This window comes from Anomaloglossus baeobatrachus, chromosome 3, assembly GCF_048569485.1.
Source record: "Anomaloglossus baeobatrachus isolate aAnoBae1 chromosome 3, aAnoBae1.hap1, whole genome shotgun sequence".
In the NCBI taxonomy this organism is placed as follows: domain Eukaryota; kingdom Metazoa; phylum Chordata; class Amphibia; order Anura; family Aromobatidae; genus Anomaloglossus; species Anomaloglossus baeobatrachus.
The window spans coordinates 557,087,316-557,159,404 of NC_134355.1; the positions used below are offsets into that span (position 1 = coordinate 557,087,316).

Below are 72,089 nucleotides of genomic sequence, written 5' to 3' on the forward strand. Positions count from 1 at the left end.
GTTTACATGGACACAAAAGAGCCTGGAAAAGGCAAATAGCACAATGAGACCCAGTTGCACAAATGGTCTTTATACCAAAATACATGCATTTATTCATTAAGAAATAAATGTACATAAAAGGTGAAGAACCCCTTTAAATGATTATATTTGTGTTTGAGTATATACCTTTATTAAGTACAGTGAGTGCTCATGTAAAACAAAAAAAAAAAAAAAAAGAAGACAGTACAAAACATATTACGCCATAGGAAAATATAAGTGTAGTTTTAGGGAAACCATCAGTAGTTTATTCAGATATGTTCTTTTGCTTTCAGAAAAGAGCGATTTTCCTTTTCCACATTGCTATAGAAAGATGCAGCAATGGCCCAGGATCGAGCGGGCAGAGATCATCCTACACGGAACAGACTTTACATTTCTGCTGGACCCTGGGCAGCCACTAACCTGCATGCCCATCATTAGCTGCCCATCATTAGCTGCCCATCTGCCTGGAATGAAGCATTTTATACATATGGTACTCATTAGAGGCCATGTTCGATGCCTCTCCTGTGCAGCCACTATGCAACGCTGACTTTAGATGCCATATAGTTGCCTACACAACAAAACCACCCAATCATCTCCCAATATGAGCTGTGAAACTCTGGCGGGACACAAGAACGCCAGACAGATTACACCCTGTAATTCACAATTTGTACCAGAACCACCTTACAGAGCTGAACCAAGAGCTCCTCCAAGCCGCTGGTAATGAATGGGCTGCCGGCCAACTTTGTTCCTCAAAGGATCCAGCAATATTTGGGTATGGAGAAGGGCAGTCATATGCAAGTTACACAAGGCCACAAGTGCAGATAATGAACCCACTGTACCTGCTTTAGGTCTCACGTTTCCTTAAAGAGGACCAACCACCAGGATTTTCCTATATAAACTAAAGCCAGTGCTATACTGGCGCTATCATGCTGATTCTATACATACCTTTACTTGTGAGATCAGATGTATACTTTCTGAAATACAGGCAAGTAAAGTTTGTGAAATGCACTGTTATTTGATGATGGGTGCAACGGAATAGCTAATAGGTGGGTCGGGATTTGCTAGATATTCCCGCCCCTGTCTGTTGCCTGTCCTTCCCCCTGTCTCTGTTATTATAAGAGGAGGAAGGAGGGAGGAAGGACAGTCAGACCGGGGCGGGAATAACAAGCAAAACCCAACCCACCTATTAGCTATTCCATTACACCCATCATTAAATAACAGTGCATTTCACAAACTTTACTTGCCTGTATTTCAGAAACTATACATCCGATCTCACAACTAAAGGTATGTATAGAATCCGCATGATAGCGCCAGTATAGCACTGGCTTTAGGTTATCTAGGAAAATCCTGGTGGTTGGTCCTCTTTAACAGACTATGGGAGAAAACTGAACATCACTAATCAAAATGACATGAAGGGAAAAATGAGATACAAATATATCCAAAAAATAGACTATACAGGGAGTGCACAAGGGGGCTAAGAAAATATGGCCAGTAGCCATTCTAAGAATATTAGCACTCCCAAGTAATTCTCATTACGGTTTTTTCCCCTTGTAGAAGACGAGTTAAAAGCACAAAATACACACAAATAAGCTTAAGTTACTAGTATAAACTTAGGCCTTAGTAAAGTGGGGGGGAGGTTTGCTTGCGAGAAAAAAAAATTATATTTTTTTTTTTAAACAGTGCAATGGATCAGATTTTTATTTACTTTTGGTCTTTGTGTCTTTTTTACTATCAATGTGGCATCCATGTTTTTAAAAAAGAGGACAGATTGCATCCAAGTGCCACCGTTGATCCGCAATTTGGATTAAGACTGGTCATGTCTCGGTTTTTATTCTTTTCTTGCGGACAATCGGTCCACAAGAAGAAGACAGAACAAAAAAATCCCAAAAAATAAATTAAAGCACAGACACATGTACAGCTCCATAAACAGTAATGGGTGCATGTGAAAAACCGAGATTAAACAAGTGGAAGAAAATCAGATGAAGCCTTAGATGGAGGCTGCTACTGTGGCTTATTGGGTATAATGGATTTACAGTACAATACTGTAGGTAGAAATATACATCCACAAGATCTGTAGAATATGGAAGGATCTGCAGACAGGCCGTGCTGTAGACACTGAAAAGGTGATAAATGTATATTCAACATCACGCTCCTGAATTCAATTATCTCCAATGAATCCATTCAGTAATCAATAGCCCCAGAGACCGCAGCACAGCCATATGGAAATAGTTATTGCTTGCTGAGCAGCAATCTAATCAGAGTCACATCACTTCTATTGCAGAAAAGGGAAAATAAAAGTGTGAAATACCAAGTATATGATATAGAATTCTGTAATATCAAAAAGGTCAGGGTTTATTTCTTTTTAAATAAAGTGCATCAGTTTTTTGCCTGTACCCAAAACCACATGATGATGTAGTCTGAAATGTAAATGTAGACCGAAATGCAGTAGAAGACTTCTGACTGGAAGAGACAAACATTAAAGAGAATCTGTCACCAGGTTTTTGCACCTTAATCTGAGAGCAGCACAATGTAGGCGCAGAGACCCCGATTCCATTGATGTATCAATTACTGGGCTGCTTTGTGTAGTTTTGACAAAAATCACTATTTAATCAGCCGGAAAATATCATTAGAGGACTCCTGAGCCTACTGCCAGGTAGTCCAGCATATTCATGAGCTCTGTATAACCCCGCCCACACCACTGATTGGTTCTGTGTACAGTGAACACAGGCAGAAAGCTGCCAATCAGTGCTTTGGGCGGGGTTATAGAGCTCCATATTCAAATAACTCTAGATCTGCATCAGAGAAAACAGTGATTTTAACAATATGACAGCAAGAAGCCCAATAGGTGACCCATCACTGGAATCAGGGTCTCTGTCTCTACATTGTACTGCTTTCAGATGGAGTAGCAAAAACCTAATGACAGATTCCTGTTAAAGGAGGTCCAATAACAAAAACAATTGCGACGGCATTAGCCTAGAGGACTCCATGGAATATAGCAGGATGCAGTACGCTCTATGCAAGACGATCCCCAGTCCTTGTTCTAAAATCAATATAGTGAAAAAGTAGCATCAGGCGTCACAAAGAGGGGTCAAAACATTGCGGTCGCCCTGTCCTGGTGATGATGTAATAAAGAGGAAGATTTTTTTTTTTTTTAATTTCGGTATAGTGTTACTACTTTTTCACTATGTGCACATTAAAAGAAGATCTGTCGGATACATTGTAATATGTGGGAAATAAAGATTATGAGTCTTGCTGCCTTTTTGCCAAGACGCAGCAGGTCAATTCTTTCAGCGTTTTTTGCTGCGTTGTTCACCCAATAAAACGAGTGAAAAGTGAACACAAAATCACTGCAAAAATGCAACACGTGATATATCCTTATGCAATGGGATCTACAATCGCCAACCTGGAACCCATCCTAAGTCATCATATTTATATGTAACCACAAAAAGAGGATGAAACCTGAAATAAAATAGAGCTACTGAATAATGCCCGTCTCTTCCAGTCAGTATTTGATTTTATATTGTTTTGCCAGATTTTTCAAAACCTGTCTAGCACTAAGGGGATGAAAGACTTAGGAGGTAGAGGTAAGAAATGAGAAATTTCCTTGTATTTTCTGCAAACATAACATCACAATAGTAAAAGGGCAAGAATATGAAAAGAAAAGATCTCTATATGTCCATAGAAGTCAATATATTGGCTAGGTGATGACTAAAGGACAAGATGTGCCTCGCTTAATCTCGGCAGCCAAAAAGTACTATAGGCCAACACATTGCAATATCAAAAAACTTTTGTTTCACCTGTACCAGCATTGAATCAGAGATACATACAACACATTTTTGTGTAGGTCGAATAGAAGGTGAATATTTAGGGAAAATTGACTGCAGATTTCGGAGATTTAGCAGATTTTAGGCATTTGTAAAACTAACATTACTAAAAACGACAGCCGAACGATCCTATCTTGTCATGGCCTAAACAGTAGAAGTGTACGTTCTCGGTTTGATCCACTTTACATTGCTCATATAGGGACAACAATGCACTAACCAAAACATCAAAAACCCAACTTAAAAAGAAATTAATCAGTCGCATTACATAATAACTTCACAGTTAAGTAAAATGGAGCAGGTCACTAATATTCTCAATCTACATTTGTTACCAAAGGAAAACGGCCGACACAATATGGACTACATTGAGCTACACTCGACATCACAAGCACCGGTATAGAACCACTGAAGACATCGGTACGTACACCCATGGCGTCCAAATATACAGGCCTGTATGTACACTTTAACATTTTTAAAATGAGGTCTTTTGTATGATTTGTGGGACTGGACTTGTTAAACAATAAAATGCAGGGGGTCTCAGGGTGGCCTTTGAGGTAATCCATTTAGTTGAACAATGCTATGTAGGCTGGTGAATCCATCTTACACACCCGGAGCTCCTCCAGCCGCTAGTGATCAGATCGTAGACCGCTTGTGAGTTCCAGTAGTGTGAGCTGAAGCATAGGAAACGGTAATGGTGGCGCAGGTATGTGGAGACTAAGGCACCTCCTCCTTGTCTGGGAGAGCTGTTGCATTGCTTTGCTTCCATACGTACAACGGGAGAGGAGAAGTAACGGGCGATGCCCAGGACGAGCTGACGCACACGGACATAGTTGTAGATAAGGTGCTTTCTTCTGGACAGAACCAAGTCAACTGCATCAACGGGGAGAAAAGCCAGTTGCCATACTGCAACCCACGGTCGGTGTCATGTCCCAGATCTATGTGATATAAAAGCAAATATTACATTTCTATATTTATTTTTAGACAGAGGAATACACAATGTGGTTAATGATCCGTCCAATTTATATCATATGTATAGATTATGAAATGCTTATTTTACGTCACAGAAGTTGTACACGAGTCTTAGGCCTTGTTCAGAGGCCGTATTCTCGTATCGTGCGCTAAGCGAGCAGCACATAGATTAATGTAAGTGACTGTACTAGTCTTCTGCTTCTGGAACGAGACTCATGCAAGAGGTGTATATCTGGATGGCAGTGATGACATAGGGAGCTGTATTAAATTGAGAATAAAAAACAAAACAAAAACAAAAAAATAAAAAGTCTCCCACCCAATTTTATTGACAGTTCTCTCCCTAAAGTGGGTACAAATCTAAAAAATTATTATGGAGAGTAGACAGGTAATTTCCAGCACAATCCGTACTGTCTGTGATAAGATCAAACGTTTATTCCAAAAGATTAAAATTTAAGCAGGATCCATTTTAATGCTGACATGTTTTGGACAAGATATGCCCTTACTCATAGCATAAGCATAACATGGAAATAACTCATTTATATGCAGGATCGGAAAAGACAAAAAAAAACAAAACAAAAAACACACAGACCGATTGTCACGAACCACCGGGGGGGTCACTCAGAAATTCCCCGCGCTGGCTACCAGTACGTCACAATCGGGGGGTAACAAGTGGGGGTCACCCCTCCTTTATACCTCCCGACCGACCGACAGAGCACGTGACGCGCTCTCTAGCGCCCCTCTTATAGTCAGGCCAATTATGGAATTGCCCGACAATAAGCAAGGAGGCCGCTATACTACTTATGCCGATTATTGAAGGGTCCCCGGTGAGAGTAGGGTATATATTCCCCCGACCTCCGCGGGCGGAATATATAAAATCTCCCCGAATCTCACTGGCCTCCCCACAATAATCCTTGGCACAACTCGCTGCCACCAACCGCTTCACGGTAACTATTAGCCGAACACACAGACGTGGGATTCAAGATCGAGATAACAGAACAGCCCAAGATTAATTATATAATTTAATCGGCCTAAACTAGAAACTACAATATATACAATAGGGGATCTACAGAATATACATAGGTCAGAGTACAGTTACAATCAAAGCATGGTTTACAAACAGGCATACACAGTTCGAGCAGTTACCTTGTGCGTCTGGCCACAGGGGGGCGCCGTGGACCAGGTTTCCAGGATCTCCCTCACAGGTCTTCCCTGACCAGACCCCCGAGCAAAAGAACACTGGAAAATGGTCGAATTGGGGTTATCAACCTGGGCAAATCCAGGTCCCCTCCTACCTTAGTGACCTCAGAGGGAGCACTGCTCCACCCCTGGCTGGAGTTATGGACAATATCCACAACAGGGAATATGGGCCATAACTTTGCCTGGGAGCGTCGTAGGCGGACGCCAACGCTCTCATTGTGACAGTTATGAATTTAGCTACAGAACGAGAGGACTCATGACTTGTCTACTAGTTCCCCATTGGCTGATATCAGGCCTGGGGTACTTCCCAAGCTCCCACTCCCATAAAAAAGGTGTGCCAGCATCATCCGCATGCAGAAACACCATTTTTATGGTTGCCATTTTTATCGGAAATATGGCTTGCGAGATATGAACCATATTTTACTGGAGTCGTTCTGTCTGGATACTTCCATAGCCTTATAATGAGACACAAACTCTTGTTACAGGGTCACGGCAGGGAGGCATCCTGTCTCCACTGTTCCCAGGTCATCTAATCTCCATATCACAGGAGATGGCCATGGGATGTGTTGCTAGGATGTGACACCTTCCCAGATGTTGGACATTGAGAACAAGAAGGGAGGGGCACTGCCATGGAGTGATGAGAGCGATTATGACTGGAAATCATAATTCCTCTTCATATCCCAGGATTTTCCTCACACCGATCATTTCATAGCATGAATTAACCAACTGCAGACATTCTTGGGGTGGGGTGCTGGAAACTAATTATGTCAAACTCATATTAATTCCATGATGACCCCGGGTTACTGAGCTACAGAGAGCCTCACACACCATGCTGTATGCACTGTGTGTGAGGCGAAGTGCTGCACTATAATCCCCTATAGTGATAAAGCAATGCAGGGGATTATAGGAAAAAAAACAAAAAAAAACAACGCAGAAACAGTTGACATGCTGCTTCTTTTTTCAGCAACAAAACATGAAACTAAAAAAAAAAAAAAAGAAGCAGCGTGTGCACAGCAAGTCACAAATCTCAGATTTTGCTGGGATGCTTGTTCCTTGCAAAAAAAAAAAAAAAAAAGCCACGTTGGCACATAGCCTTAAAATGGATCCTGCTTAAATTTTAATCTTTTGGAATCAACCTTTGATTTTATTACCATACAGATTGTGCTGGAAATTTCGTGTCTACTCTTCAGTGGAACCGCTGTGTTCTCCAGCTATATATCAAGCCAAACAAATATGGAGCAGATGCCAAATGCACACTTTCTCATGTGCAGAATCGTTGTTTAAGGCTATGTGCGCACTAGAGCAAAATACCCGCGGATTTACCCGCGGATTTGCCGCGGAAATTTCTTGAGAAATGTCTGCAATCTTTGTGCAGACATTTCCCATGAAATTCTATGAGAAAAAAAAAAAGCTGTGCGCACTGGTGCGGATTTTTCTCAAGAAAGTTTCTTGAGAAAAGTTTCTCGAGAAAGTTTCTTGAGAAAATGAACATGTCCATTAAATCCGCAGGTATCCCGCGGATTTCTGCAGTACAGACTGCAAAAATCCGCAGGGAACCACCCGCGGGAAAATCGCGGGAAAATCGCGGCAAATCCGCGGTAAATCCGCGGCTAATCCGCGGCAAATCCGCATGCGGTTTTGCCGCGGATTTTTTCCGGAGGTCAGCAAATCTTTCACTCCCAGAAGTTTCTCGAGAAGATTTTCTCGAGAAACTTCACATCTCTAGTGCGCACATAGCCTAAAACAATGTTTCCTCAACAAAGCATTTCAGAGTAGCTCCCACAATGAAGGACCCAGTTGAGATTTAATGCTGCTCGTAGTTTGGACACTATGAAACTGATGAAATGTTCACTTTAAAGAGATTTACTGGAATTGTAAAATATCTGCATATGGACACAAACGGTTAAAAAAAAAAATGCAGCATGCTTAATTCAACTGCAGTCCCTCCCTGGCCAAAAATGCTGTGCACCCTTCTCCACTCCTTGTCATTCCACTGTGCAGGCATAATAGGCACAGAGGGGATGAGGATGGACAACACTGACCTAGCGGAGATTTCAATAACCCTAATAACTGCATGCGTCCTTTTTCTAATCACTGGCTCCTTCACTCTCCAAATGGCTTTCTCAAGTTACTACATCCAGAATTTGTCAGTCAACGTATAACCATCTTACAGAGCATCACCTGAACGAATTAAAAGTAATACAAAAATAATAAACCCCCCCCCCAAAAAACACAACATACCTTGACCAGTCGATCTGTACCACACGTAACCATAAGGCCTCGGGAGGTATCCATTGTCATAAAGCAGATGTTGTGTTTACCCTCGTGGAACGTGGCCAATGGTGTTCGACTGAACAAAAGTGATTGAAAAAAAATATTAGTACAACTCCACATTTGGAAACTGGAATAGCATCTATTGACATAAGCAATAATTTGGCTGCAAACATTATCCACTGCCCTCATGGGTGCCACTTATTCCACATGGCAATTCTACTGACAGATGAGGTCAGTTCTATTCTCCTGAAAAGTAGATTATGGGTACTAACTGTAAAATCTCTTTCTTGGAGCCTTCATTGAGGAACACAGGAAACCATGGGTGTATGCTGCTGCCACTAGGAGGCTGATACTATGCATAAAAAGTAAATTCCTCCCATACACCCACCAACTCGCACAGAGATAATCAGTTAGTGAGAAAGCAGTTGGAGAAGCAACAGTAAGGCAAGAACAGATTGAAGCAATGTAGTAAAACAGCACAACTTATAACAACTTAGCACAAGGGCGGGTGCTGCTGCGTTCCCCCCCAATGAAGGCTCCAAGAAAGAGAGTACCCAAAGTGTTCTTTACTCTATCGCTTCATTTGGCACACAGGAAACAATGAAACCTCCTAAAGCAATCCCAAGGGTGGGCACAGTATAGTACCCTCAAGTCTGAGCTCAAACTACTGCAGATTGCAGGACCCTTCTACCGAGGCTCACATCTGAAGAGGCGTAGGTGTGAACCCTGTGGAATTTTGTGAAGGTATCAATGGAAGACCAGGTAGGAGCTTTGCATAACTATGAAACAGAAGCCTGGTGACGAACAGTACAGAGTGGCATGAGCCCTGACTAAATGGACGCGCACTGTCCCTAATCCGATAAGCTTGTAAAATGGCAGGCCAGATCCTGTGGCCAATGGTGGTTCTGGAAGCAGGAAGTCCTCTGTGATGACAGTCTGAAGTCACAAATATAGAGTCCGTTCGCGTGAAAGATGCCGTCCTGGCAATGTAAAGGTCAAGTGATCTTACAATGTCCAGCTTATGGAGCGACCAATTGCGAGGGTGAGAAGGAGACTGGCATAACAAAGGGAGCACAATTTCCTCGCTGATAAGCAATAAGGAAACTATCTTAGGCAAAACAGAGGAGACGGACTAAAAACCACCTTGTCCTGATGGAACCCCAGATAGGAGGAGTGGCAGGAAAGAGCCACGAGTTCAGACACTTGTCTAATTGAGGTGATGCCTACCAAGATGGCAACCTTCCAGGAAAGGAAGGATAGAGAATCTTCTTGTAGCGGTTCAAAAAGGAGACCTTTGGAGGACATCTAGAAAGAGGTTAAAAAGGTCCCAAGGCTCTACCAAAGGTCCGAAGGGTGGCACAGAATGTGTAAACCCCTGAAGGAAGATTCTGCAACCCCTGGCAAAAATTATGGAATCACCTGGCTTTGAGGATGTTCATTCAGCTGTTTACTTTTGTTAAAAAAAAAAAAAAAAGCGCAGATCACACACATGGCACAAAACTAAAGTCATCTCAAATGGCAACTTTCTGGCTTTAAGAAACACTAAAAAGAAAATCATGAAAACATAATGTGCTAGCCAGTAACGGTTACTTTTCAAGACCAAACGGGGAAAAAAAATTATGGAATCACCCAATTATGAGGAAAAAATTATGGAACCATCCTGTAAATTTTCATTCCCAAAACTAACATTTGCATCAAATAAGATCTGCTCGATAGTCTGCATCTAAAAAGGAGTGATCACACCTTGGAGAGCTGTTGCACTTAGTGTACTGATATGAATCATAGCTCCAACACGAGAGATGTCAATTGAAACAAATGAGAGGATTATCAAACGCTTAAAAGAGGGTAAATCATCACGCAGTGTTGCAAAAGATGTTGGTTGTTCAGTCAGCTGTGTCTAAAATCTGGACCAAATACAAACAACATGGGAAGGTCGTTAAAGGCAAACATACTGTTAGACCAAGGAAGACGTCAAAGTGTCAAGACAGGAAACTTAAAGCAATATGTCTCCAAAACAGGAAATGCACAACACAACAAATGAGGAACGAATGGGAGGAAACTGGAGTCAATGTCTGTGACCGAACTCTAAGAAACCGCCTAAAGGAAACAGGATTTACATACAGAAAAGCTAAACAAAAGCCATCATTAACACCTAAACAGAAAAAAAAAACAAGGTTACAATGGGCTAAGGAAAAGCAATCATGGACTGTGGATGACTGGATGAAAGTCATATTCAGTGATGAATCGCGAATCTGCATTGGGCAAGGTGATGATGCTGGAACCTTTGTTTGGTGTCGTTCCAATGAGATTTATAAAGATGACTGCCTGAAGAGAACATGTAAATTTCCACAGTCATTGATGTTATGGGGATGCATGTCAGGTAAAGGCACTGGGGAGATGGCGGTCTTTACATCTTCAATAAATGCCCACGTTTACATAGAAATTTTGGACACTTTTCTTATCCCATCAATTGAAAGGATGTTTGGTTATGATGGAATAATTTATCAAGATGATAATGTATCCTGCCATAGAGCAAAAGCTGTGAAAATATTCCTTGAAAGAAAACACACAAGGTCAATGTCATGGCCTGCAAATAGTCCAGATCTCAATTCAATTGAAAATCTTTGGTGGAAGTTGAAGAAAATGGTCCATGACAAGGCTCCAACCTGCAAAGCTGATCTGGCAACAGCAATCAGAGAAAGTTGGAGCCAGATTGAAAAGAGTACTGTTTGTCACTCATTAAGTCCATGCCTCAGAGACTGCAAGCTGTTATAAAAGCCAGTGGTGGTGCAACATAATACTAGTGATGTATTGGAGTGTTCTTTTATTTGTTTGTTTTTCATTATTCCATAAATTTTTCCTCATAATTGAGTGATTCCATAATTTTCCCCATTCTTTGGTCTTGAAAAGTAACTGTTACTGGCTAGCACATTATGTTTTCATAAGTTTTTAGTGGTTCTTAAAGCCAGAAAGTTGACATTTGAAATGACATTAGTTTTGTGCCATGTCTGTGATCTGCTTTTTTTTAAAACAAAAGTAAACAACTGAATGTACATACTCAGAGCCAGGTGAGTCCATAATTTTTGCCAGGAGTTGTAAAAGGGGACGAGATGCATGACTTGTCTGGAAGAGAATGGAGAGCGTTGCGATCTAACCCTTGAGAGAGCGAAGGCGCATGCCAGAGTCAAGACCGGACTGCAGGAAGGACATCAGGGAAGGTTAGGGAAGACCATGGGAATGGTCTGATTGGTTTTACACCAGCAAAAAAGGCCTTCCATGTGCGATGCTATATGCAAGGAGGAAGAAGGCATCTTAGCCTTGATCATAGTCTGAATGACCTGATTAGAGAGACCAGAGCATCCCAAAATTGTGATTTCAACAGTCATGCCATTAAATTGAGAGACTGAGAATTCTGGTGGAAGAGGGGACTCTCTGAAAAGAGATATGGAAGATCTGGGCGTCTCCACGGGAGGTTCGCGAGGAGGTGGACCAGCTCTGTGTACCAGGATCTTCTGGGTTAATCAGGGGCCACGAGTAAGACAGGAACAACTTTCGCCATGATCTTCTTGACCAGCCTGGGGATTAGGAGTAAAAGGGGAAACAAATGGAAGAGAAAACTGGGACCAGAAATCACTGGAGCTTCGGAGTCGATCGCTAGAGGATGCCAAGATATGGGCATGAAATGGGGGATCTTGTGGTTCATTCTGGAAGCCATCAGGTCGACATTGGGAGTCCCCCAGCTCAAGCAAAACAGGTGGAAGACTGTCAGGTTTAGAGACCATTTGCCTGTGCCGAGGTCTTTTCATCTGAGAAAGTCAGAGGCTCAGTTGTCCACTCTGGCAATCTGTACTGCTTAGATTGCAGGTACATTCTGTTCAACCTACAAAAGGATCCAGGAGACTTCTGACATCACTTATCGGCTTTGAGTTCCGCCTTGGTGGTTGACTGTAGCCGGATCGAATGGTCGAAGAGAAGATCCTGCCAGTGGAGGCGAGCCAAGAGGCTTGCTCCAAGTTCCAGAATGTTGATGGGAAGAGATGACTAGTGGACATTCCATCGACCCTGTCCTGTAAGGTTCTGAAAGACTACTCCCCATCTGATGAGACTAGCGTCCGTCATTTCGATTTTCCACTTAATTGGTAAAAATGATCTTCAGTGAAGAACTAGAGAATGTCTCTACCACTCCAGAGACTTCTTGATACGGAATGGAAGAGTTATTGGCTTGCCCAGGGAGTGATTGGACTTGTCCCATCTTGATAGGCGAAAGACCTGAAGGGGGATAGTGTGGAACCGAGAGAATAGAACTGCTTCCACTGTGGCTACCATCTTGCTCAGAAAGCTCATGCAGAATTGGAGAGAGCATGGAGAGAGACATCAAAGAATTAAATCTCTCTTAGGAGGACAGAGAGTTTGTTTTTGGGCAGGAAGACTCTTGTGCATGCGGTGAAAACAATGCGTTGGGCCGGGATCAGAGACAACTTTGCTCTATTGATGACCCTAGCCACTCATCCTGGAACAGGAGGAAAAGACCACCCACCTTGAGATGCTTCCCAGGTGGGGACGTTCCATCATGCCGAGGAGAATCTGTTGGATCTGGAAGTCTTGCTCTGCTGCCCGTGAAGACGTTAGGAGGGAACTGGCTTTAAAGAGGATCTTTCTCAGCGTATAGGAGATTTGTCCTGGTGATTGTGGTTTCCAGTAGAAAATTAGGGGAAGGAACAAAAAGGAAACTAGCATCTCACGGGGGGTGGGCCTTCTGGCTTATTGTTGTGGAAGAAAGGTACTTTTACCCCCGGTGGTGTCAGAGACTATTTTCTACAGATTTACTCCGAAAAGTCGGGTGTCCTGGAAATGGTGACTGGTGAGTAACTTTTTGGATTCTGAGTCCACATTCCATGTTCTGAGTCATAAGACTCTAGGGATCGTAACAATGTTGCTGGTTGCAAGGGTGGAGCAAGCAGCTTCATCCAGGGACGCTGCATGGGCAATCTGGTCCACTAGGTCTGCCAGTTCAGAGGAGGGAGCACCAGACACGATGCCCTGGTGGAGGAGATTAGCCCAACCTGACACTGCCTTGGAAACTCATGTGGAGGCGAAGGACTGATACAGGTCTGAACCCGTGGCCTTTACCAAGGTCTCAGTGTGCTTATCAGAGGAATCCTTGAAAGAGGCCCCATCTGCGAGGTCCAGAATGGTATTAGTGGAAAGAAACCGCCGGGGTGTCTGAGGAGGGAGAGTAGGAGAGAGATGCCATCCTGGAGGACCCCGAAGGAAATGGAGACCTGTAAGAGAAAATAGTGTGTGCTCGTTTCTTGGATCTTTTACGAGTTCTGCCATATCGGAGATGAGGAACGAGAGAGTCCGACTCACCCTGGAAAGCGAACAGGACCCCCGTGGCGGTAGCTGGGTTAGGTAGTCGTTCTATGACTGAAACCAAGGTTTGTGATACCTTCGTCAGGTTGGTGACTGACTAGGATAGAGCTGCGGCACATACAGGGGGCATGTTCTCGCTGCGGGCAGAGGGGAGCTCCTGGGAAGTAGCATAGTGAATGGGCTACAATCTGAGCAGTGAGATGAGGTCTTACCAGAGGGGAACTTCTTGCGACAAGAAGCACAGGAAAAGTGTAGGAGGAAAGAATGGTAGAGAGACTTCCTGAGGATAGGCATAAAAAAAGAAGAGTGGCAGAGGGAGCAAAGCTGGGAAGAGGCCTGCCCCAAGGTGGCAGAGCTTACCCAGATTCAGAAATGCAGAGTTATGCAAAAATTCTGCAACATTCCAAGATCTTTTAAACTAGAATTCTGGCATAAACACCCTGATTAATTGGGCCCATAGACTTTAGAAAAAGAACTAGTATTAGGCAGCAATTATCATAGTAGGCTTCAAACTCGATTTTTCATCTGAAGATGCTTATATTGACTCTTACACAGTCAGGCATTTTGTAAGGCTGCATTTCTTGCATGGCATGCAGAGATTCAGCCAGATCTCCTTAAAAATAGATGAACCCCTAATTGGACCCATAAGTTCCAATAACACAAACTGTTGTTTGTGTTTTGTTTTTCTCTCGTGAAAGTGTCCATCTTGTAGACGACAGCAGAAACAGGCTATTATGTCTGAAGACACAAACACCTTCAGAAAAAAGAACAAATTAATTTAATTTGAACTCAATTTGTGTCACTCCAGAATATAGCCCCCTCTGGGATTTCATCCAAATCCCATTTTTAGGGGGATTTAGGCAGAACCACTAAACACACTGCAGAAAAACAGTGTGTACAGGGCTTCAATAGAATAACTCCATAAAGGAAAGAATGACATCATAGCTTCCAACCCCCCCCAACTGATATTTAAGAGGTTTGCCTCTTACTGTTTATTCAGGCGGGTGCCGCTCCTCAGCTATCTACCTGACTGCTAGGGGGCTCCTCTGGCCAAAATGTGCGCTCTCCAATGCTGCAATATAAAGGCAACTTTGCCTCTGCAGCATCAGAAAAGCGCAGTGCACTGAAGCTGGGCTGATCAGGCGCTAACTGTGCACTGCAGCCATCCTAGACCGCTTCAGAGCAGCATTTACAAGCTGAACAGGCAGTTCCTTGTTAGCACTGTGTTTGTGCGGCCACCATAGCCTTCCGCAGTAACTTAAACAACAAGCTATAAACAAAAAATAAAATTAGCAATATCAAGGGGATATGGAAATATTTTAATATATAGTAAAAATGGTTTTAGTCCTTCCTTTTTTTGTGTTTCCCTTTAAAATGTTATTCCATGCCTCTCATTTATGCATCAGGAGCTGAGGAATGTTGCAGCATACCTATGGGATCAGATGCCAAGGCAAGCGCCAACATTGTTTCGTGCACGTATCCTATTCTAATTAGTAATATACTTGCACGTAATACAGTACAACATCCGATCACGGTGGTGCTACGAAGCCAGACCTAGGTTATCTATAATTACCTATTTTCACTATGTCGAATCCATAACATCAAGGCTGATACAACCCCCTAAAATGCACCCATTAGGTGAGGGGCATGTTGCACTTTCTGGACACACCTGGAGCATGCTGCGTAAGGCTTTTGTTGAGCTTAGAAAAAGTTTTCCAGTCAAACATTTTATACCAGGGAACCAGTTTAAGCTTCAGGGTTGACCACAATTTTATGAGGAACATCTAAAATAACTATGAAAACACAACAGCGCAGTCTTTCAGAATACTCACTCCTCGTCTTTTATACTCTCGTAGCAGAAGTCACAGACCCGCACCTGGAACTCAAAACCCATAATGGGGTAGCTGGATCTTTTGGAGCTGCATTTCCCACAGACGGCCTGTCCACATTTCCTGCAGTGATGCTACAGAGGCAAAGGAAGCAACACAAAGGCCTTCAATAATCTAAGAAGTAGGACACAGACGCTTTGGATGAAGAGGTTCTCTCAGCCCCCTAATACCTGGCGTAACCCCATAGACCTTGTGTCCCACATCTGCTTTATGTTCCAGAAGAAGGGCTGAGCACATTTCTGACAGGAATCGCTTTCCAACCATTGAGGAGCCTGGAATACAGAAAACAAATTGGAAGTAACCTATTTGTAAGCAAAAACACCAAGAAGCATGTAAGCCTCAGTTCACATCTGTGTTGTGGTTCCACCATGCAGTGTCAAATGAACCACACAAAAGGATGAAAGAACCTGACTGATTTATTATAAAATGTGACAATCTGTAAAGAAGGCTCCTTATAGTCATCGACACATAGATGGCCATAGCCTTACACTCGGTCACACTTTCATGCAATCCAAGGCTGCATATCCACGATCAGTGTTCACAGCGTATACGACGCAGCATTCTTCAGCTGCGTCCAAAACACTGCGTTGTACAGCACAAGCACAGTGGATGGTATGTGTAGAAATCCCGTGCCCACTCTGCGTGTGCGGCGCGTAGCAAAAGCTGACCTGCGGTGCGGCTTTCCTAAGCCACAGGATGCCAATTATTTGCTGCAGAGTCGCAAGTGTCCTCCGAAGGGAGAACACAAGCGAGAGACCGCAGCCCCCGAACCCTGATCATGGGCAAAAACTGCTGCAGTCTCCTGCGGAGGAGACTCACGGCCCTATTGGTCAGGACCCGCCGCACCCAGGATGTGGCGGGTCCTGATCGTGTGCACGTACCCTAATACCTCTGAATACCCTTTACAGGATGGTGATGTATATTTTGCCACAAGTGTGCAGGATATATGGAGCAGACTCAGGAGCTGAGCCTGCTCTGTACCGTGCAGATGGAGGCTGTGTTACATAGCTGCCATCTGCCTGTAAGACCAGCAACTAAAGCCTGCACTGATCACTGCTGTTTAATTATATGCAGTTATCGGTCTCTTACGGTAGCATTTAAAAGGGAATCTGGGAGCAGGTTTTTTGCCATTTAATTTGAGAGCTGCATAATGTAGGGGCAGAGATCCCGATTCCATGGATGTGTCCCTTACTTGGCTGTGTGCAGTTGTTTCAATATAATGAAATGTTTTTTTCAGAAAGATCATCACTAGAGGGACTAGATCTTATGTGCAAGCCTATCAAACTAATCTGTGTAAAACCACCACTGATTGGAATATTGCCGACAATGTACAGTGTACACAGTCAGGGGTGTGAGTGGGGTTATGCATCCCTGAATTCTATCGAAACCACACAGTCCAATAAAGGACCCATCACTGGACTAAGGCTCTCTGTACCTACATCATCCTGCTCTCAGATTACATAAGAAAACACTGCAGACATATTCCATTTAAATGGCATGGTTGTTGATGCACTTGATATGATCAAAAGGGAGCTGATGTGTTATTATGACTCAGCATCATGGACTCCTATCAAGCTTCTTAAAAGAACATCAATTACAATGTACACCACAATACTGTAGCGCAAAATAAGCAAACGATCGTAGGTTCAGCTCCACTAAAGAGATGTACATGTGTACATTAATGTATATATAAATGAAATTATATATTATATAATATATATATATATATATATATATATATATATATATATATATATATATAATTTCATTTGGTGTTGCTTTTATAAAAAAAAAAAAAGTCTGATCTATTAAAAATATAAAATTAAAAAGGCAACCTGTCATAAAGGTCAGGAATCTGACATCCTAAATTTTTATCTTTTACTATATTATGAATACATTTTCCAGTACATTTTATGGCAAAGTGAATGGAATCACTCAAAATTACAACTCGTCCAGTGTAAAGCAAAAAGCATTATCTGGTTACGTCAAAGGAAAAATAACAAAAAGTTATGGCTAAAGAGAAAAAAAAAAAAATATGAAAAATTGTTAGGTCTAGCAAAAAATTAATGGTGAAGCAATTCTGCCATCATATAACCTCATTTATGCAGCTTATACAGAGGCACAAGGTGTCCGTATAGATCAGCTATATGGTGCCCCTGTATAGTATTATATTCTTTGCCCGAATCATCATGGACTGTGGTTCTCTCCACAGACAATAATGAAAAGGGACAACAGATACATAATGTGCAAAATTGAAGTCAGATAAAAGAGCCCTGATATGTTGTGTTACCTCTTCTCTTTCGATATCCATATTCCAAACACAGATTCCTCCATCGACGGAGCAGGAGACCAGCTGCTGAGAGAGCTGCAGGTAGCACAGGCCTTGTACCTTATCACTAAAATACAGAGGAGAACATGATTTACTATCCGTCTAATGCAGAGTCTCTCCTCCATACCTGATGTGCAAAAATGTCTGATTACAGGAAAAAAAAAAAATCATAGTCCAATAATCCATAATGACAAGCGACATTGCATTGTGAAAAACGTAATAGGGGTGACGGACAATGACGCACGTTTTCTACCTGATCCTGTGCATTGAACTTTAAGTCTAACATTACCGACACCTCAGTACGGAGTCAGCGGACGCCATTCAACATCTTCAAAGTGGTCATCCAACTAAATTAAAGTGAGGACAGGGCCAGAAAGCCTTTGTCCAATATCCCACAGCGATCAATGTTCATACACTTTCCTAGGGCAGTAGTATACCAGTCATGGTCGCTCAGCAAAAGCAATGTGAAATTCTTACTGGTGTCCTTGTAGGATGAATGTTCGTCCTTGTCTCCCTCCAATATCCCACAAGATAATGCTGTGATCAGATGATCCCGAAAACAGAAAGCGATGAACAGGATCCCAGTAAAGGCATGAGATGCTGCCTAAAACGAGGGATAAATAAATGTAACAATAAATCTGGTTCATAGTGAATAGGTGAAGAGTACAGTCAGACAGGAGCAGCCGGAAAACCGTCCTATGGAGGAATTTATCAAAACATTCATGGCAGGGTTTAAAAAATGTGCGTTAAAGGGAACCAATCACCAGGATTTTCATATATTACCTAAGGCCAGTGCTATACTGGCACTATCAGGCTGATTCTCTACATACCTGTAGTGGTCAGCTCAGATGTTTAGGTTTTGAAATCCAAGAAAGTAAAGTTTATGAAATGAGCTGCTTGTTGAGTGACATCTGCACTGGAGCAGATCATATATTCATAGTTATCCCCTCCCTCTGTTAGAATTAGCATACGTATTATACAAACTATTCACTTTGTCTGTTGCAGGACCTGTGTGAGGTTATACCCATGTGACCAGAAGGGGCGGGGCCTCAGCCACCAAAGCCGGATACCAGGTCACATGAGTATGACCCCACCACAGGTCCTTCCACAGAAAGTGAATAGTTTGTATAATACTTATGCTAATAATAACAGGGGGAGGGGATAACTATGAAAATATGATCTGCTCCAGTGCAACTGTCACTCAACAAGCAGCTCATTTTATAAACTTCACTTTTTTGGATTTCAAAACCTAAACATCTGAGCTGACCACTACAGGTATATGTATAGAATCAGCCTGATAGTGCCAGAATAGCACTGTTTTTAGCTTGTATACAAAAATCCTGGTGATAGGTTCCCTTTAAACCCATTTGTTTTTTTACAGCCGCCCTGGCGATTTAGTAAAGCGTAATTGGACCCTAGTAATTGGCATCAATAGCAGACGCCGTGTAATTTTTGTGGCATGTGGGGGTCCCAAAGAGAAGACAAATTTATTAGTAAGTTCCTAAGTAATTTAACGCACCTTACTCCAGGGGAATATTGAGCAATATATACCCAAATTGAGAAGTTTTAACTGGATTTAATCAAAATCTATCATTCATTAATCCTATCAGGATATACAACCAGCAATATTACACCAAAATATCCCAATAATAAATAAAGCCAATATAAAAGTAGTTTTTTTTATTAATGGTAAATATTTATTAAAACCATACATGAAATTTGACATACAATTAAAACCTACATAAAACCCAAAGGCAGGGACCACAGGCTATGCAACCCAGCATGGACATGAGGTGTAATGTTTATATATGTATATATATGGGGAGCAGTTAAAGTAAACCTTAAATGAAACAGTAATGCGGTCATTAATACGGTCACAGGTTGACCTTTCAATATCGCACAACCAGCCTCCCCGCCTCTCACTCCAACGCACGTTTAAAGCCAATATAAAAGGAGGGGTTTTTTTGACCACTCCCTGAGGAAGCAGCAGTTGAAACGTGCGTTGGAGTGAGAGGCGGGGAGGCTGGTTGTGCGATCCACCATGGCTACAGGTTTGCTATTTGTGTTTTAATGGGGCAGTTGGTTTTGCGGTTATAGTATTTTACTATTGAAAGGTCAACCTGTGACCGTATTAATGACCGCATTACTGTTTCATTTAAGGTATACTTTGACTGCTCCCCATATATATACATATATAAACATTACACCTCATGTCCATGCTGGGTTGCATAGCATGTTGTCCCTGCCTTTGTGTTTTATGTAGGTTTTAATTGTATGTCAAATTTCATGTATGGTTTTAATAAATATTTACCATTAATAAAAAACTCCTTTTATATTGGCTTTATTTATTATTGGGATATTTTGGTGTAATATAGAATATTGAGCAATACTGGCACATGAATCGCCAGTCTGTTATACGTGTCCCTAGCACCTCACCCATTGATGGCTTAACAATGCAAAGAAAAAAAATATAGCATGTCTATGACATTTTAGAAATGAAATTCATTATTCTGGGACTGTAAAACGCGGCTTTTTATTTTTTGCACATGAGTAATACATGGGAAAAATACTGCCAATGCTCCATGTGTGAACAAACCATTAGGAATACATATAACACATATGCAATACTTTACATGTCTGCATCTGGTAAAACATGTCAACCATGCAGTCCTGTGGAGCTTGCAATGCTGGGTTTGTAGATGGCCTCATAACCATATGAATAAACCCTCCAAAAGTCTAAGTAAATACATATGGATTCAGCTACAGTCCACTGGACTGTTAAGATGAGACTTTCTTCAAATATTTTCTTCAGAAATGATAAAACAGAACATTTTTCAGACGTAGGAAAACAGAGGCTTTTTGTACTCATCGTAAAATCTTTTTCTCGTAGCCTTAAAGGGACAGTATCGCGTTTTTTTATTTTTGTATTAAAAATAGTGATTTTGAAATCAAGTATTTTTCTAATACAAAATGAAAATTGTAGCTTATTTACTTTTTCTGTTATTCTAATTTTACTGTATGCACTGGGGGCCATGTTGGATTTGCTGTGTGTGTAACGACAGTTACACACTCCTTTATGGCAGCCCCTGTGCATAGAGAATAGTGGTCGCTATCCGACCCTATGTTTAACGTTACAGTGGGTGTGTGCTGTGATCTGGACGCGCCCCCTGGGCTGTGCAGATCACAGCAGAGGGAGGAGTTCAGCCGCCATCATCGTGGAGCTCACAGCGTATGCTGTTTGCTCCACTTCACCCCTGTCAACCGCCGGGATGTGTGAGTACAGGCCGCCTCCCCTCCCCTGCCCCCGTTACCGATGACACCGCCTCCCTCCGCTCTCCCCAGCCCCCGCTACTGCTACCGCTAGTGCCGCCCCTCGCCGTTCCCGTCTTCGCTGACACCCCATCCCTTCGCTCTCCTCAGCCCCCGCTAGTGCCGCCCCTCCCCCCGCCGTTACCGTCTCCGATGACACTTCCTCCCTCCGCTCTCCCCAGCCACCGCTCTGCTCGCCGCTGCTGTGTATGTGTGTGCCCTTGCCCCACTGCATGCGAGTACCGCCGCTGATGCTGTCTGCACGGCTTTGTATTATCCTCTCCTGTTTGATACTATCTGCTGAGCCGTGTATCTAATCCTCTCTTGGGTGATACACAGCTCAGCAGACCGCATCACCCAGGACAGGATTAGATACACAGCTCAGCAGACCGCATCACCCAGGACAGGATTAGATACACAGCTCAGCAGACAATATCACCCAGGACAGGATTAGATACACAGCTCATCAGACAGTATCTAATCCTGTCCTGGGTGATGCTGTCTGATGAGCTGTGTATCTAATCCTGTCCTGGGTTACTGTCTGCTGAGCTGTGTATCTAATCCTGTCCTGGGTGATGCTGTGTGCACAGCCGTGTATCTAATCCTGTCCTGGGTGATGCGGTCTGCACAGCCGTGTATCTAATCCTGTCCTGGGTGATGCGGTCTGCACGGTCGTGTATCTAATCCTAGCTTGTGTGATACTGTCTGCACGGCTGTGTATTATCCTCTCCTGTTTGATACCATCTGCTGAGCCGTGTATCTAATCCTCTCTTGGGTGATACACAGCTCAGCAGACCGCATCACCCAGGACAGGATTAGATACACGGACGTGCACACAGCATCACCCAGGACAGGATTAGATACACAGCTCATCAGACAGTATCTAATCCTGTCATGGGTGATGCTGTCTGATGAGCTGTGTATCTAATCCTGTCCTGGGTGATGCTGTGTGCACGGCCGTGTATCTAATCCTGTCCTGGGTGATGCTGTGTGCACAGCCGTGTATCTAATCCTGTCCTGGGTGATGCGGTCTGCACGGCCGTGTATCTAATCCTAGCCTGTGTGATACTGTCTGCACGGCTGTGTATTATCCTCTCCTGTTTGATACTATCTGCTGAGCCGTGTATCTAATCCTCTCTTGGGTGATACACAGCTCAGCAGACCGCATCACCCAGGACAGGATTAGATACACAGCTCAGCAGACAGTATCACCCAGGACAGGAGTAGATACACAGCTCATCAGACAGTATCACCCAGGACAGGATTAGATACACAGCTCATCAGACAGTATCTAATCCTGTCCTGGGTGATGCTGTGTGCACGGCCGTGTATCTAATCCTGTCCTGGGTGATGCTGTGTGCACGGCCGTGTATCTAATCCTGTGCTGGGTGATGCTGTGTGCACGGCCGTGTATCTAATCCTGTCCTGGGTGATGCGGTCTGCACGGCCGTGTATCTAATCCTAGCCTGTGTGATGCTGTGTGCACGGCCGTGTATCTAATCCGGTCCTGGGTGATGCTGTGTGCACGGCAGTGTATCTAATCCTGTCCTGGGTGATGCTGTGTGCACGGCCGTGTATCTAATCCTGTCCTGGGTGATGCTGTGTGCACGGCCGTGTATCTAATCCTGTCCTGGGTGATGCTGTGTGCACGGCCGTGTATCTAATCCTGTCCTGGGTGATGCGGTCTGCACGGCCGTGTATCTAATCCTGTCCTGGGTGATGCTGTGTGCACGGCAGTGTATCTAATCCTGTCCTGGGTGATGCTGTGTGCACAGCCGTGTATCTAATCCTGTCCTGGGTGATGCGGTCTGCACGGCCGTGTATCTAATCCTAGCCTGTGTGATACTGTCTGCACGGCTGTGTATTATCCTCTCCTGTTTGATACTATCTGCTGAGCCGTGTATCTAATCCTCTCTTGGGTGATACACAGCTCAGCAGACCGCATCACCCAGGACAGGATTAGATACACAGCTCATCAGACAGTATCACCCAGGACAGGATTAGATACACAGCTCATCAGACAGTATCTAATCCTGTCCTGGGTGATGCTGTGTGCACGGCCGTGTATCTAATCCTGTCCTGGGTGATGCTGTGTGCACGGCCGTGTATCTAATCCTGTCCTGGGTGATGCTGTGTGCACGGCCGTGTATCTAATCCTGTCCTGGGTGATGCGGTCTGCACGGCCGTGTATCTAATCCTAGCCTGTGTGATGCTGTGTGCACGGCCGTGTATCTAATCCTGTCCTGGGTGATGCTGTGTGCACGGCAGTGTATCTAATCCTGTCCTGGGTGATGCTGTGTGCACGGCCGTGTATCTAATCCTGTCCTGGGTGATGCTGTGTGCACGGCCGTGTATCTAATCCTGTCCTGGGTGATGCGGTCTGCACGGCCGTGCATCTAATCCTAGCCTGGGTGATACTGTCTGCTGTGTTGTGTGTCTAATCCTATCCTGTGGGATACTGTCTGCAGAGCCGTGTATCTAATCCTATCCCGTGTGATACTCCTGCTGTCCTTGGTGACGCTTTAGGGTATGTGCGCACGTTGCTTTTTACCTGCTTTTTACCTGCTTTTTTGCTGCTTTTTCTTCTGCGCTGTTTAATGCCAAAATGGATGTGTTCTTCTATTCAAGCAAAGTCTATGGGAATTTGGGTTTCTTGTTCACACTATGTTGTTCAAAATGCTGCCTTTTTGTGGCAGAACTTTGGTCAAAAACTCAGCTTTTCAAAGAAGCAACATGTCAATTGTTTTTGCCATTTGGGTTTTGCCCTGCAAAGCTGAGTTTTTGACCAAAGTTCTGCCACAAAAAGGCAGCATTTTGAACAACATAGTGTGAACAAGAAACCCAAATTCCCATAGACTTTGCTTGAATAGAAGAACACATCCATTTTGGCATTAAACAGCGCAGAAGAAAAAGCAGCAAAAAAGCAGGTAAAAAGCAGGTAAAAAGCAACGTGCGCACATACCCTTAGACATTTCTGGTCACCAACAAAATAGCTCTGCACTGTGTCCCTGCATGTCATTCTCTGTTATCCTTTGTAAACACTCAGATTGGGAGGTGGAGGCGTGCCATCACACACAGGAGAGCAGACTCCGCCCACTTTACTGCAAGCTGTAACATGAGCTTTTTCCTACAGTGGGATTTCTGTAGGATTTCAGAAGCTGCTCCCCCTAGTGTTTAACAGTGGAAACAGTGGAAAATATTAAACTTTTTAATTTTTTTTTTACATTCTGCTCAATTAAAAAAAGAAAATAATATTTAAACAAAACATTAAAATAATATTACTTTACATTTTTTCAGGTATTTAATTTTTTTTTTTTTCTGACGATACAGTCCCTTTAATTGGGAGTCAGGAGACCATGGGTGTACACTGCTGCCACCAAGAGGGGGACACTAAGAATTACAACTAAGCAGTCGTCTCCTCACCCAGCAGGCTATACCCGCCTACCGACAACCAACCTAGTCAGTTCATGAGAAAAGCAGTAGGAAAAGCAGAAAAGACAATCCTTTATTAATGCGTGCACACACCCAACGAGGCAATATGAACTAAGGGTGAGTGTATGTCTTTGAGAGAGATTTTTACAGCAAGTTAAAAAAATCCCCTTTTTCTGGTCGCTTCATTGGGGGACCATGGCATGTCACAAAGCAGTCCCTAGGGTGGGAAAGAAGTATAAATGTGTAAAAAGTTAAAAATGTGTAAAAGCATTCTCTCAGGAAGAAACCCATGTGACTGCCGTCTGCAGCACCTTTCTGCCCAGACTCTGATCCACGTAACACCACCTTATCCATGGGAACAGTAAGAAAAGAAGAGCGGCAGGACAAGGCTGCTAGCTCAGATACTCGCCTAATAGAAGTGATAGCAATTAGGAACGCCACCTTCAGAGAGAGTCTGAAGGTGGCGTCTGACTTGGCTTAAGTCCTTCTGAAAAAGAATTGACAGGGCCGAGACCTGGCCCTTGAGAGACCTGAGGGCCAAACCGCACTCGAGACCCGGCTGCAGAAAGGCAAGAAGCGAAAGAAAGGGAAAACCATAGGCAGAAGATCATTGGATTCATTCCAGTGGAAGAAAGCCTTCCAGATATGATGGTAGATGCACAATGAGGATGGCTTCCCAGTCTTGATAATGCTCTGTACAACCTCGACAGAAAAACCTGAAGCTCATAGGACAGCGGCTTCACCAGCCATACCGTTTTAACTGAGCGGACGAGGATTCGGGTGTAAAAGGGGACCTTGAGAGAGAAGGTCTGGGCGGTTTGTCAGCCTCCACGGAACGTCTGTTAGAAGATTTACAACATCTTGATCTTCTGGGCCAGTGTGGAGCCACGAGGATAACTGGAATGCCGGATCTCCAGATGCTTGGATAGCAAGGGCAATGGTGGGAATAAATAAGGGAGAACGGTGACTAAGTAATTGCCAGGGTATTGGATGCGACTGCTGAAGGACCATAAGCCTCTGGACAGGAACCGGGGCACCTTGTGATTGTGTTTGGATTCCATCAGGTCGATGTTTGGAGTGCCCCACCGAAGGCAGATCTGTTTGAAGATGGTTATTTGCAGAGACCCTTCTCACGCAGTTAGCCCCTCGTGACTTAGGAAGTCTGCAGCCCAGTTGTCCACTCCTGGGATGTGGACTGCTGAAAAAGTTAGGATTCCTCGTTATGCGAGACAAGAATCAGAGAGACTTTTAACATTGCTTGACAACTGCAGTTCCTCCTTGGTTGATATAGGCCACGTCTGATCTTGCCAACTCGTTAGGGGAAGACAAATTCTATTGAGTTCCAGGATATTGATGAGAAGGAGGAGTTTGTGGCGTTTCCACTGACCCTGCATCATCAAATTCGGAAGACCTCTTAGTAGACTGGCATCTGTCGTCACGATCTGCCACTAAATAGGGAGGAAGAACCTACTGAGAAAAATAAGGGGCGAGTCCCACCACCATAACAGAGACTGTCTGACCAGGTTGAAAGACAAATCAGACGATCCAGGGAGTGGACAGACTTGTCCCAGCGTGAAAGTAGTGCCAACTGAAGTGGTCTGGTGTGGAACTGGGCAAATGGAATTGCTTCCATTATCTTGTCTAGGACGGTTATGCAGAATCGGAGAGGAAGAGGAGAAGGGCAGCATAGAAACAGAAGACAATTAAAAAAAATAAATAAAATACATTATTGACAGAAACTGGTCTGGAGCGTTAGACCCATGTCCTGCCTCCTAGTAATACTAAGCTTACTGAATAGCTTGTCTATCAAAGCCAGGTAGGACTGGGTTACTTCCTAGCTCTGCAGGGTTTGATTAAATGCACCTGCCTAGATTTCAACTAGAACCAGGAGTGGGCTCACTGGGTGTTGGGTGTGCTGGGGGGGGGGGGGGGAGGGGGGGAGGGGGGGAGGGGGAGAGGGGGAGAGGGGGGAGTAGAAAGTGCCTGAGAGTGAAAGTGAAAAGACCTGGTATGTGCTGCTCGGTCTCTGCCAGAGGCTGGAAGAGCAGGACTGAGAGCTAAAAAGTTGAGCCTGTACCTTCTATAGGACGGTTTATTATGTTATACATGTTTGCTGGAGAGAAGATTGTCTTCAGTTTCTGTTGGAAGTTTATTGACTCAATAAACCGTCCTGTTTGCACAAGAAACTGTGTGCCTGTATGAATGCTGCCACCAGAAAGCGAGGGAATCCCTACACTTGGTTGTCAGCAGGCCGCTGTAACCTGCTGTCGAAATGTCAACTTTTTTCTTAGTTGCAATTCATAGTGTCAGCCTCCTGGCGGCAGCAGAGTACACCCGTGGTTCTGTGTCCCCCAATGAAGTTACCGAGAAATTCTCCTGTTCACTCCATTGTCATGTCTGACAGACTACTTGCTTGTAGTGCCACATGCAAGAAGTATTGTACTGAAGCCTAAGGGTATGTGCACACACAGCGTTTTTACCGCGTTTTTGGGCTCAAAAGTGGTTGACTTTGCTTTCCCAGCAAAGTCTATGACTTTTCATTTTTCCTGTAGGCACATGGCTTCTTTTTAAAGCTGTGTTTTTGAAGTGAAAAAAAAAAAATGGACATGTCAATTCTTTTCTGTGTTTTTCCACCCATGCAATGCATTGGAAAAATGCAGCAAAACGCAACCAAAAACGCAGCATTTTTGCCGCAATTGCATTTTAGCGGCCAGAAACAGTTTTTTATGCCACAAAAAATGGTTAGGTGCGCACATAGCCTAAATGATCATTACTTATATGACTTTACATAGATTCAATCCCAGGCTCCTGGACAGAAGATCCAGTTCACATTTATTGAAGACAAACAGTTACTTTTTCTTAAGGTTTAATCTACTATTAAGGCCACATGCAAGATGGCAATCTGTTCCTGCACTCTACTGCATGTTTGCTTTGAAAATCTGCAAATTTTACATTTTAATTACAAATTATACAAATGGTTGAAATTTGCAGCACCATCCACATTGAAACCGCTCTACCTCCGCACCCAAAAAAGGAAAGCCATGGATATTATATTCTTTTGAAAGAGTAGCCTCAGATTTAAATCATAATCGTAAGTAAAGTGTCTGTCAAATCTGAACATTTTTTTCAGATCCAAGGTCCAGGTCCCAAGACCCTCACCGATCACCCAACAGACCTGTAAGAAGTGCACAGCTTAGGAGAGGGGCGCACAGAGCGGAGTACAGGAGTCAATAGGGAATCAATGCTTTCTACTGAATGTATACCCGGCTCTGTGCACGAGGCATGTGCTCCGGTCTCCTGAGCTGTGTACTTTTTGGAGGTCTATTGAGTGATCAGTAAGTGTCTCAGGACCTGTCCAAAACAATTAAAGTGCCTGATATATATGAGAAAAAGATACTCAAAGTTTAGTTAATCTAACTGTACTATAAAAGAAATAAAATGCGAAACAAACATCTGCCACTATAATAACATGTACAGTGGGGAAAATAAGTATTTGATACACTGCCGATTTTGCATTTTTTTTCCACCTACAAAGAATGGAGAGGTCTGTAATTGTTATCGTAGGTACACTTCAACTGTGACAGAATAAAAAGAAATCCAGAAAATCACATTGTAGGATTTTTAAATAATTAATTTGCGTTTTATTGCATGAAATAAGTATTTGATCACCTACCAACCAGCAAGAATTCTGACTCTCACAGACCTGTTATTTTTTCTTTAAGAAGCTCCTACTCTGCACTCATTACCTGTATAAATTGCTCCTGTTTGATTAAACCCATTAACTGTATAAAAGACACCCAGCCACACACTCAATCACACTCCAACCTCTCCACCATGGCCAAGACCAAGAGACAGTCTAATGACACCAGGGACAAAAGTGTAGACCTGCAGAAGCTGGGATAGGCTACAGTATAATGGGCAAGCAGTTTGGTGAGAAGGCAAGAACTGTTGGCACAATTATTAGAAAATGGAAGAAACACAAGATGACGGTCAATCTTACGCAGTCTGAGGCGCTATACAAGATCTCACCTTTTGGGGTAAGGATGATTCTGAGAAAGGTGATGAATCATCCCAGAACTACACAGGTGGATCTGGTCAATGACCTGAAGAGAACTGGGACCACAGTCTCAAATATTACCATTGGTAACACACTACGCCATCATGGATTTAAATTCTGCATGGCACACAAGATCCCTCTTCTCACACCATGTGGATGATCCAGAGGAGGTATGGGAGAAGGTCATGTGGTAAGATGAGACCAAAATACTGTAGAACTTTGGTATCAACGCAACTCGCCGTGTTTGGAGGAAGAAGAAAAAGGATGAGTACAACCCCAAGAACACCGTCCTAACCATAAAGCACGGTGGTGGAAACCTCATACTTTGGAGGTGCTTTTAAGCTAAGGGGACATGAAAACTGCACGGTATTGAAGAGAGGATGGATGGGGTCATATATCGCAAAATTTTGGCCAATGGGTCATGCCTGGGTCTTCCAGCATGACAATGACTCAACACACACAGCCAGGGCAACTAAGGAGTGGCTCGGTAAGAAGAATTTCAAGGTCCTGGAGTGGCCTAGCCAGTCTCTAGACCTGAACCCAATAGAAAATCTTTGGAGGAAAATGAAACCCAATGTTGCCCAGTGACAGCCCCGAAACCTGAGATACCTGGAGAAGATTTGAATGGAGGAAAGGGCCAAAATCCCTGCTGCAGTGTCTGCAAACGTGTTCAATAACTACAGGAAACATCTGACCTCTGTAAGTGCAAACAAAATGTTTCTGTACCTAATATTAAGTTCTGTTTTTCTATTGTATCACATAATTTGCATTTTATTGCATGAAATATAAGTAATTATTTAAAAATCATACAATGTTATTTTCTGGATTTATTTTTTGGATTCTGTGTCATAGTTGAAATGTACCTGTAATAAAAACTAAAGACCTCTCCATTCTTTATAGGTGTCATGGCACCCCCCTACCTCTCCACCCTTATCTCTGTCTATCACCCTACACATTCTCTATGCTCCTCACACGACTAACATCCACACTAATCTGAACCTCCCGGTTCCAAGACTTCTCCCAAGCTACACCAATCCTTTGAAATGCTCTACCCCAAGAAACTAGGACGATCCACAACTTGCACAGCTTCAGACTCTCCCTAAAAAAAAAACAAAACAAAAACACATCTTTTTAGGGTGCCCTATCACACTCCCTAATAGAAGTTAATTCAAATATATCCCCTTCACTATTTCTCAGAACATATTTCACTGCACCCAAAAGCATTACAAAAACTGGCTTGTGACCGGCTCATGCAGCCGTTATTGATCCCTCATTTCTTGGAGATGGCTGGACCGTCATTGTAAATAACAACTTGAACCTTGTGTCACCCCTACCTCACCCCATTGTAGATTGTAAGCTCTTATGAGCAGGGCTGTCTTTATTGTTGCTTTAATTATTGTATTTTCTATAACTGTTACTTATGATTGTTTCTATATAAATCTCCGATTTGTAAAGCCGTGCGGAATATGTTGGCGCTATAGAAATAAAGGGGATTATTGTTTTTGTAGAGGAGAAATCTTGCAAAATTGGCAGGGTATCAAATACTTATTTTCCCCACTGCACGGGAATGTTCACACAGTTGTTTTGAAAGTTTATTATGGAGTGAATTTTGCTTCAAAACACTCTTTGAATGCACCCATTATTGATTTTCAACAGGAAACTGACCATATAGTGCACGTGGTGCTGTTTTAGCCACATGTCTGAGAATTTCACGCTGGGAAACCCATAAAGGGACCCTTATTCAAAGAGTAATTACGTTTTTTTTAGTTTGGCTTTTGGAGCAGAATCTCTATATATTTTACTACAGTACAGATTTGCATCTGAAATTACCTTCATGACCTTTGAGGGTCGAGATGACAGCGCAGGTGTCCAGCTTCAACAGTGTGACCTGGCCAGAGAAGTCTCCCACAAAGGCATATTTCGTTTCTTCATCATATCTGTACAGGTGTTGTTAGGGATCATCTAGCTTCATACAGAAGGAAGAAGGTCTGCAAACCATGTCATATGAAGAGCGGCTAAAAGAACTAGGAATGTTTAGTTTGAAAAAGAGAAGGCTGAGAGGAGACTTAATAGCGGTCTACAAATATCTGACAGGTAGTCACAGTGCAGAGGGAACTACCCTATTCTCATTAGCACAAGGAAGTACAAGAAGCAATGGAATGAAATTTAGGAGATTCAGATTAGACATTAGGAAAAACTTTCTGACAGTGTGGGTGGTCAAGGAGTAGAAATGTGGAAATCTTCAAGCATAAATTGGATAAATATATAGCTGGGATGATTTAGGAAAGCCTGCACTCGCAGGGGGTTGACCCGATGGCCCTTGAGGTCCCTTCCAACTCTACCATTCTTTGAATCTATATAAAAGAACACCACCTTACTTCTGCGCATGCAATACTGCATTGATGCATGTAGTTATTTCTATGCCGCTCTTTCCCACAAACGTAGACTATCACATACCATCACTTCACTAAAGGTGTAATCCAGGGATAACCCATAGGTGATATTGTATCTGGGCATTAAGTCTTCAAGACTTAATTTTTGCTCTTTTGTTTTTTCCTCCACTTCATAGCTTTTTTATTTGTCTGTCCACATAAAGGTATGGGGACTGGCTTTATTCCGGGACGAGTTGCAGTTTTGAAGGACACCATTCACCATATAATGTACTGAAAAATAAATAAAAATTCAGAGTACAGTAATATATGCAAAACCGCCATTGTTTTTGTTTTTACTGCATTCATTATATGATAAAAAAAAAACGACCTGGTAAAATGATGAAAAACTTTAAGAACTTTTTTTCTCACTTTGTTAGTCCCTTTGGGGGACTTGAATCTGCAATCATCCGATCACTTAGGCTGTGTGCCCATGATCAGTGATTGCAGCGGTTTGAATGTAGCATGCTTCAGCTGTGTCCAAAACGCTGCGTTGTACAGTACAAGCACAGTGTATGGGATTTCCAGAAAGCCCGTGACCACTGTGCTTGTTTTTTCTGCAGCAAACACTGACCTGCGGAGCGTCTTTGCAGACTGCAGCATGTCAATTGTTTGCTGCGGAATCACATGCGTCCTCTGTAGGGAGAACACAAGCAGGAGACCGCAGCGCACTGAACCCTGATCGTGGGTACAAGCAGCTGCGGTCTCCTGCAGAGGAAACTCGCGGACCCCTGGTAAGGACTCGCTGCATCCAAGATGCAGTGTCTTGATCATGGGCACATTCCCTTACACTAAATACTGAAATACCATGTAGCTGAGCTTTGGAGGAAGACCAAGAGGTAAGTAATGGGGGCCTGCAGCAGGCCCTCCACAATCATAGCAACCCAACAGCGTTCACAATCACGCAACAGAGCCAGCGCAGAGACTGTGAGGTCATTTAAGTGCTGTCGCCAGAAACTGTTTCATGTATAAAAGGCCTTATAAAGAAGGGAATTTTGTTTACTTACCGTAAATTCCTTTTCTTCTAGCTCCTATTGGGAGACCCAGACAATTGGGTGTATAGCTTCTGCCTCCGGAGGCCACACAAAGTATTACACTTTAAAAAGTGTAACCCCTCCCCTCTGCCTATACACCCTCCCGTGGATCACGGGCTCCTCAGTTTTGGTGCAAAAGCAGGAAGGAGAAAACTTATAAATTGGTCTAGGGTAAATGCAATCCGAAGGATGTTCGGAGAACTGAACACCATGAACCAAAAGAACAATTCAACATGAACAACATGTGAACACAAAAGAACAACCAGCCTGAAGGGTACAGGGGCGGGTGCTGGGTCTCCCAATAGGAGCTAGAAGAAAAGGAATTTACGGTAAGTAAACAAAATTCCCTTCTTCTTTGTCGCTCCATTGGGAGGCCCAGACAATTGGGACGTCCAAGAGCAGTCCCTGGGTGGGTAAAAGAATACCTCAATAAAAAAGAGCCGAAAAAACGGCCCCCTCTTACAGGTGGGCAACCGCCGCCTGAAGGACTCGCCTACCTAGACTGGCGTCTGCCGAAGCATAGGTATGCACTTGATAGTGTTTCGTGAAAGTGTGCAGACTAGACCACGTAGCTGCCTGACACACCTGCTGAGCCGTAGCCCGGTGCCGCAATGCCCAGGACGCACACACGGCTCTGGTAGAATGGGCTTTCAGCCCTGAAGGAAATGGAAGCCCAGAAGAACGGTAGGCTTCGAGAATCGGTTCCTTGATCCACCGAGCCAAGGTTGACTTGGAAGCCTGTGAACCCTTACGCTGGCCAGCGACAAGGATAAAGAGTGCATCTGAACGACGCAGGGGCGCCGTGCGAGACACGTAGAGCCGGAGTGCTCTCACAAGATCCAAAGAGTGCAAATCCTTTTCACACTGGTGAATTGGATTAGGGCAAAATGAAGGCAAGGAGATATCCTGATTGAGATGAAAAGGGGATACCACCTTAGGGAGAAATTCCGGGACCGGACGCAGAACCACCTTATCCTGGTGAAACACCAGGTAGGGGGCTTTGCATGACAGCGCTGCTAGCTCAGACACTCTCCGAAGTGATGTGACTGCCACTAGGAAGGCCACCTTCTGCGAAAGACGTGAAAGAGAGACATCCCGCAGCGGCTCGAAAGGTGATTTCTGAAGAGCCGTTAGCACCCTGTTAAGATCTCAGGGTTCCAGCGGACGCTTGTAAGGTGGGACTATGTGGCAAACTCCCTGCAGGAACGTGCGGACCTGCGGAAGCCTGGCTAGGCGCTTTTGAAAAAATACGGAGAGCGCCGATACTTGGCCCTTGAGAGAGCCAAGTGACAAACCCTTGTCCATTCCGGATTGAAGGAATGAAAGAAAAGTGGGTAAGGCAAACGGCCATGGAGCAAAACCGTTATTAGCGCACCAGGATAGGAAGATTTGCCAAGACCTATAATAGATCTTGGCGGACGTAGGCTTCCTGGCCTGTCTCATGGTGGCAATGACATCCTGAGATAACCCTGAAGACGCTAGGAGCCAGGACTCAATGGCCACACAGTCAGGTTGAGGGCCACAGAATTCAGATGGAAAAACGGGCCTTGTGACAGCAAGTCTGGGCGGTCTGGAAGCGCCCACGGTTGACCCACCGTGAGATGCCACAGATCCGGGTACCACGACCGCCTCGGCCAGTCTGGAGCGACGAGAATGGCGCGATGGCATTCGGACCTGATCTTGCGTAACACTCTGGGCAGCATCGCCAGAGGAGGAAACACATAAGGCAGTCGAAACTGCGACCAATCCTGAACTAACGCGTCCGCCGCCAGAGCTCTGTGATCCTGTGACCGTGCCATGAATGCCGGGACTTTGTTGTTGTGCCGTGACGCCATGAGATCGACGTCCGGCGTTCCCCAGCGGCAACAGATCTCTCGAAACACGTCTGGGTGCAGAGACCATTCCCCCGCATCCATGCCCTGACGACTGAGAAAATCTGCTTCCCAGTTTTCTACGCCCGGGATGTGAACTGCGGAGATGGTGGAGGCTGTGGCTTCCACCCACTGCAGAATCCGTCGGACTTCCTGGAAGGCTTGACGACTGCGAGTGCCGCCTTGGTGGTTGATGTATGCGACGGCAGTGGCGTTGTCCGACTGGATACGGATCTGCCTGCCCTCCAGCCACCAATGAAAAGCCAATAGTGCTAGATATACTGCCCTTATCTCAAGAATATTGATCTGAAGGGATGACTATCGGAGTCCAGGTTCCCTGAGCCCTGTGGTGGAGAAAAACCGCTCCCCACCCTGACAGGCTCGCGTCCGTGGTGACCACAGCCCAGGTTGGGGGTAGGAAGGATTTTCCCTGCGATAGAGAATTGGGAAGGAGCCACCACTGAAGTGACGTCTTGGTTGCAAGGGAAAGAGAGACGTTCCTGTCGAGGGAAGCCGACCTCCTGTCCCATTTGCGGAGAATGTCCCATTGGAGTGGCCGAAGATGGAATTGCGCGAACGGGACTGCCTCTATAGCTGCCACCATCTTCCCCAGGAAGTGCATGAGGCACCTTAAGGGGTGTGACTGACTCCGAAGAAGGGATTGCACCCCTGCCTGCAGAGAAAGCTGTTTGTCGCTCGGAAGCTTGACTAACGCTTGCTGGGTATGAAACTCCATCCCAAGGTACGTCAGTGATTGGGTCGGTGTCAACTTGGATTTCGGGAAGTTGATGATCCACCCGAACCGCTGGAGAGTCGCCAGAGCGACAGATAGACTTTGTTGACACGCCACCCGAGACGGGGCCCTGACTAGGAGATCGTCCAAGTAGGGAATCACCGAGTGGCCCTGAGAATGCAGGACCGCCACAACGGATGCCATGACTTTGGTGAAAACCCGTGGTGCTGTCGCCAAGCCGAAAGGCAATGCCACGAACTGGAGGTGTTCGTCCCCGATGGCGAAACGCAGGAAACGTTGATGCTCGGGTGCGATCGGTATATGGAGATAAGCATCCTTGATGTCGATCGATGCTAGGAAGTCTCCTTGTGACATTGAGGCGATGACCGAGCGGAGGGATTCCATCCGGAACCGTCTGGTTCTCACATGTCTGTTGAGTAGCTTGAGGTCCAGAACGGGACGGAATGACCCGTCCTTTTTTGGCACCACGAACAAGTTGGAGTAAAATCCGCGACCACGTTCCTGAAGGGGAACGGGGATCACAACTCCTTCCATCTTTAGAGCGGCTACTGCCTGAAAAAGTGCGTCGGCCTGAGCGGGGGGCGGAGAGGTTCTGAAGAAGCGAGCCGCAGGACGAGAGCTGAACTCTATCCTGTAACCATGAGACAGAATGTCTCTCACCCATCGGTCTTGAACATGTGGCCACCAGGCGTCGCCAAAGCGGGAGAGCCTGCCACCGACCGAGGATGCGGTCAGGGGAGGCCGAGAGTCATGAGGAAGCCGTCTTGGAGGCAGTGCCTCCTGCGGCCTTTTGTGGGCGAGACTTGGATCGCCACGCATAGGAGTTCCTCTGGCCTTTCTCCGGCCTGTTGGACGAAGAGGATTGGGACTTGGCGGAGGGACGAAAGGACCGAAAACTCGATTGAACCTTTCTCTGTTGAGGTCCCTTAGGTTTGGCCTGGGGTAAGGAGGAATCCTTTCCTTTGGATTCCTTAATAATCTCATCCAATCGTTCGCCAAACAAACGGTCGCCAGAAAACGGCAAACCGGTTAAGAACCTCTTGGAAGCCGAATCTGCCTTCCATTCGCGCAGCCACATGGCCCTGCGGACTGCCACAGAGTTAGCGGATGCTACAGCTGTACGGCTAGCAGAGTCCAGGACGGCGTTCATGGCGTAGGATGAAAAGGCTGACGCCTGAGAGGTCAAAGACGCAACTTGCGGAGCAGAATTACGTGTGACAGCATTAATCTCAGTCAGACAAGCCGAGATAGCTTGGAGTGCCCACACGGCTGCAAAAGCCGGGGCAAAAGAGTGATCGAAAAACGCATTGCGTGTACGTTTGGGGAACCGAAACTGGTGTTTCTCCTGCTGAGACGCCGACTCCTCTACAGGAGGAGGCGGGGGAGAGAGATCCAACACCTGGTTGATGGACGAGATAAGATCATTTACTAAGGCGTCCCCTTCAGGTGTATCAAGGTTAAGGGCGACGTCAGGGTCAGAGCCCTGAGCTGCGACGTCCGCCTCGTCCTCCAGAGAGTCCTCAAGCTGGGATCCCGAGCAGCGTGAGGAAGTCGGGGAAGATTCCCAGCGAGCCCGCTTAGCCGGTCTAGGACTGTGGTCCAGGCAGGAGTCCTCCGCCTGAGACCTAGGGGCCAACCTGGGAGCGCGCTGCGGCGCGGACCGAGAGGGGCCTGGAGGCGACAAGCCAACAGGGGCCGGGGCCTGTGAAAGGACCGGTCTGGACTGCAAAGCCTCTAGCAGCTTAGAAGACCATTTGTCCATAGACTGAGCCATGGATTGAGAAAGTGACTCAGAGAGTTTCTCAGCAAAAGAGGCGAACTCTGTCCCTGCAGCCTGGACAGGGGGAGCAGGGGGGTCTACATGAGCCGAGGGGCCCACTAGTGTCCGAAGCTCCGGCTGAGCAAGCGAAACAGGGGTCGAGCATTGCTCACAGTGAGGGTAGGTGGAACCCGCAGGTAACATAGCCCCACAAGAGGTACAGGCCGCAAAAAAACCCTGTGCCTTAGCAGCTTTGCTCCTTGTGGACGACATGCTGTTGTCTCCTAGGAGAGTGATCACTGAGGGTATATGGGAAAGGGGTATACAGCCCGACCGAACACATATATATATATATATATATACACATATACGTATCTATTCCGGCACCCTAGGGGGACCAGCACCGGGTGACCGGTGTGGCTTACCGACTGCTAACAAGCAGAGTGTGTCCTCCAGATTCCCTGCCTTAGATCCCCCGGAGCTGCAGAGCTGTTCACTGAGAATCCTCCACCGGCAGAATGCCAAAAAATGGCTGCCGGAGCTCTCAGGGGAGGAGTGGAGCCGTGGGCGGCGCCAGGAAAGTGCGGGAATCTGGGGTCCCCACAGTGATCAGTGAGGGGGGAGGAAAACATGCAGGATGCTCCAGCCCTCACATCCGACGTCAGGTCGGCAGTCCTGCCCTTACCCCTGACAGGCAGGCCCGGGGGCGGGATTTTTGCGACTAGGCCGCGATGAAGCCGGGGACTAAATTTGAGACCGCGCCCGACAAGCAGGCACGGTCGGCGCGGAAGTCCACCGGCCTTCTCAATTCAGCAGCTGCCGCGGCTTCCGGGAAGAAGGTGCGCTCCCTGCACAGTCCCCAATGGGGACACAGAGTACCTTTGAGTTGCAGGGCCCGGTCCCTGAGGTTGAAGAGGCTCCGGTCCGGCAGATTCCCACAGGGGCTGCGGAGGGAGCACGGTCCCAGTAAATGGATGACCGCTTAGGATCCCACTTCTCCCAGAGCCGCTAAGGGATGGTGAAGGAGACGGCATGTGGCTCCAGCCTCTGTACCCGCAATGGGTACTTCAACCTTAACAACACCGCCGACGTAGTGGGGTGAGAAGGGAACATGCCGGGGGCCCCGTGGGGGTGCTCTTTTCTTCCAACCGACATAACTAAGTATGAGAATGCATGAGTGGATGTGTGCCTCCTTCCACACAAAGCATAAAACTGAGGAGCCCGTGATCCACGGGAGGGTGTATAGGCAGAGGGGAGGGGTTACACTTTTTAAAGTGTCATACTTTGTGTGGCCTCCGGAGGCAGAAGCTATACACCCAATTGTCTGGGTCTCCCAATGGAGCGACAAAGAAATGAAGGCTATAGTGTCTAAATTACATCAAATCAAATTTATAGGCAATAATATGGTAATTGGTTTTAATTAATAATAATTATATTAGGCTCTTTTTTTCCTTTTTTATTCCCTCTGGTTAATGTATGAAAGTTGTTCTTCTCTATGTATACATAAGTGATACTGGATATGTACGTTCATTTAAATAATGACATTGCCTTTGATATTCTTTTGCATACATTTGGTAGGCTCGGATTATTTCAGCCGTACCTACTCATATGCTAATTATGCAGAGTGTTTCCTCTTCTCATGACTTCCTTTCTCCGTTGTGACACACTCATATATGGTCTTCCACACATTGGACATCACCTATGATTAAGGACGCAATCCTGTGGGTCTAAAATGCGTAAAGATTGTCACTATGTTTTTAAACATATTTGGATTTTATTTTTTTCTAATAAGATAGCCTATTAATTTGTTTAAGAAGCAGACTTTGCTTCTGGATACATTTCTAAATTCTATTGATCATTTCATCTGGGACGGTCTTCTCGGCTTTCCGTGTATCAATATGGGCTTCCAACTGCGGCTATGACACAGTAGGCTGAATTTTTTTTTTTTGTGCGCTTTCAGAGATTGATAGTGGCATTAAAATGGTGAGAGAATAGAAGCAGCAAGTGGACGCTGGATATAAAAAAGTATGTGCCCTGTATGGATCGGGCTCAGCACCCTACCCCCGCTGTATAGACCGATACCGGACAGGTGATGAATGAGGGGCTCATATACAATGTAAGGCCCATTCATAGTAGAGTGAAATATCCATCATAAGAATTTTATGGCATCTCTACAGCACATGCCATAAAGTGCCCAATAGCTGTGGGATACAAGATATCCCCCAGTAACTGATAGGGTGAGGAGGCCGTGCCAGCATGGAGAGTTAGGCCTAAGACACACGGCGAGAAACACAGTGCGAGTGGAGTGCGATAAAACATCACATGCTACTCGGACCAATATTAGCCTGTGTGTCAGCGCACATGAGCGATTATTTTCTCAGCCCTAATCGGACTGAGAAATCAATTGCAGCATGCTGCGACTGTAATATGAGACTCTGTCTCTCGCACCCATTCAAATGTATGGGACGAGAGAAACATCGCACTGCACTTGCAGTACCCCGGTGTACCGCGAGTGCAGAGTGAGAATGGCAATAGCCGGATACGGAGGTGAGAGAGAGATAAATCCCTCCCTCCCCTCCTCAGTGCCGGAACACCCCCCGCAGCTGAGGTCCGCTCGCACAGTCGGACCTCAGTGGCAGGGACACTCGCATGACACTCGGCTTCTGCTGTGCTGCCAGTGTGAGCCCAGTGTCATACGAGGATCGCAATAGTGCCCCGTGTGGTCCCAGCCTTACAGAAAGGGTTGCACAACCAGCTCCTCTGCACTAATTACAGGAGAGATCAGGATGACACAAGTACAGTAGAGAATGGCTGACGAAGTGTTTCATTGCTTCCAGTAATGCATTTCATTTTGCAGAAAACGTCCACCCTATTGTGTCAGTCTGAGAATACAGCTGAAGACCCAGCACTGATACAGCGAGCTATACAAGACCGGAAGTAAGGAGCCCGACTGTAACATGAATATTATAAGACATAGAAAAGATTAACGCAAACCTCAAGATAAACATGGCCATAAATAACTCAGAAAGTATTTACAACCCACACTGAGCCTACATGACACATATGACTGCTCGTAAATACGATGGTAAAGTGATTCCTGCCCAGTTTGCATTTTACTTTCCACCCATTCTTACTTGATGGAAAGTTTGCAAAATACACTTTCTAAAACCGCTGCTTATTTTAGTAGTTGAGTGACTCCATGCATTTATTGGTGTTGACCACAATAATAAACTCCTGATTTTTATTGCAAAAAAGAATCCCACTCATCCATGTACATGTATGTATGTATGTATAGCAGCGGTCTCAAACACGCAGGCCACATGTGGCTCCTGAGGCTGTTTCATGCGGCCTGCAAGCATCATATATCCCTTGACAATCATGGCCCTGTCCAGGGAGCCACCGATATCAGCGCTTTATTTCAGTTGAATGAGAGTCCTTGGACACACATTCAACTGAAATGTATTGCTGCACAGAGACCGGCGCTCTGCACTTCAATACCAACCAGAGGCCAGCAGCTGACGTTGGCTTGCTGGTGCTGTGGTACATAGTGATGTTATACGCTGCCGCAGCAGCAAGACATCAGCTGCTGGCCTCTGATTGGCTGGTGGCTGGCCGCCTGGACCAGGCAACTATCACCAAGGCATCTATGATGCCTGCGGGCTGCATGTGCAGAAAAAAAAAAAAGACGCCAAGAAAACCGAGGCCAAGTGAGATAATTTTTTTTTTTTTATCTGAATGGGAAGAATCGCACAATAAGGGACATTACTGCAGGGAAGGAATCATTACTGCAAGACAAGATGGGAACTGACCAGGATGGGAGACACTATTACAAGATGGGAACCGACCAGGATGGGAGACACTATTACAAGATGGGGACTAGGATGGGAGACACTATTACAAGATGAGGACCAGGATGGGAGACACTATTACAAGATGGGGACCAGGATGGGAGACACTATTACAAGATGAGGACCAGGATGGGAGACACTATTACAAGATGAGAACCAGGATGGGAGACACTATTACAAGATGAGAACCAGGATGGGAGACACTATTACAAGATGAGGACCAGGATGGGAGACACTATTACAAGATGGGGACCAGGATGGGAGACACTATTACAAGATGAGAACCAGGATGGGAGACACTATTACAAGATGAGGACCAGGATGGGAGACACTATTACAAGATGAGGACCAGGATGGGAGACACTATTACAAGATGAGGACCAGGATGGGACACACTATTACAAGATGAGGACCAGGATGGGAGACACTATTACAAGATGGGGACCAGGATGGGAGACACTATTACAAGATGAGAACCAGGATGGGAGACACTATTACAAGATGGGGACCAGGATGGGAGACACTATTACAAGATGGGGACCAGGATGGGAGACACTATTACAAGATGAGGACCAGGATGGGAGACACTATTACAAGATGAGGACCAGGATGGGAGACACTATTACAAGATGGGGACCAGGATGGGAGACACTATTACAAGATGTGGACCAGGATGGGAGACACTATTACAAGATGGGGACCAGGATGGTCACATTACTAACAAGATGAGGACCAGTATGGGGGGTCATTATTACAAGATGAGGACCAGTATGGGGGACAAGAATGGGCACCTTACTACAAGATGGGGACCAGGATAGAGGAAATTACTAAAATATCAGTACCAGGATAGGGGACATTACTACAGGATGGAGACATTACAAGAAAGAGACTAGGATGGGGGACATTACTACAAGACGGGGACATTACTATAATATGGAGACCACAGTGGAAACATTTCCACAAGATGTTGGCCAGAATTACTATATGGTGCCAATTGTAAGCCAATGTTACTGTATGTGGCCAATCGAGGGGGAGGGGAGGGGGGGGGTTGTAAAATATTATATATTTTTTTTTTTACCACTAAAATAAGAATTATTCTTACCGATAATTCGCTTTCTAGGACCTTCCACGACAGCATAGGAGGTTGTCTCTCCACGCCCTAATTGGGACAGGAAGTTCAAGAGGTTTAAAAGGACCCTCCCACCTCCCATAGCCAGTGTCTTACAAAGAATCCATAGCATATGAGAAGTACTACACATTCAGGAATACATGAATACATAGGGGAGGGAATTACCTGCTGTCGTGGAAGGTCCTAGAAAGCGAATTATCGGTAAGAATAATTCTTATTTCTCTAGTCCCTTCCACGACAGCATAGGAGGAATACCAAAGAATTGATACCTAGGGGGGGACCACAGCCTGCAGGACTTTCCTGCCAAAGGCCAAATCCCTGTTGGAATCCAGATCCAGACGATAATGCTTCGTGAAGGTATGGAGCGAAGACCACGTAGCCGCCTTGCAGATCTGCTCAGGGGAGGCCCCTGCCCGTTCGGCCCAGGAGGCAGAGGTAGCCCTGGTGGAGTGCGCCGTGAATCCAGTAGGCGGAGAGAGATGCTGAGCGAGGTATGCATCTCTAATTGCTCGCACAATCCAGTTGGCGACTGTACTTTTAGCCACCTTCTTGCCCTTATTGCGGCCAAAGGGCTGGATGAACAGGTTAGAATCAAGGCGCCAAGAAGCAGTAACCTCTAGGTAGTGCAACACTATCCGACGGACATCCAAAGAATGAAACACTTCCTCACCCGGAGTCCGAGGATTCTGACAGAATGAAGGCAGGACGATGGACTGCGAACGGTGAAAATCCGAAACCACCTTGGGAAGGAAGGAAGGGTCCAGCTGAAAAACAATGCTGTCATCTCTGATGGTCAGATAAGGTTCCCTAACAGACAAAGCCTGAAGTTCGCCGACTCTGCGAGCAGATGTAATAGCCACAAGAAAAGCAGTCTTGTGAGAAAGGGAACGAATGTTACAAGAGCACAGAGGTTCAAACGGAGATTGAGATAGTCCTGTAAGGACCACATTGAGATCCCAGCGAGGCGTCAGGACCCTCCGACGTGGACAGAGTCTACCAGCGGACACAAAGAACCGACGGATCCAACGATGATCTGCCAGAGCCGTGTCAAAGACTGCACTGAGTGCTGACACCTGAACTTTCAGGGAGCTGGGCCTAAGACCTAAGTCTAAACCACTTTGGAGAAAGTCCAGAATCTGCGCAATATTAGGCCGAAAAGGGTCAGGAGGCCGAGAACCACACCAGGAGGAAAATCTCTTCCAGATTTTGTTGTATATACTATTAGTCACAGGTTTACGGTTCTTCTGCAGCGTAGCCACAACTTTGTCAGAAAGCCCTTGAGCCTTCAGTGCCCGGGCCTCAGAAGCCAGGCAGCCAAGTTGAGTTTCTGAGGAGCCGGATGAAAAATCGGACCCTGTGACAGTAAGCTGGGGTCCGAACCTAAGAGGACTGGGCCGTCGATTCTTAGCGTCATGACCAAGCTGTACCAACTCCTCCGGGGCCACAGAGGGGCTACCAGTATAGTTGGGACCCCCTCGTCTCTGATCTTCCTCAGGGCCCGTGCGAGAAGAGGAAGAGGGGGGAACGCGTAAGCGAGGCGAAAGGACCAACTGTGGCAGAAAGCGTCTACCCCTAAAGCCTCGTCCCTTGGGTTCAGGGAGAAATATGTTGCGACCTTGCGATTCTCTGCTGAGGCAAAGAGGTCCACCTCTGGTGCACCCCACCTTGCCACTAGAGAGCAGAACACTGCCTGATCCAGGCTCCATTCCCCTGGATGAACATCCCGACGACTCAGGAAATCCGCCTGAAGATTGAGGGAGCCCTTCAGATGGACCGCAGAAAGGGAGAGCAGAGATTGTTCTGCCCATTGAAAGATTCGGGAGGATACCGACTTCAGGGCGCCGGAGCGTGTACTGCCCTGATGGCGGAGATGTGCCACTGTTGTGACATTGTCTGAATATACCAGGACGTGAGAGTCCCGGACGAGGTCCTGAGCCGCAAGGAGGGCTTCCCTGACTGCCCTGAGCTCCCGGTAGTTGGAGGATTGGGAGCTGACGTAAGGACTCCAGACCCCTTGAAATGGGGAATTTGCCACCATTGCCCCCCATCCACGTAGGCTGGCATCTGTGGTCAGTGTAACCAGGGGTTTCTGAGTCCAGGCAACCCCCACCTGCAGGTTGGCGGGACTCAGCCACCAGAGAAGGGATGAGGAGACGGACTCCGAGAGGCGAAACCTTCTGTTTAGGGATGACGGGAGTCTGTCCCAGTGTGTCAGGACATGATCCTGGAGACACCGAGAATGGGCCTGAGCCCACCTGACCGAGGGGATGCAGGATGTCATGGAACCCAGGGCCGACATAGCCGCTCGAAGCGTTGGGCGAGCCTGCCTGCGGAGCTTCGAGATTTTGGATAACAGAGCTATCCTGTGGCCCTCTGGGAGAAAAGATGCCTGTCTGTCGGAGTCCAGCAGCACTCCGAGAAACTGCCGTGTGGAGGAGGGGGTTAACTGTGATTTTTTGAGATTGGGAATCCATCCCAGAGACCGAAGGATTCCCAAAGACTTCTCCACATGGCTCCGGAGGGTTGGAGCAGACGGAGCCATGAGAAGAAAGTCGTCCAGATACGGAACTAGACAGATACCCTGCAATCTTATAAAGGCGACCACCTCTGCCATGATCTTGGAAAAGATCCTTGGAGCTGAGGAGATCCCGAAGGGAAGTACATTGAATTGGAAATGAAGTACTTCTTCCCCGTGAAGCACCGCAAACCTGAGGTATTGTCTGTGTCCCGGATGGACGGGTACATGGAAGTAGGCATCTTTCAGATCGATAGAGGCCATCTGGTGGTGTAGACCTATCAGGGGAATAGCTGATCTCACCGACTCCATCTTGAACCGCCGGTACCTGACCTGACGGTTTAGACTTTTTAAATTGATAATTATACGGACGTCGCCGGATGGCTTCTTGACCAGGAAGAGACGGGAGTAGTGTCCTATCCCTTCTTCCCGACTCGGGACTGGGGAAACGACCCCCGAGTGCACTAACTCTAAAATCTTTGTGTACAACAGAGTCTGTGAACCCGGCGATGCCAGCGCAGTGACTCGGAGACCCGGAAGAGGGGGGGAAAGGAATTCTATGAGAAGACCATCCGAGATGATCTTCAGAACCCATTGGCAAGAGGTTATGGACTGCCACTGGGTAAGAAACGCTGAGAGTCTTCCCCCCACCCGGGCCGAGTCACTGCTTGTCCTGCTGAGGACGTTGCTGATGTGGAGGGATGAGGATGTTTCTCCCTCTACCTTTGGGATAGCTCCACCTGCCTGCCTTCCCTTTCCCTCTGGGCTGGGAGGCCTGAGGCATCGAGGGACGAAAGGACCGTTTCCTGGTAGGTCTAGGATCGGGCAAGGCCTTACGATCAGTCGCCTTGTCCAGGATATCATCCAGGGCAGGTCCAAACACCAAATCCCCTTTAAAAGGAAGGGAACAAAGCCTCATTTTAGAGGTGGAGTCTCCACTCCAGGCCTTAAGCCAGAGGGCACGTCGGGAAGAGTTAGAAAGCACCGAGGTCCTGGCTGCCAGGCGGACAGATTCCACCGAGGTATCTGCCAGAAAACAGGTAGCCTTCCTAAGCAAGGGAAGGGATTCCAGTAATTCCTCCCTAGGGGTCCCTTGGGAAATATGAGCCTCCAACTGGTCCAACCACCTAATTAGGGACCTGGATACGCAGGTGGAGGCAATGTTGGCTTGAATAGAGGAAGACGATGCCTCCCAGGACCGCTTCATCAGGCCCTCTACCTTCCTATCCATTTGATCCTTCAGTTGGGAAGTATCCTCAAAGGGAAGAGCCGTTTGCTTAGCTACCCTAGCCACCTGAACGTCTACTCTTGGGATCTCCCAATGTAGTCCCGAAGGTTCCAGAGGAAACCGGCGTCTAAGGTCACTCCGTACCCGCCTCTCAGGACATTCCCATTCCTGAGAAACAATATCCAATATATTGGCATGAACTGGGAATCCCAACTGTTTGACTGACTTCAGGCCAGCAAACATTTCGTCCTGGATTGAAGGAAGAGACTGCACTTCCTCTAAACCCATAGTGCTCCGAACTGCCTCAATAAGATCCCCCAACTCTTCTGAGTGAAAAAGAAAGGACTGGTCAGACCCCCCAGATGGAAATCCTTCATCAGGACCCTCAGAGGTGGAATCAGCGTCCTCCTGATCAGAAGGGGTCGACTGGAGTCTCCTCTTTTTTGGAGGAGAGGGTCCAGTAGCAGGGCCAGGAGCAGGGCCAGGAGCAGGGCCAGGAACAGGGCCAGGAACAGGGCCAGGAACAGGGCCAGGAACAGGGCCAGGCACAGGGAGAGAAGCCAGTGAGGCCCTAATCTCCTGTTTCATCATGGACCGCAACTCATCTATCAGAGATGGTTGTTCGGCCCTAATAACCTGGTCCGTACATTGCTGGCAAAGCTTTTTATCCCATACTGCAGGGAGCTTCTTTATACAGATGGGACATTTTTTAATTTTGTCCACTCTGTCAGGTCTATCAGGCTTATCGGACTTGTCAGTTTTTTCTGACTTCTCAGGCTTCTCTGATTTCTCATTTCTGTCAGTTTTCTTGGTGGCCTTGTCCTCCTAGAAAACACAGAGCAGAGAGCCATAATCACTGATGAGACCTATGTCCGAGGGACCAGACCCCTCCATACTCACAGTAGCAGGGGGCACACTGGGTTCTGCAGAGGCAGCTGCAGCGGAAGACATGACAGGGAGCACGGTCTTACCATGATCTGATGTCTTCGTGGCAGCCCTTATGGACAAGGGCCTGCCTCCCCAGTGACGGTGCACGTTTCCCCGCCTCCCGCATCCGGTCCTGGGCAGGTCGAGTCGCAGTCGGCGTGCCTCCACGCTGCCTCCGCAAACCGGAAGCGCTCGACCGGAAGTCCGCAAGACCAGAAGTCCCGCCTCCGGGAGCACTTCCGGATCGCTCCGGCAGCGTGCATGCGGGAGGCGGCCGGCGGCTCAGGGAGGACGCCGGCCGGGGAGCTCAACAGCCTGCATCACCCCTCAGGAGGATCCGGAAGGCTGGAGCAGCGGTCCCCCACAGCGTGAGGGAACAGCAAGGGAGGAGCGGTGAAGGCCCGACCGATGCCGTCCGGCTGAAGGTAATAGGGGGGAAAAAAAAAAAAAAAAATATACTGCAGTTCGCCGGCCACCACAGCATAGGAGAAAAAACAAAACCTCTCCATGCCCCATGGGGACAGGAAAGACACTGGCTATGGGAGGTGGGAGGGTCCTTTTAAACCTCTTGAACTTCCTGTCCCAATTAGGGCGTGGAGAGACAACCTCCTATGCTGTCGTGGAAGGGACTAGAGAAAATGCTGTTTTATATATAAACAAAAAAAGTGCATGTTTGTTAGCACCATATCCGTAATGACCCAAGCTATAAAACTGTATTATAACTCATATGCTGAATGCAATTTAAAGAAATAAAGTAAAGCTGCCCAAAAAAAAAAAATATCAAAAAGGTGTATAGGAAAAATAAATAAATAAATGTCATCACGAAAAATGTCTCTTTGTCTTGCATGTAATATGGCCCCTCAAATTGCATTTTTTTTCTGTGTGCGGCCCATACACCCAGCAGAGCTTGAGACCCCTGATGTACAGTGTCTGGTATTGCAAAATCCATCCAAGGAAGGCTGCCAGATCAAGCATAGCCCGTGCACGAGAGAGGCTCTATTCTTGTAAAAGTACTTTCCAACCACCACTTGAAAAGCCATCATAGTGCAGGATTTTGCAGTATAATGATATCACTCTATTAATGGATTTTACTGTAAACCTGTAGCACGGACCACACTTTTGTGCTACGGACTACACTCAGCTAGGCAGCGTCCTGGTCGCTGCTCTTAGCTGTCATCTTCAGTGTAAGAGTGAGCGATGATGCTATGATGCACGCTCCAACACTAAAAACACTGCCTACTTCAATGTGCAGCTTCAGCCTCGGCCGGTCCGTGCTGTGGGGGAACAGAAGAATTCTCTAATGAAGGGATTTAGAAAAACAATTATGCTGCGATGTTGTGCACTATGATAGACATGATCGTCTAAGAAAGCCTATTATGTTATATATACACATTCATTCTTAATGTAAGGACCTGGACAAAGGATACTGGAGGCAGGAAGCCCAGGAGGAGAATGCATGTCGTCCCACCAGGGACCCGCTCTGCGTGCACATCCAGGTGAGGAACTTGTCCTGCCCAGTGCTAATCACCCATTCAGGTCCAGGAGAGAAAATGACCTCCGTCACACGGCTTTGATGAGCTGTAATGGTTAATCACAGATACAGTAACTTAGTGAGAGACGGTGAAATTAGTAATAACTGATCTAATTAGGAGCAATAAGAGACACAAGTACATAGGACTATATAGGGCATTCACATAAACTACTAAAGAAAACCTGTGGCTCCAGCTGCTGCACTATCGCACACATTATAAAGGGCATTAGAAGGAATACATTTCAGTATGGTGAAGATTCGGTAAGCAGAGTAATCTCCATACCAGGGTACGTCTTCACAAAACTCATCTTGTTAAAGTCGTCGGAGATCAAAAACTCCTGCCAATAAAGAAACGATAAGGGAGATCAGTGTTACAATGTCTTACTGCATAGGAAAACAATGCAGAAAAATGTGGAATAGTCTTTATCCTTATCAAAATATAGCAGCAATCTAATTCAGCTTTTATGGCTGAGAAGAAAAAAAAAAACAAATGCCAGCTGGCTGGGACCCCACAGATGCCAAGGAAGGGGCTCTAATGTTCTCCATTAGAAAAGAGTGAAGGTCACACATGTGCGGAGCCTCCCCATTCATTGCCCACGAAATTACCAAATAGCCAAGTGTTGTACTCCGTTATCTGGGTCTCACGGACAATAAACCAAGTGGTTACAAGCACACGGGGTCTTCCAGCAGCTCAAAGGCCCCCCTGAATCTTGTACTTGAGATCAGTGGTAGTCTTCTCCCTTCTCTGACCCGGTTTGCTGGCTATTTTGGCGACAGAGTCCTACTGTTGGCCAAAATATCAGGGAGCAAGGTTTACTATCATAAATGGGTGCCAAGTAATACAACGTTAGCGCAGCTCCTGAATCATCATTTTAGTTACCTGTACACCATATTTTATTCTAGTGACTTGTCTCTGGGGTTTTCTGCAGGGACCTTTTCCCTTAGGCCGTTTTCATAGGTGGATTATTGAACACAATATACAGAGCTGCTGCAGGACTCTTGGCCCAAACACAACAGCCTCATAGGCCATACCCAAGGCAGCCATATTCATGCCGGGAGACCTGCGGTCAGTGTGTGCATGGTATGGTCATACTCAGACCGTACACACATATAGATACTTACAACAATAGCTCCGCTATCTTGCCCCACAAAAATCATTCTACTCTCATGGTGGTATCTCAGAGCGGAGCAAGGAGCTGAAATAAAAAAATATGTTTTTATTAGATAACTGTAAACCACAAAAACGTACAAACCCAAAAGGTTAAGTAAACGTTCATATTTTTATTTTATTCAGCATGGAAAGGTATCAATCTTTGCAAATCACTTTATATGGAATTTGTCTTCATTTCTGTAAAAAACACTACCAGTCTATGTAACTGGCTTTTAAACCCCTGCCATTACCCAGCTCCATAGATATGGAGTACAGATGATGGCAGTGAAAGGGTCAGCACCTTTGTCCTCCTCAGAGTAATCTCCTGCAGACGGTCATCCTAAGGCTACATGCGCACGCTGCGTTTTTTACTGCGTTTTTGGCTGCAGTTTTGTTGTCAGAACTTTCTGACATTTGACTTCCCAGAAAAGTCTATGAGAAGTCAGATTTGCTCTGCGCACGTTGTAGTTTGTCAGCGTTTTATTTGTCAAAAGTTTGTGACAAAAAAATGCAGCATGTTCATTCTTCCTGCGTTTGTCTACATTTGTCACAAAAACGCAGCAAAAACGCACCTACAATAACAATTATTTTTGTGACATTTCCAGGCTCTCTGACAACGTGCAGTTTTGGCTGCAGTTTGTGAACACAAAAAGATGCAGCGTGCGCTTGTAGCCTAAGGTGGGCTTTACACGTTGCGCCATCGCTACCGATATATTGTCGAGGTCACGTCGTTAGTGACACACATCCGGCGCCGGTAGCGACATTGCAACGTGTAAATCCTAGGTGCAATGATGAATGAGCGCAGAAGCGTACAATATCGCTGATCTGCGTAACGTTGTTCATTTCCATAATGTCGGTTCGGCCGCAGGTATGATGTTTGTCGTTCCTGCAGCAGCACACATCGCTGTGTGTAAACCCGCAGGAGCAACAAACATCTCCTTACCTGCGTCCACCGGCAATGCGAAAGGATGGAGGTGGGCAGGATGTTACGTCCCGCTCATCTCCGCCCCTATTGGCCGGCCGCTTAGTGACGTTGCGGTGACGCCAAACGCACCTCCCCCTTAAAGGAGGGATTGTTCGGCGGTCACCGCGACGTCGCCGACAAGGTATGTGCGTGTGAAGCTGCCGTAGCGTTAATGTTCGCTACGACAGCGATCACCAGATATCGCATGTACGACGGGGACGGGTGCTATCGCGCTTGACATCGCTAGCCGATGCTAGCGATGTCGCAACATGTAAAGTACCCCTTAGAGTTGGGCTCATTCAGACATCACAACTCACATGCAAAAACTATGTTTTTCATGGACAGAACTTGCACCCATTATAATACCTCCGTGTATCTTTGCGGACTGACTGGTCCGCACAAAAATCACAAAAACATGTTTTATTTTGAATCTTAGATCAATTTAATTTATTAAAGTCTGAAGGGGGCTTTACACGCAGCGCCATCGCTAGCAATGTCGCTCGTGAAAGCACCTACCCCCAGCGTTTGTGCGTCACGGGAAAATCGCTGCCCGTGGCGCACAATATCGCTAGGACGCGTCACACATACCTTCCTAGCGACATCGCTGTGGCCGGCGAACAACCTCTTTTCTAAGGGGGCGGTTCGTGCGGTGTCACAGCAACGTCACACGGCAGGCATCCAATCGAAGCGGAGGGGAGGAGTGCAACCTAAAGAAAGTCACACCCACCTCGTTGCCGGAGGAGGCAGGTACGGTGTTCGTTGTTCCTGGGGTGTCACACGTAGTGATGTGTGCTGCCTCAGGATTGACGAACAACCTGCTTCCAGCACCAGCAACGATTTTATGGAAATGAACGACATGTCAACAATCAACGATAAGGTGAGTATTTTTGATCGTTAGCGGTCGCTCGTACGTGTCACACGCAACGACGTCGCTAACGAGGCCGGATGTGCGTCACGAATTCCGTGACCCCAACGACATCTCATTAGCAATGTCGTTGCGTGTAACGGGGCCTTAAGAGTGTGTGGGAAAAAAATAAATTAGACAGCACTCAGATGCCATCTATGTGCCATCAGTTTTTCATGGACTGTTTGATAAAAGAAATTGTAAAAACTTTTTTCTTTACGAGAAAAACTGTTGAAACTGAAGATAAACACTGACCAACTTTCATGAAACGCTGATCAAAAACACTGATGAAATTTGGTATATTTTTTGCACATCTGAAAAATCAGTACTGTCTGAATGAGCCCTTAATGAGGGACCGTTCACGGCCAACAAAATTTAAAGGGAACCAATCACCAGGATTTTCATATATAACCTAAAGCCAGTGCTATACTGGCACTATCAGGCTGAGTCTATACATACCTGTAGTGGTCAGCTCGGATATTTAGGGTTTGAAATCCAAGAAAGTAAAGTTTATAAAATCAGCAGCTTCTTGAGTGACAGCAGCTGAGGGTCAGATAATATCTGGTGGGGGTATTCAGAGTTATCCCGTCCCCCTGTTAGAATTAGCATAAGAAATAAACAATTGATTCACTTTTTCACTTACAGGAGCTATGTGAGGTCATACACATGTGACCAGAAGGGGCGGGGCCTCAGCCAACAGAAAAATGTTGCTTTGCGGTATCAGCTTTGTTGGCTGAGGCCCTGCCCCTTCTGGTCACATGGGTATGACAGGTTTGCAAGTGAAAAAGTGAATCAATTGTATATTTCTTATGCTAATTCTAACAGGGGGAGGGGGATAACTATGAATACCCCCCCAAACATTATCTGCCCCTCAGCTGCTGTCACTCAAAAAGCTGCTGATTTTATAAACTTTACTTTCTTGGATTTCAAAACCTATACATCCAAGCTGACCACTACAGGTGTGTAGAGAATCAGCCTGATAATGCCAGTATCGCACTGGCTTAAGGTTATATACAAAAATCCTTGTGACTTGTTCCCTTTAACACTAGAAGTCCCAGGAATTTTGAGCTCCATAGGGTTCCAATGGTAGAAATGTTAAATGACCCCTCTCTGGGACTTCTAGTGTTAAATAAATAAAGAAAAGCAGGCAAAACAGGAGGAAGAACAATAACAGAGGACCCGACCCACAGAGTCCCGCTCCGATGCTCAAGCCTATATACAAATTACATAATTTCTGAAGTTTGAACAAGGATTATTTTGCAATCAGGTCTCGGATTTCCTATCTAAAGGTGTCATTTAAATCAGCCTCCTAGCGCCATTATGGCACTGCCTCTAATTTATAGGGCATAAACCAGGTGGTTGGCTCCCTTTAAGTCTCACCCGTAGCGTCGTATGTGACCAAACACAACAAATGATGTTATATAATTTGAATATTCTGTAACAGACATTTCCTGATTCCATAACTGCAATCTCCCCAGGAAACATTAGGATTTTCCTCTGGAGAAAAGATCAGTGTATACCGCCATCATGTATTGTCAGGTAGCGACACTGAATAGACAGTGTTTCCAGGATCTCACAATACACACAGAATAACCTGCCTGAAAAAAACAGCACTGACACGAGAACAATGTGACATGTAATGCCGCACAGCTATCCTGCCTCCTCATGGTCCAGCTATCAATGAATGTTACACAAAAGGGCAAGACTCAACTATCTTTATATACACAAAGGGACAAATGTAACTTACATGACATGGTGTGATAGATGCTTGGCCAATACTGCCCGCTGTCTCTCTTCAGCCATACTCGCAGAGTCCTGTGGATACAAATGAAGCCTTTATACATGTTTATAACAATACTTTCCAGAAATATCTAAGTCCCAAAGGTGTTTCCACCCTCAGAATGGAAAAATAGGTTATCCTATGATATATGCTGCTCGAACACTGGGAGATCATTTACTTCAATTTGACCATATTAGACTGACCAGATCGTGGAATAGTGGCTGGAGAGCGGAGTAAAAGACGTTTTTCTTTGTTAAAGTCTCCTCTCCATTGAGGAGATATTAGCTTGGAAAGTTTAGGTTATAATCTGCTCTTCTTCAGCTGGGTGTTACCAGAGATTTCTGATTGCGGGCATGTACTTCTTCCCCTGTCTGAGGTTAACCAATCATAAGCAGGAGCCGGCATGCAGGAGAGAAAAGACCACTCCTCTCCTCACCAACCTCTGCAGCTATTGTATACAAAAACAGCAAAGCTGATGACTCATTACAAACACTTCCAGGTCTCATCTCATAGCAATCAGTGTGGGTGATTGCTGACAGCACTGTTTTTATAATGAAAGATAATTCAGCTCTACGGCATCTCTTAAATTATAACAAACTTTACAAGCCAATATCTTCGCAATCTAGAAGAGAAATTACAAAAAAAAACAAAACAGAAGACTAACTCGGCTCTACTATTTTATGACGTGGCTAGTTTAATGTACTGAAGCTGGTGAACAGTCCTCAAACAAAACTACAATTATGGGGGAAAAGGGCAAAAAAATCTGCCTGATCCAACATGTTGCCTTGCTCCAGTGTTTACCTAGCAGCTAAAATGAGGCTGTGTCTGCAGCAGACACATTAGGTGGATGTTGTGAATAGATATTATCTACTTAAAGGAGTTTTATATAATTTATTTTTTTTTTTTTTTAATGAAAGAGGTTGTTCATTATTTTTTTTTTTATTTGTATCTAATGGGGAGCGAGCACAGAAGTGCAATTTACTTGAGGTTGGACTCTAGGAAGGGCTCGACTGGAGTAAAGAGTGTAATTAAAGTCAATTACAGTTTGACTCTCCACCCACATACAGCCACAGCCATAAACAGAGCATTTCCAAGGGAGGATGTGTTGGGTTTGTATAAATATAAATAAAAAAAAAACAAAAAAAAAAAACCACAAAAAACCAGAGCATCCAAAAATGTTGTTTTTGCTCCCAGTGAGCGCCAGAGACTGCAAACGGCTGTAACTGGGGTGCCAGATAACATCATGCACTCAGGGGAGCTGGCTCTTTGTGTCAGATTGTTCACGAATGACACATCCGAGCACCCGCGATACACGGCTGAGTACCCGAGCACCTTATCAAGTATCGAGCAGTGGCGAGCATGCGCGCTCATCATTATTGGTGACCTACCCTTATGGTAAGGCTGCTTTCACACATCCGGTAGGTGCAGAGCCGGCCAGTCCGGCTCTAAAACCTATGCAATGGATGCGGCGAAAAAGCCGCATCCTTTGCATGAGTTTTTTAAATGCGGCCCGTCCGGATTTTGCCGCTTGCGGCATGCTACTGAGCGGTTTTTGCCGCATCGCACCGCATTCGGCGTCCATAAGCATGCATGCACAAAAAACGTGCCAGGCAACGTTCCATCCGGCCGCCGCATCGGCTAAATCTGCCGCATGCGGCAAAAACCGGATGGAACGCAAGCCCATGCGGCACAATGCGGCACTAATTAAAGTCTATGCAGGAAAAACGCAACCGGCAGCAAAAAAACCCAAAAAACCGGTTGCGTTTTTCCTGCAAAGTGCCGGATTGTGCCGCACAGGAAAAACCGGAGGTGTGAAAGCAGCCTAAGCCATCAACATATGATCAGTGGGGGATTGACACCCGACACACCCACCAGTCAGGTCTTACTGGCACCGGCTGTAAGTTCTTCATTGCTGCCGGAACAAACCAGCTCTGTCATTTCTATAGTGGTCCCAGATGGAAACTTCAGATTCACTTCCTATTCAAATGAAATTAATGTGCAGCCATTATAGTAATGATGCTGTGTTCCAGCAGCATCAAAGAGCTTCAGAGCCAGTAACAGCAGATTGGCGAAGGTGCCAGGTGTTGCACCCCTACCGAATCAGATATTGATGGCCTATCCTAGAGATAGGCCATCAACAAAAAAAGTAGCGGTCAACCCCTCTAATTCAACTTATGTTTTGTGTGATCTACGAGTAAATAATATTGGTAGGACAATCCCTTTAAATTTCACAAGCCCTTTCAGACATGTCTTTTTTCTAGACATATTTATCACAGTGCTGAAAGTGCAAAAAATAAAATAAAAAATAAATTCCACAAATTGTGGCAGAATTCTGGAGCATTTCACTTAGTAAATCCGTCACCATGGTTCTTACATATGAGAACACAACAGGAGCAGTGCCTCTCGTATGCCTACGGGAAAGGAGGCCATATATAAAGATCACATGAACGGGGGTGAAGGGTTAAGTGTGACTCCTCATTTCACATGTTATGTATTATACAAGAATTCCTTGTTCTCCAGGGAAGTAGCACAAAACCCTCTTTATTCTAAGGCCTCTACAGCTCATCAATAGAGTGTAATAGGGAAATAAAAAAAAACCACTGAGAAGACATTGTGGTAAGTGTCCGGTGGTAAAAATGCCCCAAATAGAGATGAGAAGTAGCTGTGCATCAGTGACATGCGAAGCTCCGGCAGATCCACAGTCCTTTATGCAGTAATGAATGGGATTGTGGAGTACCCTCCATGGTGTGTCTGCGTTACTCTACACCACAGCATGGCCTCTGCTATCTATGTGGGGAGGGACAAGACATCACAGCCTATGGATCCTGTGCCTATTTGGAAGACAGGACTAAAAGAGGATCCTTCACCTGCCATCATTTATTTGCCTGGTGTACATGTCTCTATTCTCCAGAATCTGACGTTCTTTTGCTCCTGCACCTCTCCATTCCTGAGATATGGCCTCTTCTTCCCTGTATCTAAATCTAGTCTTTTATATCCCAGTGGACGTGGTCCTCCGCTCGTCTCTGTAGGGATTTTCTTGAGGACCATCCCAGTTGGATAGTAGTACGAGGATTATATACAGGAATGAAGGAGCCATATCTTATTAATGGATAAAAACAACGCCAGATGGAGCAGAACAGCAACATTTCCACCATGGATAAACATTACATATGTATGACAAGTCACAGATCCTGTATTAGCGCTGTGCACACTGCGGCTGAGCCCTATAGATCTGCTGAAAAATGCTCCTAGAGTATACAGCACATCAAACGTATATGCAGGACTCACTTAATAGAGGCCGTAAGGAGTGTGCAGAGACAGGACTCTTCCTATAATATTAGAAAGCCCTATATACTGCCTCATCTTATATGGCAGGCAGCACAATGGAGTCAGTCAACAACATATGCACAGTATATAAGTCTACCTACAATGAAGGGCCAAAACACAGTGTGCACAGGGCCATATAGCACTATGGGAAACGTATACGTATGACTGCAGCACTAACTCCACCAATCCTTCACACCGCACACCTTCTACATGTGCCCTGATGTGTCAGAGGCCAAAGAAACAGACTCAAAAAATGAAAATGTGACGCTCATTCTCCTGAAGGTCGGATCTTTTATCCTTATAGAGATCTTCTTCAGCCATCTGGAATGAGACGGGCACATGAGTATTGAGCCCCAGCCACTATTAAGAAAAGATGGCGTGATCTGATTTCGTAATCTTATGTGCTGGGTTTAGCCTCCACAACACCTCCATGTTACAAGGTTTTTACATCTTCAGATCACTTTTGCTGTGTGTCGGCCATTGCCCCCTCCGATCTGCTGGGTGTATGTACTGTACGGAGCGGAGTGCTGCTTTATGAGACACTGGGGTACTAAAGATCAGAAATGGTCACAATTTTGAATTTACCTTTTATTTTTGAAACATTAAACCTGATTTGATTATCAAAGATTAAAAAAAAAAACATTTTTGTCTACGTTTTGCCATCACTTGCAAAATAAGTGGAAATCTGAAACGAAATCCACAGATTCTCCTGTTAATAGAGGCACTATGGGACACATGGCATCTGTAAGTGCCAACTATCAGCTCTGACCTGGTGTATATCGGGGGCGTGCAGACCCCCGGGGTCAGGCGGTAACATCACCGGAACCGCCAACCATCCAGAAATCCTGGGCAGTCCACAACAATAAGGCACTTTCCTGCCTCGTACATAAAAACAACTCAGGGCGTCCATGATTTTTGTGGAGGTTGTAGAATCTTATAGGATTACTGTGACTGTAGTTACGTTACAGGTCCCGGTGATGCGGCTGATGTCTTCATATCACAATCATGGGCTGTAGACATAGATCACATCATAATGATTCATTGTTAAGTGTCAGGACACATTATTGTCGGTGACTTACTGATAAGTTGTGCTGAAGAATAAAGTCAAGCTGCTAAATCTGAACATCAGTGATTTATCCAACTAGTGAAAAGTGGAGCTGCTGACAGTGACCAATCACGGTCCACGTTTCATTTTTCACAATTTTAATGAAAAATGAAAGCAAGCTCCTGATTGGTTGCTATGGACAACTCCAGCTTGTGTACCACTAGCTTCCTCCGCCCTGTCATAAAGCTGCTGAGCCCCGCACAATCCGACTGTGACGTCACCAGGTGATGCAGGACAATAGCGGTCACGATGTATTATTAGTATACCGTCCCCTCAGCGCGGACTATAATTACCGGTCTTCGCTTGCAGTGATGACGCCGTCCTCTCGCGGGATCAGGCAGGCAGAGGTCACGTGCTCCCGGTGCCCGGGTATCTTGGTGAGGAGCACAGGGCCGCGGGGAGACCGGGAGTGGATCTCAGCCGCCATTTCGAGTCATGTGACCTGAGCAGGCCCGTAGCAGCAATACATGGCATAGCTGCGCACCATCACTGGGATGCACCGTAATGACTTGTATAGAAGCGTCTCTTTGCTGTAATTATTGGAGTATGGCCCGGGCACAGCGGCAGGGATGTGGAGGAGGGAAGAATACAGCTGGGTTATAGACAAGAGCCACGGCTGCCAAAGAGCCACATCTGCCACAAGAGCCACGGACGTCCATGAGCCACAGCTGCCACAAGAGCCATGAAACCAACAGCCGCACATGAGCAATGGCTGCCACAAGAGCCACGGCTGCCCATGAGCCACGGGAGCAACAGCCACCCAGGAGCCATGGCTGCCACAAGAGCCACAGCCGCCCATGAGCCACAGCTGCCACAAGAGCCATGAAACCAACAGCCGCACATGAGCAATGGCTGCCACAAGAGCCACGGCTGCCCATGAGCCACGGGAGCAACAGCCACCCATGAGCCATGGCTGCCACAAGAGCCACAGCCGCCCATGAGCCACAGCTGCTACAAGAGCCATGGTCGCCCATGATCCACAGCTGCTACAAGAGCCATGGTCGCCCATGATTCACAGCTGCCACAAGAGCCACGGCTGCCCATGAGCCACGGGAGCAACAGCCACCCATGAGCCATGGCTGCCACAAGAGCCACAGCCGCCACAAGAGCCATGGCCGCCCATGATCCACAGCTGCCACAAGAGCCATGGCTGCGCTGCCATAAGAGCCACGGCCACCATGGGAGCAAAAGACGCCCATGAGCCATAGCTGCCATAGGAGCCACGATGCCACATGAGCCACGGCCTCCACATGAGGGCTTCTTTTTGTTGTAATTTTGAATGACAGCTTTCATTTTACCATGCAATATACTGGAAACAAAAAAATTCAAAGTGCCCTGAAATTAAAAGAAAAACACACAACCATAAAACACAGCAATGCTTCAATTGTGTCTCATGTTTTGTTTTGGTATTCAGTGTAAACCTGACTAGTGACCACGATTCCCCAGGTCCCTACCATTACACACAAACCAAACCTCCACTTTTCTTTTTTTAAGCGGTGAAAACAAACATCCAAAATTCTAAATAAAAATGCTTGTTGGAGCAGTGGGAGATCGTTGTTTGAGGAGCAGACGTTTTTATTGATTTGATTTTGATGCAAATACAAAATATTCATCTCTTATTGAATTCTTCCACAGAGTCGAGGCCACCAAAAGAAAAACAATTAAAGGGAATCTGTCAGCTGGATTTTGCTATGTAATCTGACAGCAGCATGATGTAGGGACATAGACCCTGATTCCAGTGATGTATCACTAAAGGGTACTTTACACACAACAATATCGCTAACGAAATATTGTTGGGGTCACGGTGTTTGTGACGCACATCCGGCACCGTTAGCGATATCGTTGTGTGTGACTAAAAGGAGCAACGATCAACGATCGCAAAAACGTCAAAAATCGTTGATCGTTTACACGTCGCTCCTTTTCATAATATCGTTGGTGGTGCATGCCGATGGTTGTTCGTCGTTCCTGCGGCATCACACATCGCTATGTGTGACACCGCAGGAACGACGAACATCATCCTATCTGCGTCCACCGGCAATGAGGAAGGAAGGAGGTGGGCGGCATGTTCCGGCCGCTCATCTCCGCCCCTCCTCTGCTATTGGACGGCCGCTTAGTGACACCGCTGTGACGCCGAATGAATCACCCTCTTAAAGGAGATATTGTTCGGTGTCTCCAGCGACGTCGCTAAGAAGGTATGTGCTTGTGACGCTGCCGTAGCATGTTCGCTACAGCAGCAATCACCCCCATGACGAAACAGCGACGTGGGTGGGTGCTATCGCGCACGACATCGCTAGTTATCGCTAGCAATGTCGCAGCGTGTAAAGCACCCTTTAGATTACTGGGTGCAGCAGTTATGAACAGTCACAGTTTTCTGTGGTGCAGAGCTATGTTAAGCTGTGTATAACGCCTCCCACATCATAGCTTTCTGTGTACATTGCATAGTGATGAGAGAGCTGCTAATCCGAGCTGGTGGTGTGGGTGGATTAGGAGCCACAAGGGCAGTTGGCCTGTCATGATAATCTCCTGCTGATAAAACACTAATTGTATTGAAACAGTAACACAGCTCAGTTATGGACACATCACTGAAATCAGGCTTTCTTCCCCCTACAATATGGTGCTCTCTGATTACATAGCAAAAACCTGCATACAGATTCCCTTTATTTGGCCACGTGCACTCGTTGAGTATTTGGTGAGATTTTTACCTCAGTATTTGTAGCCAAAACCACGGGTGGGTGAAAAATGCAGCAGTGGTGCCGTGTTTCTTCACTCCTGGTTTTGGCTACCAATACTGAGGTAAAAAAAACCTCACCAATTACCCAACGTGTGCACAAAGAGCAATTTTTCAGTCATGGATCAGCAGATTATTAAAAACATGGAGGACATTAGCTTTCAGAGAGCAATATCACCGTATAAACAGTTTAGGAGTGTAAATATTTCTGACAGATTTACTTTCAGATTTATTGAAGTTTAAAGGGGTTGTCCAGGTTTCTGATATTGATGATTCGTCCTTAGGTCTGTAATATCAGAGTGAATCTGTTTTCTGCTCCGGCAGTGGCCAGAAGTAAACAGTGAATAGACATTCACCGTGCAGTGGTCGTTATTGAGAACTGCTCAATTGCCTCCTATTCACTACAATAGAAGATGCGCTGCAGTCCCCATTCACAGTACAAGGAGCCACACTGGTCAGACTGGTCCCCGCTTACACCGAGCTCCTGATGGAGGTGAACACAGCAGATTGTGAGGTGAGGGTGCCGGGTGTCGCACTCCCACTGGTCTGGTACTGATGACCTACGTATAAGGCTATGTTCACATTTCCATTGTTTATGATCAGTCACAATCCGCCGCTTTGATAAACAACGCAATCCTTTTGGCGGATTCCGTTGTTTCCCATAGACTTGTATGAGCGGCGGATTGTGACTGATGCCCTTGCGTTGCATCCGCCGCGCGACTGCTCAGTCGTGGACCGGCGAGCGGCAAGAACGCGGCATGTAACGTTTTTTGAGCAGCGGAATCCTTTTGATTTCACTGCGCATGCTCATTTCTTGTGTTTTATTTATTCAAATCAATGTCTCTCTCTCGGCAGCCGAACGATCAGCTGATCGCCCGTTGGCCGACTACTGTGAGCGATCAGCTGATCGCCTGGCGGCCGACTACTGTGAGCGATCAGCTGATCGCCTGGCGGCCGACTACTGTGAGCGATCAGCTGATCGCCCGGCGGCCGGCTACTGTGAGCGATCAGCTGATCGCCCGGCGGCCGGCTACTGTGAGCGATCAGCTGATCGCCTGGCGGCCGACTACTGTGAGCGATCAGCTGATCGCCTGGCGGCCGACTACTGTGAGCGATCAGCTGATCGCCCGGCGGCCGGCTACTGTGAGCGATCAGCTGATCGCCCGGCGGCCGGCTACTGTGAGCGATCAGCTGATCATTCATAAAAGCCAGTCACCGGTTAAACAGTAAAAAAAAACAACGGATCGTTGTTTTGCAACATCAGTCACACAACTGATTGTGACGGATGTAAAACAATGGAAATGTGAACATAGCCTTAGCCTGAACTACCCTGCTTTATTTTGTAATATCAGATACTATATGGCTATATTATGTCTCTGACATACTTCTAAAGCAGGGGTGGGGAACCTCTGGCCCGTGGGCCTTATGCGACCTGCAATTTCTTTTTCTGTGGCTCCGGGAATCTGTCGGCGGCTGTGTCTTGCCGGCTGCCGGCCCTTTAAATCCCCATGTGCTCTGCGAGGACACACATTCAGCGTTCACTACTGAACGCTGGTCAGTGCCTGTGTGCTCAGGACTTACTTTGTGAGTGGGGTCAGCGCTCTGCATGTTGCTTCTTGTGCTGGGGAATTTCTCCTGTCCCTCTGGTTATTTCCTCCCTGCTCTTTATTTTCCTCCTAGTCATTTGTTGTCTGATAACTCTGTGTGAGCGTGTTGTGTGATAAAGTTTTGGTTTCCCGTTTGTCCATATCTGTGGATTCAACCACTCCTGTCTCGGTCCTCCCCCAGGGTAGGGGAGAGGGCGTATTAGATCAGGGCTGGCCAGGAGCAGGGAAAGGAAGGTGGCCAAGACAATGTCACTAATAGACGTATCTCTGGGAGTAGGGACAGCTAGGGCCTCCTATCCTGAGGGCTAGTCTAGGAGCCCCAGTCCCCTGTTATCCCAACACACCGCATAACAGTTTCATGGGGTGCGCTGAAGGTGAGAACTCAATACAAGTCTACAAGAGCTTCGTTCTGCTGGCCTTATTCTGGCTCTCATAGACTTGTATTGAGCTCTTGTGACGCAATTTCTGCTTTCTGGCCAGTTAGAAGTTAGGGGCACAAGATGGCGCCGCGGGACCGGAGCACCAGAGGCTTAGTATAAGACTGGGGTCAGGTGACTTACATATAAAGCGCCAATCCAGCGATGAAAACAAAGCATAATGCGGGAGAGGTGCTTTAACTGTATTACTTATTGACAGAGTTTTTTTGCATATGTTTTTTCTTGCATATGTACCTGTAAATGGGCACAAACATGCTGTGAGTCTAGAAAAAATTACTCCCAATACTGAAGCCATAGCTTAGACAACATGCCGAGCCTTTGTTATTTTAATGAACCACCGCCCTTTTGCACTGTTTGGAACATCCGGGCGCTCTGCCAATACAGCGTAGCTGCGGTATAACACAGATGATTCTTGTTTCATTTTACATTTTGAAAAGACACAATAATGGAAAAATGTAACCTTTACATAAAAGGGTCTGAGAAAAGAGAGCATTACTGACATCAGCCACCAGTATTACATCTGAGATGATTTGTACTAACGGTTGGTGCATGTAAAATCCATGGTGTATCCTAAAAATCAACATTGGCTTAAAATATTTCATCACAAACAAGAGTTTATTAATATACTGGTATTCAGTCCCAGTGCCATGTGTATGAAGCCCCTGTGCCACTCGTGTGCCAGACATAACTGTTATAATAATATATATATATAATAGAATAGAATAAGTGCGCAAAGCTTCTAGAGCCGACTCACATCACATATTCTAAAACTTTTCTATCTAGAAACATTTAAAAAAAAACCCTGAAAATAGTCTGTCCTGGTGTTACTTTAGAACAGGGGTGGGGAACCTTTTTACTGCCGGGGGCCATTTGGAAATTTCTAGCAGCCTTCGGGGGCTGCACAAAATTTTCAATGTGAAAATTTCCTGGCTACATTTGGTCATACAATTAATTCATCCTACTGTGGTGGATGGAGCTGCTTCTCTTTGGTGCGGAGGTTAATTTTCGGCAATATTGATCATATTGCTTCTCACCAGGATTGTATTGGTCTGGAGCACAGTCAACTCTTTGTGATAATAAGATTGGTAAATCATATACATCACATAACACTGGGACTGCTGTACATACTTCACAGGAGGGGCTGGGGGCATATACATCACATAGGAGATGCTTGAACTGCTGTATATACATCACATAGGAGATGCTGGGACTGCTGCATATACATTACAGGAGATGCCCAGCCCCTCCTATGATGTATATGCCCCCACCGCCTCCACTGTGATGTATATGCTACAGCATCTCCAATGTGATGTATATGCCACCAGCCCCTCCTGTGATTTGTATGGCCAAGCCCCTCCTGTGATGTATATGCCCCTACCCTTCCTGTGACATATATGCCCCAGCCTCTCCTGTGATGTGTATGCCCCCAGCGTCAACAATGTGATGTATTTGCCGTATCCTCTCCTGTGATGTATATGGCCCCTACATCTCCAAGGTGATGTATATGTCCCAGCCCCTCCATTGATGTGTATGCCCCAGCCCCTCGAGATGTATCTGCCCCCAGCGTCTCCTGTGATATATGCATCACAGCAGAGGCTGGGCGCATATACATCACAAGAGAGGCTGAGGGCATATAAATCACTGGAGGGGCTGAGGGCATATACATCACTGGGAGGCATAGATATAGCTTTGGGGCACAGACAGCTTTTGGGGGCATAGAAGACATCACTGTGGGAGCATATACATCACTGGGAGGCATAGATATGGCTTTGGGGCACAGACAGCATTTGGGAGCACAGAAGACATCACTGTGGGAGCACAGACATCACTGGGGGGCATGGACATCACTGGGGGGAACAGACAGACCTGGAGGCGGCACAGACAGCACTGAGGGGCACAGACAGCACTGGGGGGGCCCACACAGCAAGGGGGGGCACGAACAGCACTGGGCGGCACGCACATCACTAGGGAGCATGCAGATCACTGGGGGGATGCACATCCCTACTGGGCACTCTGGGGAAACGGATAACACTTGCGGAGCACAAAAATCACTAGGTGGCACAGACAGCATGGGGGAGCATGGACATCACAGGGGGGCACAGCACTGGGGGTGGTACACAGCACTTTGGGGGAGTCACTGAGCCCTGGGAGAGGGGGGGGCACACAGCCCTAGGGGAGGAGGGCACACAGCACTGGGGTAGGGGGGGGCACACAGCCCTGGGGGAGGGGGTGTACGCATGGGTGGGATTCAGCCGATTCGGGTGAACCGGTTGTTAAAATAGCAGCTGTTTCCCAGAACCGGCAAGAAACGGCTCAAGCGATCTGGTTCCCTGTATTCACTTGTGTTAGTGTCTTTCAGACACTAACACAAATTAATCTCCGTACTCGCCACACTTACGGGTTCAGTGGAGCCTGTCTGCTCCCTGCCTTGGCGTGCCGCGATGCGCTGACGCTGCAGAGGTCACGGCAGCATGGTGAAGTTGCTCCTCCTGCTGCCGCCTGCCAGCGTCTGTGTGCAGAGTGCCGCGGAGGAGGACGGAAAACAGAGGAGAGGCCGCCGGTGCTTGGAGCAGGTAAGCGCTCAGTGAGCCGAAGATGCAGGGAGACAAGAATCTACAGGGGAGAGGAGCCACATAAGATGGGAACTATATGGGAAAAGAAGCCACATGGGATGAGATCTGCAGGAGAGAGGAGCCGCATAAGATGGGAACTATATGGGAAAAGGAGCCACATGGGATGAGATCTGCAGGGGAGGGGAGGCCGCATAAGATGGGAACTATGGGGAAAGGAGCCACATGGGATGAGATCTGCAGGGGAAAAGGATCCACATGGGATGAGATCTGAAGGAGAGAGGAGGCCGCATAAGATGGGAATTATATGGGAAAAGGAGCCACATGAGACAAGATCTGCATGGGAAAAGGAGCACATGGGATGAGATCTGCTTGGGAAAGTGGCCATGATGGGATCTGCAGGGGAAAGAAGCCATGATGCGATCTGCAGGGGAAAGAGGCCATAATGGGATGGGATCTGCAGGAGAAAGAAGCCATGATAGGATCTGCAGGGGAAAGAGGCCATAATGGGATGGAATCTGCAGGGAAAAGAGGCCATAATGGGATGTGATCTGCAGGGGAAAGAGGCCATAATGGGATGGGATCTGCAGGGGAAAGAGGCCCTAATAGGATGGGATCTGCAGGGGAAAGAGGCCATAATGGGATGGGATCTGCAGGGGAAAGAGGCCATAATGGGATGGGATCTGCAGGGGAAAGAGGCCATAATGGGATGGGATCTGCAGGGGAAAGAGGCCATAATGGGATGGGATCTGCAGGGGAAAGAGGCCATAATGGGATGGGATCTGCAGGGGAAAGAGGCCATAATGGGATGGGATCTGCAGGGGAAAGAGGCCATAATGGGATGGGATCTGCAGGGGAAAGAGGCCATAATGGGATGGGATCTGCAGGGGAAAGAGGCCATAATGGGATGCGATCTGCAAGGGAAAGAGACCATATGGGATGGGATCTGTAGGGGGACAGGAGCCACATGGGATGGAATCTGCATCGGAAAAGCAGCCACATGGGATGAGATCTGTATGGGGAAGGTCGTCAGTTCCAATTTTAGCAGGGCTCCTTTAGTAATAGTTTTTAAAAATTGTAGAAAAAATGTTTAATACAATATGACTGACAGTTACTGGTACAACTGGTACTGGACAGGAGAGTGAAAGTATAGGAGGGGAAGAAGGGGAAAGAGATTTTACTTTATATTACTTGTATTTTTTGGTTGAGGAAAGTGCGTGAAAATGGCTGTGGCTAACAAATGCGTGTGGTTACAGAATGGGTGTGGTTTTCAAATCGGCGGGGTTTACAGAGAACCTGTTGTTAAAAATTTGAATCCCACGTCTGGGTACACAGCACTAGGGGGGAGACACATAGCCCTGATGGGGGGGCACAGGGGGAGCAGGCATACAGCACCTGGGAAGCGGGCACATAGCACAGTGGGAGCAGGCACAGGGGTAGCGGGCACACAGCACAGTGGAAGCGCACATTTTGGGAGCCAGCACACAACATGTACTGTGAAGTACTGAAGCAGAGAATGATCTCCTCTATTCAGAAACTGGGCCACAGAGCAGAATTCCAATATATACTGACAACTCCAATGTCGCGGGCGGGGAAGGACGCCGCTGCGCTGCACTCGCTAATGCTCGGGTCCGGCGCTGCTGCGATGGCTGCTTGGTGGCTCGAGCGGTGGGCCGGATCCGGAGACTCGAGCGGCGCTCCTCGCCCGTGAGTGAAAGGGGGGTAGTTTGGTTTGGGGATTTGGTCCGTGACACCACCCACGGGTTGTGGTGAGGTTGGGCACCACCGCTGCTGGTGACGGGGATCCCGGGAGCGATGGCAGGGAGCAGCTGGGATGTTGTTTTCCCCCTCCGTGGGTAGGGGTTGGTGGTCCCGGGGCCCGGTGAGATGACGGGGAGGCAGCGTTGGATGGGTGCAGGGTCGCTTGGACTGCGCAGCGCGGTGTCAGACGGCACGGTAGTACTCACTCAGCCACAAAGGTACGCAGAGTCTCTGGTAAACCAAACGGCTGGATGGACGGGTTCCGCAGCCGGCTGCTGTGGCTTCTTCTGGACGGTTAGTGGTGGCTGCCTCTCCCTGCACCTTTATGTATGTTCGGTCCCGATGGATTCCCACCGGTAACCCACTCCCCAGCGTAGATATGTGCCGGAGGAGCCCTTTTGCCCGCAGGCTCTGGCCCTTGGAACTCTAGCTGTGGCGGTAGCTGTATTTCCTTCTGTTGGTTGGACGGTTGCCTTCAATCGGGTCTTGGCTGTTAGGAAACCCCTGGGGTTCCGGTCACTGACGGATTTGACCTCTAATGGCGGCTCCAAGCCTGGTCGGGGTCCGTAGGCCCTGCCTGTGTGTGCTGGCTTCACTTCGCTCCGACGGTTCGGTACCGGCGGGCCACCGCCCATCCCTGGTCCTACGGTTCCGCGTTGATCTGCGTCTCCTGCAGACGGCCACCACCGTCTGCCAACCTTGCTCTTAGTGCCCGGGCCACACACCCGGACACGGTCAGTTTGCTCCTCTACTACCACTTCACTCCTCTCTCCTTCACTTCCCTAACTCAACTCCACTGACTTCCTTCTCCCGCCTCCAGGACTGTGAACTCCTCAGTGAGTGGGGCCAACCGCCTGGCTCCACCCCACCTGGTGTGGACATCAGCCCCTGGAGGGAGGCAACAAGGATTTTGTGTCTGGCTAATGTGTCTGTCTCAGGATGGGGGTTCGTGTTGTAGTACCTGTGATGAACTGGCTAGTCCAGGGCACCACATTCCCCCTTGGTTAAATGCAGACTGTCCGCGGGCTGCCCGTCCATAACCGGTTTTATTTTGCAAACTGTAAAATATAAATAACATTTAAAACTTTTCAACATATGCATTTGTAAATCTTCCCTTACAGGAGGCAGGTCACTTGAACGTTGCAAAAACAATCATATTACACTTTTAATAATAACGGACGGCTTCTGCTCTCCCACCCAAGCAACCTAGCCCTGATGCTGCCCCTAAGAAGTGGGCAGCACCCCTTGACCCCAGTCCAGATCCAGGCTGCCCGAGCGGGAACGGGTACGGTGTCTCGCACACGACTGTCACTTCAGGGGATCCCACATCCATGGGGGACCCCTGACCCCCGGAGGATCGCCACCGGTTGCGGTAGTGGCAGGCCTGGGCCATCTCTTTCCTCCAGGCCCATCCTCCAAATCAGCCTCTCCGGAAGCGGCAACGGAAACATGCCCCAACATATTTACAATCCCACAAGTTCGTGGGTGCCCTGCAAGTTCTCAGGCATGTCCATAAGCAGTTTCTTATGCACGGTGGGGGGTAATCAACGGTTAATCAAGGGACAACAACTCCAGTCCCAACGGGGACAGTTCTCTTTGGACGGATAATCAGATGAATTACTCGGTTTGATTCACAGTCATTCACTTAACAGTTTAACGGTACTGGTGGTCCCAACGGGGACAACGGTGCAACGGAGTGACCGCTGACTCTGGGGCGGCTACCACTGCGGGGGGTCGGCCCAATCGGGGACCGGACGGTACATCGGGTTCTCCTTCCATAGGCAGTGCAGTCCAGAACCGCTGATCGCCGTTGGGAACGGTGGCGGAGGCAGCGTGCTCGGGACCTCCTGTTCCATCAGCTGCACTCTCTCTGGACCTCCTGCTGCGGTACCGGCCCCCGGCTCCCACTCAATCAAGGCTGGTTCAGGAACTTGGGTGGCCTGATCACGACGCGGCACGGCCGACGCGGCCCCTTGCTCACGGGCCCACACCACGGCGACCATTCTGCGCACCTCCGCCTTCCAATCCAGCAGCTGCTGCAAGCTCTGCACCCTCACCTTCAAGCATAACCGGCCCAGCTCCCGTTCCAGCCACGCAGCGGTCCCGGCGGGGAGCTCACCCGGGCCGCAGTCTTCAAAGGCTACTCCTCCTCTGCCCCTCCAGAGCTTAGACGCTCCGGTGGCGGGCGCTCCCGCACTCCAGACCGAAAACGCCGCCATCTCTCTATCCGCGTCCCCCCTTGGTCTTCTCCCAGCACCTTCTCTTCAGGGGCGGGGCTCCGGCTTTCGCGCCTCCACTGCTCGAGAAGACGCTCGAGCGGGAAAATCTTCGCGCCCAAGATGGCGGATTCTGAAATTTTTTGCCCGGACACCGCCGGCGGGGCACAAGGCGCACTTCTACCAGCCGGTAGAACGGTAAGATCCTGTTCGTGACGCCAAGTTGTCGCGGGCGGGGAAGGACACCGCTGCGCTGCACTCGCTAACGCTTGGGTCCAGCGCTGCTGCGATGGCTGCTCGGTGGCTCGAGCGGTGGGCCGGATCTGGAGACTCGAGCGGCGCTCCTCGCCCGTGAGTGAAAGGGGAGTAGTTTGGTTTGGGGATTTGGTCCGTGACGCCACCCACAGGTTGTGGTGAGGTTGGGCACCACCGCTGCTGGTGACGGGGAGCGATGGCAGGGAGCAGCTGGGATGTTGTTTTCCCCCTCCGTGGGTAGGGGTTGGTGGTCCCGGGGCCCAGTGAGATGACGGGGAGGCAGGGTTGGATGGGTGCAGGGTTGCTTGGACTGCGCAGTGCGGTGTCAGACGGCACGGTAGTACTCACTCAGCCACAAAGGTACGCAAAGTCTCTGGTAAACCAAACGGCTGGATGGACGGGTCCCGCAGCCGGCTGCTGTGTCTTCTCCTGGACGGTTAGTGGTGGCTGCCTCTCCCTGCACCTTTATGTATGTTCGGTCCCGATGGATTCCCACCGGTAACCCGCTCCCCAGCGTAGATATGTACCGGAGGAGCCCTTTTGCCCGCAGGCTCTGGCCCTTGGAACTCTAGCTGTGGCGGTAGCTGTATTTCCTTCTGTTGGTTGGACGGTTGCCTTCAATCGGGTCTTGGCTGTTAGGAAACCCCTGGGGTTCTGGTCACTGACGGATTTGATCTCTAATGGCGGCTCCAAGCCTGGTCGGGGTCCGTAGGCCCTGCCTGTGTGTGCTGGCTTCACTTCGCTCCCCGGTTCGGTACCAGCGGGCCACCGCCCGTCCCCTTTCCTACGGTTCCGCGTTGATCTGCGTCTCCTGCAGACGGCCACCACCGTCTGCCAACCTTGCTCTTAGTGCCCGGGCCACACACCTGGACACGGTCAGTTTGCTCCTCTATTACCACTTCACTCCTCTCTCCTTCACTTCCCTAACTCAACTCCACTGACTTCCTTCTCCCGCCTCCAGGACTGTGAACTCCTCAGTGGGTGGGGCCAACCGCCTGGCTCCACCCCACCTGGTGTGGACATCAGCCCCTGGAGGGAGGCAACAAGGATTTTGTGTCTGGCTGATGTGTCTGTCTCAGGGTGGGGGTGCGTGTTGTAGTACCTGTGATGACCTGGCTAGTCCAGGGCGCCACACTAACACACCTCCTAGACGACTACTGCCTTGCTAGAGAAACTGAGGGTAAAGGTGCTGGACTTTACAGGCAAGTCTCTAGACCTAATTGAAACGCCCGCACCGGGGCCTGGGGATTACTCGTTACCGGGCCGCAACTCTGTTCTGTCTGAGAGGATGTCACGGCGACAGGGCCCAGTTCCGTGAACCCGGCGGTGTAGTTTTAATAAATAGCTGATGATGGTGGGGGAATATTTAGAGCGGAAATGTCATGACGCCACCTGTGGTGTGCGGCAAGATAGGTGCCGCCGCAGTAGTTCAGTTTCCCCTGGGGTCGGTGGTGACACAGCCGAGTTGGAATCGCTCTCCACAGGTAATGCTGGACCCCAGGGCTGTTGGGAGTAGTGGTCCGTAATGGCGGGGTGCAGGGCCGGAGGCTCAGGGAATAACCGGACAAGACAGGGATGCAGTCACATGGTTTTTACTCATAGTTCAGAGTTCCAGGTTAGCACATCTAGACAAATGCTGCCCTTGGGGTGCAGAGTCCTGCTGTGATGAGTATCAGCCGATCCCGGATAGTTCGGAGGCACAACCCGGTACACCCTTTTGTGTTCCTTTCCTGGTCGTCTTCCTGCGCTGACCTTTCCCGCCTGTCCCGTGCCTGCACACACACAGCCCCGAGCCAGTGTCTGCAGACCTATCGTTGTCCTGAGGCTCTTTCTCTTGGCCCTATGTGGTCAACTTTTTACTGTTTGTGTGTGGATGTGGCTTTGGCACTTGAATTAACCTCAGCTTCCAGTTTGCTAGCTGAGCCTTTAATTTTCTCCACTAGTTGAGGGGCCGGTCCCCTTCTGCAGAAAACTCCCTCCACTCTGGTATGTTGTCTGTGGAACGAGGCCACGGGATTATGGTAGACTTCCCTTGGGCTCTAGGACCCTTTCTGTCGAGTGCCTGGGCCGAGCTGCTGCAGCTCCAGACCACAGGTCTTGACTCCTCCAGTGCTCCTCCTTGACTGGCTCACATTCTACAGACTGCTCCCACTAACTAAACCCCACCTCCCAGCTAGTCGCCAATACCCTGGTCTGATGTAGTGTTGTCATATGAGAGTGTCTGCGTTTTGTGTATACCAGTTTGTGATCTCCTTAACCGGGAATGAAATACCACACCTCTGGCTGAGGTGCAGTACCTCTGTGGCGACTGAAGCCTCAGGGACGCCACATAAACCCTATTGAGCATCTTTGGGGCATCCTCAAATGGAAGGTGGAGGAGCTCAAGGTCTCTAACATCCACCAGCTCCGTAATGTCATCATGGAAGATGGAAGAGGATTCCAGTGGCTCCTGTGAAGCTCTAGTGAACTTCATGCCTAAGAAAGTTAAAGCAGGGATTGTAAATAATGGTGACCTCACAAAACATTGACACTTTATGGCACAATTTGTCCATTTTCACTCAGGGGTGTGTTCACTTTTGTTGCCAGTGGTTTTGACATTAATTGCTGTGTGTTGAGTTATTTAGAGGGCACCTAATTTACAGTTATACAAGCTAAACACTGCTACTTTACATTGTATCAACGTGTCATAGCTACAGCATTGTCCAATGAAAAGATATAATAAAATATTTACAAAAATGTGAGGGGTGTACTTACATTTGTGATATACTGTACATTAATAGAGGGAATCGGGATAAAATCTAATATAGAAAAAGTGAGACTGTATGTTCATGACCTGATTCCTTTCCTATTGGGTATCCTTTTTTGAGCAATTAATCTGATTATTTTTGGAAATTCGCAAGGCTTACCATAAATTGGGGTAAATCTTTGGTGATACTGTGAAGCCCCACAGGTGTTGTGTCGGTGCATTACCTTCAGGGACTCCACGTGGATGGAACAGTCTGGTCACAGGTAGGGAATCTTCTCTTAGGGTTGTCGTGACGCCACTCTCGGTATTGCGGTCAGTGTAACCGCCACTGCAGATTAAGGGGTGCCTGGGGCTGATGGTGGGTGCAGTCAGTTGTAGTGGCCTCCCGAGAGTGAGGCAAGCCCCAGGGCCCTGTGTAAGTGTGTGGCACCACAAGGTGCAGAATAACTCAAACACAGAAGCAGAATGTCTTTCATGGGTTTTACTCACATTAGGTGGCAGGGTGAGTAACCCGGGCGTAGCTGGGATGAACCAGGAATCCTTCTGGCTGGCTGATGAGGGTGACTACCAACTCGCCTTCCTTAGCCCTTTATGTTTTTGTGGTGACCCCGACTTGAAGTCCCTATGGGGGTCACCCAGGGAAGTTGCTGCTGCCTGTTCTCCCCTCGTTTCGGCCCGTTTGCTTGTAGCCTGGACCAGGTCACTCCGGCTGCTTGCCTCCTGTGAACTATGGGCACTCTCTTTGCTATGTGGCTGCGGACTCTGTGGTGTTGTCTTGGGGGTCTGAAGTGCCCCCTCAGGCAGGTTTGGCAGAAGAAAGGTGAATCTATCTCTGCACTGGGACCT

The 72,089-nt window shown here is 47.1% G+C and overlaps 1 protein-coding gene across 1 annotated transcript; it reads right to left on the reverse strand.

Moving 5' to 3' along the window:
• Positions 1 to 1,320: 1,320 nt before the first annotated feature.
• On the reverse strand, positions 1,321 to 57,394 carry WDFY1 (WD repeat and FYVE domain containing 1). Its single transcript, XM_075340827.1, has 12 exons — positions 57,217 to 57,394; positions 52,459 to 52,526; positions 48,816 to 48,889; positions 47,977 to 48,031; positions 47,590 to 47,740; positions 30,499 to 30,605; positions 18,348 to 18,474; positions 17,832 to 17,937; positions 15,712 to 15,813; positions 15,485 to 15,615; positions 8,247 to 8,355; positions 1,321 to 4,774 (listed from the first exon to the last, which is right to left on the reverse strand). The coding sequence occupies exons 1-12, from the start codon at positions 57,348 to 57,350 to the stop codon at positions 4,715 to 4,717; spliced, it is 1,224 nt and encodes a 407-aa protein (XP_075196942.1). The 5' UTR covers positions 57,351 to 57,394; the 3' UTR covers positions 1,321 to 4,714.
• Between the last annotated feature and the right edge of the window lie 14,695 nt (positions 57,395 to 72,089).

Coding starts and splice junctions, on each gene's coding strand:
- WDFY1 (XM_075340827.1), bottom strand. CDS start 57,350: ATGGCGGCTGAGATCCACTCCCGGTCTCCCCGCGGCCCTGTGCTCCTC. Junction 47,741..47,976: donor TTTTGTGAAGACGTACCCTG/GTATGGAGATTA, acceptor TAACCATTACAG/CTCATCAAAGCCGTGTGACG. Junction 17,938..18,347: donor TTCATCCTACAAGGACACCA/GTAAGAATTTCA, acceptor TCTGTATTTTAG/TGATAAGGTACAAGGCCTGT.